This window comes from Ananas comosus, unplaced genomic scaffold (genome assembly GCF_001540865.1).
Source record: "Ananas comosus cultivar F153 unplaced genomic scaffold, ASM154086v1, whole genome shotgun sequence".
NCBI lineage: Eukaryota > Viridiplantae > Streptophyta > Magnoliopsida > Poales > Bromeliaceae > Ananas > Ananas comosus.
In genome coordinates this window covers 21,308-72,863 of record NW_017893404.1, presented here as the reverse complement: position 1 = coordinate 72,863, position 51,556 = coordinate 21,308, and the positions used below count along the sequence as shown (strand labels likewise).

At 42.6% G+C, this 51,556-nt stretch overlaps 1 protein-coding gene and 2 long non-coding RNA genes across 8 annotated transcripts; all 3 read right to left on the bottom strand.

Moving 5' to 3' along the window:
• Positions 1-16,778: 16,778 nt before the first annotated feature.
• On the bottom strand, positions 16,779-19,860 carry LOC109705942. The gene is made up of 4 exons (XR_002214984.1): positions 19,221-19,860; positions 17,276-19,113; positions 17,071-17,130; positions 16,779-16,980 (listed from the first exon to the last, which is right to left on the bottom strand). It is a non-coding gene; the product is annotated as an uncharacterized LOC109705942 (long non-coding RNA).
• A 690-nt stretch (positions 19,861-20,550) lies between these two features.
• Positions 20,551-31,398, bottom strand: LOC109705941. 6 transcript variants are annotated; one of them, XR_002214981.1, is made up of 6 exons: positions 31,089-31,398; positions 29,175-29,314; positions 28,264-28,421; positions 27,770-27,847; positions 20,880-20,934; positions 20,551-20,792 (listed from the first exon to the last, which is right to left on the bottom strand). It is a non-coding gene; the product is annotated as an uncharacterized LOC109705941 (long non-coding RNA). The 6 variants fall into 6 exon arrangements; XR_002214982.1 differs by having other exon boundaries at positions 28,289-28,421; XR_002214978.1 differs by having other exon boundaries at positions 27,770-28,421.
• A 17,047-nt stretch (positions 31,399-48,445) lies between these two features.
• On the bottom strand, positions 48,446-49,111 carry LOC109705944. Its single transcript, XM_020226761.1, has one exon. The coding sequence runs from the start codon at positions 49,109-49,111 to the stop codon at positions 48,446-48,448; it is 666 nt and encodes a 221-aa protein (XP_020082350.1).
• Between the last annotated feature and the right edge of the window lie 2,445 nt (positions 49,112-51,556).

The following is a 51,556-nucleotide window of genomic DNA, read 5'->3' as shown; positions in this document are numbered from 1 at the left end:
AAGTAAATCCTCAAGGATTTGTATCGTCCGCTCTGATTGTCCATCACTCTGAGGATGAAACGCCGTACTGAAGTCGAGCCGCGTGCCTAGCGCGTCCTGCAAGCTCTTCCATAAGTGAGATGTGAACCGGGGGTCGCGATCCGATACAATCGACACTGGAACCCCATGAAGTCTCACAACCTCGTCGAGGTAGACTTGAGCTAACTTGTCTCCCGACCACCTAGTATGTATCGGCAAGAAGTGTGCCGACTTTGTCAATCGATCCACTATCACCCATATCGCATCGTGTCCGCCTTGTGATCGAGGCAAACCAGTAACAAAGTCCATTGCTATATCTTCCCATTTCCAAACGGGTATTGGTAGACTTTGTAGCTTTCCCGCCGGAAATCGGCGCTCTGCTTTAACTTGTTGGCATGTTAAACATTGCGCCACGAACTCCCCAATATCTCTTTTCATATCCGGCCACCAATAATGCTCCTTCAGATCTTTGTACATTTTAGTGCCGCCGGGGTGTATGCTATAAGGGGACTGGTGCGCTTCTTGCATAACCGCCCTTCGTAACTCATCATCCTTGGGCACACACCAACGATTTCGAAATCGAAGTGCGCCGTCGGCTCGAATGCCAAAATCCTCGGTACTACCTTTCTCAACTTCGCCTCGGACCTTTTGAAGATAAGGATCCGAAGCCTTGATTCTCTCCAATAGGGTCGGTTGCACAACCAATGCGGCAAGTGTAGCCGGCACTCCCGGCGCTACCACTTCCAACCCAAATCTTTGCATTTCCTTTTATAACAGCGGCTGAGGCGTAATCGCCGTCGCTAAGTTCTCCGCTGATTTTCTACTTAGAGCATCGGCCACAACATTGGCTTTCTCGGGGTGGTATAGTATAGTGACATTGTAGTCCTTCAACAATTCGAATCACCGCCGTTGGCGCATATTCAACTCTTTCTGGGTGAACAAGTACTTTAGACTCTTATGATCGGTGTATACCTCACAATGTTCACCATACAGGTAATGCCTCCGAAGCTTTAACGCGAAGATCACCGCGGCTAACTCGAGGTCATGAATCGGGTAGTTCTTTTCATAACTCTTTAATTGGCGCGATGCATATGCAATGACTCGCCCATTTTGCATTAGTACACACCCGAGACCAACATAAGAGGCATCACTATACACTACAAAAGTCTCCCCCGGAGTCGGCAAAGCAAGAACCGGGGTCGACGTCAACCTGCTCTTTAACTCTTTGAAGCTCCGATCGCAATCATCGCTCCAAACATAATTTACTCCTTTATGCGTGAGCCGCGTTAGTGGAGTGGTTATTTTGGCGAACCCCTCCACGAACCGCCGATAGTAGCCCGCCAGTCCAAGAAAACTGCGGATCTCCGCTACATTCGTCGGGCGAGGGCAATCCTTTATTGCCTCTACTTTCTTCGGGTCTACTGACACTCCGTCGCCCGATACCACATGACCCAAAAATGTGACCTCCCTCAGCCAAAAGTCGCATTTCTTTAACTTTGCATAGAGCTTCTCTTGTCTAAGTATTTGGAACACAGCTCTCAGATGCTCTTCATGTTCCTCTTCACTCTTTGAATAAACCAACACGTCGTCTATAAATACCACGACGCATCGATCCAACAATGGCCTAAGATCCGATTTGCCTTCATAAATCGCTCATTGGGTTGCAAAAATGAAATAACCCCCAACTTTCATATTTATATTCATGCCCGAATGGGTGTTCAGCGCACGCAGCGGGAGCGGTTTTTCTTCAGGACGTTCCGAAAGGCTCTCTCGATGCCAGCAGAGGTGCGCTAGGGGAACGATTTTTTTTGGGGGACCGCTTCTCGGGACGGGTCTCTCAAGGCGAGGGAGCTTCCGAGAGCTAGTTCTCACCACTTTAGCAATCTTTTCGCGTCTCATTTCATCGCGTTCGGGGACGGTTCTTCTCAATAGGAAGCCGGTTTGCGAGAGCTCAAAACTGCCAATATGCAGTTTTATCCTTTAGCCTCGAAAAACTCCGACTCATATTTGATCAATTTTTAAACCTTGGACTTTTCGAAGTGTAACATCCTGCACTATAGTAAATTGATAAGTTCATTTATTTCTGGTATATTTACACGAGTGATGCAGGCGAATAAGCTTGAGCCCTCAGTCCAGTGGTTCACACTGTTTGCATCGGAATATAAACCGGAATACAGACATTGTTCAAAGGCTGCCCAACGTGTATGTCCAGCTGGTTCCAATGTGCATTAAATTTCTCGATCTTAAAACCCGGGACTATAAGTCATATCATAAGGCATGTCTACTATATCGTCATGGTCTCTAATGGAAAAAAGTTAGCACATGACTCGTGGCCAAAGTATATTTATAATATCTAAAATATGGATTATTCACATTGTAAATGGACTCATCAAAAGATCTCTATATTACAGATTTACAATTTTCTAGTCAAGATTGGCTCTTCATGAACTATGGACTTCATTATTGTCCAACATGGTACTAAGTTCAAGAAACTTGTTTCTAGGTCTATTTCAAAGTAGTAAACTTGATTTTCATATATTCAGGTGAAGTTCAACCGCATGCATAATTAACAAGATGCATTATGTCTCTCTATATATTGGAGTGAAATTTCTTGAGATAACATATGAGTTTAAGGTATCAAAAAATTATATAAAATCGACTTAAAACTATGATATGCATTGGAATTTATGAATGAAAGCATTTACCATATAGGAGATTTTTAATTTCAAAGAAGCCAAACCCACCACGGCGTCACGAAACCCTTCGTAAGCTCCAACGAAGGTATCCACTACTCTTCTAGGACCCTAAGGGTACAAAACGAAGAGTCACACAAACCGAACGAACAACTCCTAGGTTAAACATTAACCAATACAAGAAAAGGGGCAAAACTCACATTGTGAGGTGAAATTCTCTCTCAATCTCCAAATGAGAGTAAAAACCCTTCAAATCCAACCTAAACCAAAGTTCTAAACCCATCAATTAAGATCAAAAAGCCCCAAGTCCAAAACTCCCAAAAATAAACCCTAAGTCCACAATCTAGGGTTTCATCTCATAGAGATCAACAAAAACCAAATCTAGAGGAAAAGAGTAAGTGGCTTACCTTTTAGAAGCTTCAATCCAAGCTCTAAGTCCTCTAAATAACAAGATCTCACCTCCAACAAGCTCCAATCGCGAGCTCAAGCTTCAACCATGATGGAGAAACCACCAAGAAACAAAAAGAGGGAGAAAGAAAGGGTTTAACCCTCAAAAATATAATCCAAAAGCAAGAATACAAAAGAGAGGGGAAGGAGAGGGCTCCTCACCTTGTTCCTGCTGTGCCCTAGCTGAGGGAACACTCCAAGGGGCGTGGGTGTAATATAGAGAAGCCACAATTGCAAAAACATCCCTGCAGTTCGAACTGCAAGAAATCTGCCGTCTTGTACCGGTACACGGGTCCTTGTACCGGTACAAGACCCACGAAAAGCCAAACTCGAGGCTCGGCTTGCGGGGTTTTGCGGCCCTGTACCTGTACAAGCCCGGTGGCTGTACCGGTACAACCATCAACCTAGTACCGGTACAGCCACAGCCTTGTATCGGTACAAGCCCTGCTGAGGGCTACCCGAGAACTGACCAACTTCCAATTTTTTTGGGTTTTGGTACACAGCTTAAACCACAATTCTCGGGATACGTGCCATAGGCTGGAACACAGTCAGCGACCCTCCAGAAAATCTGGAAGAGCTCAGGTGTCACGCCCCGGGACCGATACCAATTTGGCCCGACCCGAGCACGTCAAACAGACGCCGAACGAACAGAGTTTACCCTATCCGCCCAAGGCTCATCACATGTACATTTTCATCAATAGAGAAAAGCACTATCGGAAACATACACAAACGGCTTACACGAGGGTAAGCAATAGCCACGAGTGAAAGAAAAAAGAAACTAAACATTCACTTGTACTATGATTCATTTTTTATCATATACATTGCATTCATCTTGTACAATTGCAAATTCCTTATATTTCATTTCATCATTTCTTTCTTACATCACATTTACCACAAAATACACATTACATTTTTTTCTTTACATCACTAACCATCAAGTACAAAAGATGATCATAGGGTACTTTACTACAAAATGTAAACCCAACTCTTGTGGCCTCTGACTAAGGCGCGATACCTTTACCTTGGTCGCTCGCCGGCTCGCTCGGTCCCGGCTCTGTGGAAATAGTGGGGTGAGAACTACAACAAAGTTCCCAGTGGGTTCGGCCTCAACATCACCGACTTTCCCACTAGGACTAACTCAGGCATAATAGAAAGAATAAGCTGCATATAGTAACCAATCTATACATGATGCTAATATGCCTAAACAATAAAGCAAGGAGTATGCTCAACATTAAATAAATGCAGATTATGCAAATTCTTTGTTCTTCTCATTTTACTCTTCGTTCTTTGTTCTTTGTTCTTTGCACTTTGTTCTTTGCTCTTTGTTCTTTAATCTCAAGGCTAACCCGGGGGTATCGCCACATTAACTTGCTTCACATTAAGTCCATCATCGCAGGAACTCACCCGCTAGGACCGTCCTTCGGGTTTACTCCAACCCGTGATGCATAACTCCGGAGCGCATCGCCCGAGGGGGAGCGACCGCCCTCGAGCACGGAACTCATAGCAAGTATGATCAGATCCTTAACTCAAAGGATTTATAAGTTCAATCTTGACTTTACACTAGCTCTAGTGTTCATTATATCACTTTATGTTGCTAACTCTAGCAATCAAGTTCTTTACATTCCTTTATTTTTGCTAACTCTAGCAATCACGTTCTTTACATTTCTTTACTTTTGCTAACTCTAGCAATCACGTTCTTTCCATTTCATTACTTTTGGCTATCTTTAGCATTCTTGTTCTTTACATTCCACTTTGTTTTCACTTTAGTCATTAGCATTATTCTTTACATCACATTGGTTCTTTGCCTCACACTATCTCTAGAGTCACTTTACTTTACATTACCAAATGCCACTCGATCTATGTCACTGTGTCACTCTGTTCTTTTGCTCACTTTGGGTGCTCACTTTTCTCTAATGCATACACTTAGGGTTTTGACATTTATTTGGTTCTCTACCATCATTATAAGCAAGTTGTACTCACAATCATGCTATCATCACATTCTTATCATTACTTTACCCTAATATGCATGCAACAATATATATTACACATGCTCAAATGAATGACACATTAGGCATAGAGAGAAGTTCAATGAGTTTGAGAAGCACCACCCACCTCGTAGGCTTTCAAAGGTGCTCCGATGATTTTCTTGGGATTTTTAGATGCTTCGTTCTTTACCTGCGGCAAAACGAACCCTTATTAGGCCATTTTGCTCATAACTTTACTTTGACTTTTCGTAACGTTAATCCGAGCGCACCAACGCGTCGGAAATACCCCCAATTAGGTTTTTAGAGGGTCAATTGCACTTAGAAACCCTCATGAGCAAAAGCCCCAATTTGGTGCCCTAGCTCCAATGCATATACAAAACCTAGGGTTTGATCTCATTGGGAAGCAAAAGTAGCTTCATTATACTCTAAATAATCCATTAGAACCATTCTTAGGCTTTCCAAAACCCTAGTTTGGATTTCACCATTAGAGGTGGCCCAAGCTCACCTCTAAAGCAAACCAAGGTTTTGATCTCTAAAGAAGCAAAAAGAGAGCTTCAAACTACTAGATATTCCATTAAAAACCATTTCTAGGTTCATTCAAACCCATTTCTAGGGTTTTACTACATTAGGGTTCAAAGCTTACCTCAAGCTTTCCTTTTCTTCAAGCTAGAGATGAAGGAGAAGGAGTTTCTTCACTTCTTCTTCTTCTTCTCCACTTTCTTCCTCTTCTTTTCCTTCTTTTCTTCCTTTCTTCTTCTTCTCTTTTGTCTTCTAGAGAGAGAGAGGGAGAGAAGAGAGTGTGAGAGGGGTGAAAATGAGAGAAAATCTCATTTACCCCAATACTATACTCAATGGGTTGCCAAAATGCAAATAAACCCCTCAACTTTCACTTTAATACACTGCCCGAACTGGGCAGTTCGCGCAGGCAGAGACCGGTCTCCCCGAGCAGGGACCGGTTCCCGAACGTCGTCCCAGCGCAGCCAGAGCTGCTGCGCGCAGTGCAACCGGTCTCTCCTTATGGGACCGGTCTCTGGGGGACCGGTCTCTCAGACAGAGACCGGTTCCCGAGAGCTGATCTTCCAGGACTTAGCCGATTTTTCGGCTGTCTCATTCTGCACGCGTTCGGGGACCGGTCTCTCCCACCAGGGACCGGTCCCCGAGAGCTCAAACTCTGCAGTTTTGCAGAATTCGATTCTTTAGCTCTCGAAAACCTTCCACAACTCACTTTTAATCATTTTAACACCTTCGGACTTTCCGAAGTGTACCATCCTCGCACTTTGGTCAATTTGACTAAAATTCGATATTTATTTTTCGAATTCTCGGTACATTACATTCTCCACCCCTTAAAAATAATTTCGTCCGCGAAATTTACGCATACCTTAACTCGTCGATTCGAATAGATGCGGATACTCTCTCCGCATTGACTCCTCGAGCTCCCAAGTGGCTTCTCGCACAGCATGGTTGCTCCATTGGACTTTTACATACGGAATCTTGCAACTTCGCAACTTCTTCACTTCTCTATCGAGGATGCACACGGGGTACTCCTCATAGGACATGTCCTCACGTAGCTCCACGGGCTCGTACTCCAACACATGTGTCGAATTGTGAATATACTTTCGGAAATTGGACACATGGAAAACATTGTAAACTCCCGCGAGTCTCGGTGGTAGTGCGAGCTTGTATGCCACTGCACCCACACGCTCTAATATCTCAAACGGTCCGACGTATCGGGGGCTTAACTTCCCACGGACCCCAAACCGTTTTACTCCTCGCATTGGCGATACTCTTAAAAATACACGGTCTCCAACCGCAAACTCTAAATCTTTTCTCCGCTTGTCGGCATAACTCTTTTGCCGAGATTGCGCCGTCGCCAACCGTTGACGTGCAAGGCGAACCTTCTCTTCCGCCTCCTGCACTACGTCCAGGCCAAGAGCCGTTCTCTCGCCCACGTCACTCCAATGGATAGGAGAACGACATTTACGTCCATATAGTGCCTCAAAAGGCGCCATCGCTATACTTTCTTGGTAGCTATTATTGTAGGCGAACTTCGCCATAGGCAAGAAATCATGCCATCCTCCTTTATAATCTAGCACACACGCTCGAAGCAAGTCCTCGAGGATTTGTATTGTCCGCTCCGACTGTCCATCACTCTGAGGATGAAACGTCGTGCTAAAATCGAGCCGTGTGCCTAGCGCGTCCTGCAAGCTCTTCCAAAAGTGGGATGTGAACCTGGGGTCGCGATCCGATACGATCGACATTGAAACCCCATGAAGTCTCACAACCTCATCGAGATAAACTTGAGCTAACTTGTCTCCCGACCACGTAGTATGTATCGGCAAGAAGTGTGCTGATTTTGTCAATCGATCCACTATCACCCATATCACATCGTGTCGGCCTTGTGATCGAGGCAAACCGGTAATAAAGTCCATTGCTATGTCTTCCCATTTCCACACGGGTATTCGTAGACTTTGTAGCTTTCCCGCCGGAAATCGGCGCTCTGCTTTAACTTGTTGGCACGTTAAACATTGCGCCGCGAACTCCCGAATATCTCTTTTCAAACCCGGCCGCCAATAATGGTCTTTCAGATCTTTGTACATTTTAGTGCCGCCGGGATGTATGCTATAAGGGGATTGGTGCGCTTCTTGCATAACCGCCCTTCGTAACTCTTCATCCTTGGGCACGCACCAACGATTTCGAAATCGAAGTGCGCCGTTAGCTCTAATGCCAAAATCTTCGGCATTGCCGTTCTCAACTTCACTCCGCACCTTTTGAAGATAAGGATCCAAAGCTTGAAGATCCTTGATTCTTTCCAATAGGGTCGGTTGCGCAACCAATGCGACAAGTGTAGCCAGCACTCCCGGTGCTACCACTTCCAACCCAAATCTTTGCATTTTCTTTTGTAACAGCGGTTGAGGCGTAATCGCCGTCGCTAGGTTCTTCGCCGATTTTCTACTTAGAGCATCGACCACAACATTGGCTTTCCCGGGGTGGTATAGTATAGTGACATCGTAGTCTTTCAACAATTCCAACCACCGCCGCTGTTGCATATTTAACTCTTTCTGGGTGAACAAGTACTTTAGACTTTTATGATCTGTGTAGACTTCACAATGTTCACCATATAAGTAATGCCTCCAAAGCTTTAGCGCAAAGATCACCGCGGCTAATTCGAGGTCGTGAATCGGGTAGTTCTTCTCATAGCCCTTTAATTGGCGCGATGCATACGCAATGACTCGCCCATTTTGCATTAATACACACCCGAGACCAACATACGAGGCATCACTATACACTACAAAAGTCTCCCTCGGAGTCGGCAAAGCAAGAACCTGGGTCGACGTCAACCTGCTCTTTAACTCTTCGAAGCTCCGATCGCAATCGTCACTCCAAACATACTTTACTCCTTTATGCGTGAGGCGCGTTAGTGGAGTGGTTATTTTGGCGAACCCCTCCACGAACCGCCGGTAGTTGCCCGCCAGTCAGAAAACTGCGGATCTCCGCTACATTCGTCGGGCGAGGCCAATCCTTAATCGCCCCCACTTTCTTCAGGTCTACCGAAACTCCGTCGCCCGATACCATATGACCCAAGAATGTGACATCCTTTAGCCAAAAGTCACACTTCTTTAACTTTGCATAGAGCTTCTCCTGTCTGAAAATTTGCAACATAGCTCTTAGATGCTCTTCATGTTCCTCTTCACTCTTTGAATAAACCAACACGTCGTCTATAACTACCACGACGCATCGATCCAACAATGGCCTAAAGACTAGATTCATCAAGTCCATAAATGCTGTCGGGGCGTTAGTAAGCCCAAACGGCATTACCGTGAACTCATAATGGCCATACCGCGTACGGTACGCCGTTTTGTGCACATCCTTCGACCTGATCTTTAATTGATGATACCCCGATTGGAGATCAATCTTCGAATACACTTTGGACCCTTGCAACTGATCGAATAGATCGTCAATCCTTGGCAACGGGTACTTATTCTTTATCGTCACTTTGTTCAACTCGCGATAATCTACGCAGAGTCGAAGTATACCATCCTTCTTCTTCACAAATAGCACCGGAGCTCCCCATGGTGACACGCTCGGCCTCACGAAGCCTTTATCGAGCAAGTCCTGTAGTTGGCCTTTCAACTCCTTCAGCTCCACCGGTGCCATTCTATACGGAGCCTTCGAAACTGGTTCCGCCTCGGGAATCAAGTCAATGACAAACTCAACTTCCCGGCCCAGTGGCAGTCCCGGTAACTCCGCCGAAAATACATCCGGGTACTCGCACACTACTCGAATATCCCCCAACTCTGGGTACTCCTTTCGAGCATCCACCATGGTTGCCAAATAGGCCTTACACCCTCCTTTGATCATTCTCTTCGCCCTCACAGACGATATAGTCGCCGCGAAGCGCCTACTTTTGCACGCTTGCTAGACTAACTCTTCTTGATTAGGCTCACGAAAAGTGATCACCTTGCTTTCACAATCTATCACCGCATAGTACTTGGAGAGCCAGTTGGTCCCCAAGATAACATCGAATCCCCACATCTGATCTAGCACCAGCAGATCAATCGGCATAATCCAATCGCCTATTTGCACTGGACACGCCAAACACTCGTTGTGAACACTGAATGAATGTTCTGGGGCATTCACCCACCAGTAATCCTCATTGTACACCATCTCTATGCCATGTGTCTTAGCAAATGATGTGCTAATAAACGAATGAGATGCGCCTGTATAAAACACTGCTCTAGCTCTAGTGCCTTTAATCACAATTATACCTGCCACGACGTCATCGGGTGCTGCAGGTTGTTGCTCCTCCACCTGAGCGGCAAAGACTCGGCCGCTAGGCGCTCTCGATCCCTCCAGCTGACGCGGTGATGACGCGCGCCCAGCCGACATCGCTGGTGGTAACCCCGCAAGCTGTCTTGGGGTACATCGATCGTATCGGATCGAGACTCGGTTTTGTCTCACTTTTGGAGAAGTCTACAGGACGCCATGGGCACCCGACTCGACTTCAGCACTGCTTTCCACCCTCAGAGTGATGGGCAGTCGGAGCGCACCATTCAGACTTTAGAGGATATGCTCCGAGCATGTGTAATAGACTTCTAGGGAGGATGGTCGCAGCATATACCTATGGCTGAGTTTGCTTATAACAATAATTATCAAGCAAGCATCAAGATGGCGCCATTCGAAGCACTTTATGGACGGAAGTATAGATCGCCACTTCATTGGAGGAAGTAGGCGAGAGATTGGCATTAGGCCCTGATGTGCTCCAGGAAGCTAAGGACCAAGTTCGAATTGCTCGGAAGCGAGTTTTGACAGCACAGAGTAGACAGAGGAGCTATGCCGATCGACGACGGCGAGACTTGGAGTTCCAAGTTGGAGACCACGTTTTTTTAAAGGTCTCGCCAACTAGAGGGATCAAGAGATTCGGGATTCGGGTTAAGTTGAGCCCCTATTTTATTGGACCGTACGAGATTTTGGAACGTGTAGGTCCGGTAGCGTATCAACTTGCTCTACCACCGAACCTATCGGGCGTGCACAACGTTTTTCATGTATCGGTCCTTCGGAAGTACGTTTTCGACCCGACTCATGTGTTGGATGCTACACCTATGGAGCTGCGGGATGATTTGAGCTTCTAGGAGCAACCTGTGAAGATTTTGGCTCGCGAGGTGAAGAAACTACGGAATCGGGATATTCCGTATGTGAAGGTTCTTTGAAGCAACCACGGGGAGCGGGAGGCCACGTGGGAGCTAGAGAGCGCACTGCGGGAGCAATATCCCCATCTTTTTCAGATGGAGTTTTGAGGTATGTGTTTGCTTTTCAGTTTCGTGGACGAAACTCCTTTTTAGGAGGGGTGAATGTAGCACACTGGACCTTTGCAAATTGCAAGGTTCGAGTATTTGGTTGGATTCCGAACTTTTCCACACTTGGTGGAAAGTCGTTGATGGTATTCCGACCTAAAAGTTCGATTCCTGGAGTTTTGGCATTGTCCTGAGAGTTTTCACTCTCAGGGACCGGTCCCTGATAGGAGAGACCGGTCCCCTCAGAACAGTGCTGCGGCAGGACTTGAGGCAACCAGTCCCTCGCGGGTGAGGCCGGTCCCCGAGTACGTTTTTGCCGGGAGAGACCGGTCCCATGCGGGGAGAGACCGGTTCCCGAACGTTGGATTTTCACGGCAGGCTGAGAGACCGGTCCCAGGTCGAGGAGACCGGTCCCAGGTCGAGGAGACCGGTCCCTCAGTCCGAAAACTGCCCAGACCCGGGCTGTGCACAGGTTGGATTTTTGAAGGACTTAAGTAGATTTTGTTGCTTCAAAGGGCCTTAAGGCCATTTCCTCTCCCTCTCACCCTCATTTCTCTCCCTCACACTCTCTCTATACCCTCTAGAAAGAGAAGAAGAAGGAGAAGAAGAAGAAGGTATTGGAGGAGAGCAAGATCTTGAGGCTTTGGAGCATCTCCTTCTCCCTTTTGCCCACCATTGGAGGCTTGGAGCTTGGGCTAGGAGCTTGATAGAGGGTCAATCTTCAACCCTAGAGCATTTTGAGCTTGGTTTGGAGCTACCAAGAAGTTTAGTTGCTTGTTTTGTCCCCTCTAGATCTATTTTTGATGGATTTTGGGAGATGAAATCCTAGATTTGGATTTTAGGGTTTATTTTGGGGCTTTTTGTTTGGTGGCTTTCGGGGCTAGTCTAATGAGATTAGAATCTTAGTTTAGGTTGCCTTGCATGGGATTTTGCTTCCGTTTGAGCTTTGAAGAGGGATCTCTACACTAGGTGAGAGTTTAGCCCTCTATGCCTTGTTGGTTAGAATTTGAGCTTTCGATGTTCGTTTCCATTGTGTAATTCTTGGTCCTACATTTTTAGGGTGCTAGGAGACTAGTGGACACCTCCGTTCGGTGAAACGAAGAGTTTCGATTTTTGGTGGGTTTGGCTTTATGAAAACGGGGCAAATGGTCTCTATGCTTTCTATACTTGTCGTAAAGTCTTTTTGAATACAAATCCATGCTAGATAGGATTCATGAGAATTTTAGAACACTTAAAATGCATGTGCTATGTGTAAGATAAATTTCCCTCTATATAGTAGAGCAATTAGGGTTATTTTCATGCATGTGAGAAGTGTTCGAGATAACAAGTGGGAATCATGTCTCGTATGCTATATTAGCTCATATTTGTGTAATTGTAAACACTACACGATGACTGGACTTAGTGGAACAAAGTGTCATAAAGGAGCACTTGACATAGAAAACTATGAAATTGCAACATAGAGACATAGTGATAGGCCATTGGACATATACTATATTCCATGTTATAGACATGATGACATAGTGATAGGCCTTTGTGACATTCGATACATTCCATGTTCTTAGACATGAGGACTTGAGACTTGAGACAAACTTATATGCATGCTTGCCATCATGCTCATTCGCGCATGCTTGGTATCGTGACCGGCACTCCTGAGTTAGCCATCGCGATACCTATTCGCCGTGCGGGATTGGGCGCCGAAGTGTATTGCCGTGGGAAAGACTCATTCCTAGAGTGGGGATGTTCACTACCACGGGGCCATTAGGTACGGCACCGGCCAGACAGCCTACGGGTGGATCCTACAGGCCAGACAGTCTTCGGGTGGGTCTTCATGCCAGACAGCCTTCGAGTGGGTCTTATAAGATTAAACTTTTAATGGTTAAAGTGACAAGTGGACATTGACTAGAATAGTAAATAATAACATCTTTACTATTTGCATCGAGGACATCGTTTGGTTGTATACTCATGCTTACACATGTTAGTCACACTCATGTACATACTTGTTGTAGTTGCTTTATTACTTATGCAGTTCATGCTAAGTAGAGATATCATGGTAAAATAGTACTCATGGTTACATACTTGTTCATTATTTCGCCTTCGTTTATACTTCTACTAACCCTCTTTTATAGCTTTTGGGCCTAGTGGCGCATTTCACTGAAGTCAGTAATTGCCCACTTGGAACTATTATTTAATAGTTCTCACACCCTCTGTTTTATGGTTTCTTTCAGAGCCTTCGGCACCGGCGGAGGCACGGGATCGCAGCAAGGGAGTCGCGTAGCTAGTTAGCGCGGAGTTACTTTTGAGCTTAGATGATTTACTCTTTTTTTTATTGTATTAGAGAGAGAGAGAGATTTTGAGTACCATGTATAGAGAGACCACCTATGTACTCTTTATATTTCGCTTTTGTGTTTGGGATTTCTATTGTACTACTTTATGGCTTTATTAGTGGATTTCAGTTTTATACTTATCTCTCTGTTGTAGAACTTAGTTAATTATACTTTGCTCTAATATCATTAGATCCCTTTGTTCTACTACTTTATTCATCGTTTGTTTTAGATGCCTTGTATGTTATAGACATATGGCGGGTCTAGGCACGCGCCGAGTGGGCTTCCGCTGTGTCCCGGGGCGTGACAGAAACTGACAAAATTAGCAAGAAAGATACTTAATTTGCACAATCTGCATAGAAATTGAAGTTAAATCGAATGGGACATAGATATACACAAAAAAGAAATACATTTATAATTTCACATCATTAAAACAAAACCTGCATTATAAATTAATTTAGAAGGTTCGTCCACATATCCAATTTTTGGAAACATACAAGTCAGAAAATGATAGAAATGGTAGAATTACAACGCTCTTATCAAAATGATTAGATTAAACCAAGAAGCCAACTGATTCGGGACTTGGGTTACATTTGTAAGCTGAAAGTAGTAGGTTTTCAGCCAGAACCGACTGAAGCAATATATAACTAGAAGAAAAAGGCGTGAAACTAAATTTACCTATTGATCAAAATGACTCAAAATCAACGTTGAAAATAAAAATCTCACAAAAAGTTATGACATAGTACTAAATTTTCGATCTGAGATGTTGATCTTGTTGTAAATAGTATAAAAATTTTCTATCAAAATTTTTTCTGATTTGAATACTTCTACACCTGCTGGATTTTTTTTGTAATTTTTAATATTTACTATAATTATCATTATTTTTAATATTTTCCTGCTGGATTTTTTTTTTGCCTTTTTTGCCTAATGAAATAACAAAAAAAACAGAGAATGGTCAAAGGAAAAGGACATGAGTTTTTGTAATTTTTATTAGAATGCAAATGAATGGATAACTCATGTTTTTCACTTTAAAGTTGGGTGGGAATGTTGGAACATCTCTTTTTTTATTTATATTTCGTTGGTTGTCCAACAGTATATTTGTTGGGCTATAATCTAGAACAATCTATCATTTCTAGGAAGCAAAAAAATGTGTTGCTTTTGTCGTGATAGTGATATTAACGTAGTGGGCTTCTAAAATTTCAAAAGTAGAAATATTGATCTAAAGCTATTACTCAGTCACAAATTTGTAATTTTGTAGAAGTTCTACCCAGATCAAAGAGTGTTCATATTATAATGCATCCACTAATTATAGCTTGCAAAAATGCACTAGATAGAATAATGAAGTTTGATAATGATGAAAGGTTATTTAGAAAAAGTAAAACATACCTTCTGACCAGAATTAGTACATAAAACTTAATTTGGTTGCGTGTTGGCGAAGCATTCTAGTTCTGAGAAATAATTGATAGCCGTGATTTTGGTTCTTCATTGTGCATCATTTTCCCTGAAAATAAAAAGTAAGAACACATACTGTTGTCATTAGGAAGAGGTAATTCTCGATGCAAGTAGGTATAGGCCAAAATGGCATCTATGTAAGCATTCTATGCTCAAGTAGAGAATAATCTAGAGTTTACACCTGGCAATGGTTCTGCTAAACAATTTAAAATTGATAACGAATTTGCAACATGGATATGCATTCTCAGTGTAGGTAAAGCTTCTCATTTTGTCCTGTTGCTGATAATCGCTGGTGGTTTGAATTTGAAATATACACAACTATACATAGTGAGAAATTTCGCAAACATACTTGTCCCTATATAGCTTTCTTAAATTCCACTGCGACTCAATCGATAACTTACACAGTAGAAACAGAAGCTGCATAAGCTTTGTGTCTGAATTTTCATTTGAGCAGAAACTTTTTTACAATGAGAGAGAAAAATAGTGCATGCCTGCGGGCCTTTAGAGATGGCATCCATCTCACATAGTAGAAATGTGTCACACAAAACACAAAATTCTTGAACAAACAATACATTGAAGGGAAATTGAACTATTTATCCCATTTCCATTCTATCGTTTCCAGAATATTTTCTCAAAATTCACAAACTTCTAATGAGTAAGCTTACTGACTAACAATAGTTTCTTACTCAATAATTAATGCAAATTTGAACACTCAGTGATAAGCAAGCTTTGCTTAGATATGTAGATGACTCTATGATTGTCACGCCTCGGGGCCCAGTGGAAGCCCGCCCGGCACGTGTCCAGACCCGCCATATGTCTAAAATATATAAGGCGTCTACGATAAAGCAATAAATAAAACAATAATACAAAAAGATCTAGCGATATCAGAGTAAAGTACTACTAGATTTTACAACAGGAGAGTACAACAAAAGCTAAAATCCACTAAAATAAAACCATAAAGTAGAACAACAAAAATCCGAGTACAAGTGCTATAAGTGGTACAATGGTGGTTTCTATTCATGGTAACAAAACTCTCTCTCACCAAAAACACAAAAAGAGAGTAGACCACCTAGGAGCAAAAGTAAGCTCCGCGCTAACTAGCTATGCGACTTCCTTGTCGCGATCCCGTGCCTCCGCTGGTGCCGAAGGCTCTGAAAAAGACATCAAACAGAGGACGTGAGAACTATAAAATAATAGTTCCCAGTGGGCAATTACTGACTTCAGATAAGAGCACCACTAGACCCAAAACTAAGCAAATAAGTCGAAGCGAGTAATAAACGAAATGAACAGCAGGTAAATAACTTGAATGCTTATTACAACATGATGTCCCTACTTAGCATGATTTTGCACATGTAAGAAAGCTATACTAACATGAATAAGCATAAGTATACAACCAACACAATGTCCACAACGAAAATAGTAAGGTGTCATTGTTTACTATTCTAGTTTAAGTCCATTTGGCATATCAACTACATATAGTTCCAATCTTGTAAGACCCGCCTGAAAGCTGTCTGGCCTGAAGACCCACCCATAGGCTGTCTGCCCTGTGCCGTGCCTAATAACCCCGTGGTAGTCAACATCCCCACTCTATGAATGAGCCTTGCCCAATGCAATCCACTTCGGCGCCCAATCACGCACGGAGAGTATGTATCGCGATGGCTATCTCCGGAGTGCCGGCTTGTAGGGAGCGACCCTCACAAGCATGTGCGAATGAGCACAAGGGCAAGTAAGCATATAAGTCTGTCTCAAGTCTCAAGTCCTCATGTTTAAAATATGGAATATAACATATGTCTGAATGGCCTATCACTATGTCATTATGTCTAAAACATGGAATATAATAGATGTCACAATGGCCTATCACTATGTCTCTATGTTGCAGTTTCACAGTTTACTAAGTCGGTGCCCCTTTATGGCACTTTTGTGCACTAGATCCAAGCATGAGTTTAGTGTTCAAGAATATATAATTCGAGTCATTTTCATCATATGAGACATATTTCCAATCCACAAGAAGAATACTACTCACATGCATGTCTAATCCACATAAGGCTCTACTATATAGAGATAAATTTTCATAATACATAACACATACATTTTAAGTATTTTAAAATTCATATAAATTCTATCTAGCATGAATATGCATGCCATGCGATGAAACGAAGACATTCAACCACTTAGGGGAAGTTTTCTCCTATTCCAATGAAGCCAAACCCACCGTGACTTCACGAAACCCTTCGTTTGCCCCGACGAAGGTGTCCACCACTCTCCTAGTACCCTAAGGTATAAAAACGAGAGTTAAACAAACTTTACGAACAACACTATGCTCAAACATTAAGCAATTCGAGCAGAGGTGGAGGAAACTCACCTATAGTGTAGAAATTCCCTTTTAAAACTCAAAAGAGAGTTAAATCCCTTTCAAAGCAACCTAAACCAAGGTTCTAAACCAATCAATTACATTTTAGAAGCTACAAATCCAAAATCTCCAAAAATAAACCCTAAGTTCCAATTCTAGGGTTTCATCTAAAAAATCATGCAAATCATGATTAAAAGAGGAATAGCAATCAACTAACCTCACAAGAAGCTCCAAACAAGGCTTGGAATGAGTTAGGGTTGAAGATCTCTCCTCCAACAATCCTCCAACCAAGCTCCAAGTCTTCTCCTATGGTGGAAAAGCCCCCAAGATGCAAAAGAAGACCAAAAAGAGATGTTTAATCTCTCAAAACTCAAGTGAAAGCAAAGAAATCAAAAGGGGAGGTGTGGAGGACCCCCTTACCTCTTTCTCTGCTGGTGCAAGGCTCAGAGAGAGCCCTAGGGGCGTGGGTGCTAATATAGGAAAGCACAAATGCAAAAACACCCCTCAAACACAGCCTGTTCGCAGTCTGGCAAAGTGTACCGGTACACGGGAAAGTGTACCGGTACAAATCCTGCGAAACAGCTAACCCGAGCCTCGAGTTAGCAATTCACCACATCTGTACCGGTACAACCATCAAGATGTACCGGTACACTTTCTGTATCGGTACAACCATCAAGGCTGTACCGGTAGACAGCCCTGCGGAGGCAACTCGAGAGCAGCCTAAGTCCTCCTCTTTGGTGGCCTTAACGCTACTTAAAATATCATAAATCTCGAGATACGAGCCATAGGTCGGAACACTGTCAACGACCCTCCAGAATATCTGGAAAAACTCAGAACACTCATCAAACGCTGGAACCTCACCATTTGTAAAGGTCCAGTGTGTTACAATGATAAAAACTCTATAAGATATCATTGATCCTTATACTTACAACAAGACATAATATACCATAAAAATTGGCATTTAAAGCTGTTTTGCCGAATTTACACTAAATGCTTAGATTAACTATTATAATTCGATATGAATGACATCAACTGCTTCAACTATTTGGCAATTGATAGCCGCGAAGTAAGATTTTATATTACGTACAATTGAAAGAGAATGGGCAAATGAACCTACTATTTGAAAATTAGTCTAATTATTCAAGTTCATGAGGGACCACTGAATGTTTTTGTCAAGTTGTTTATTACTTGACAACAAACTACTAACACATTTGCAAAAGCTAAATGGATATAAATTGAAAAGATCCATAAAGCGAAAACAAGAAGCACAAATTACACACATCAATAGATGAGCAAAACAAAATCCACGGGAGGCACGATGATCCAAAGAAGGGTAAATTATGAAGCAATCAGCTTAATTATCAATTTTAACCTTTTTTTTACTTAATATTTATAACTAAAAAGAAACATAAATGAGGAGAGTGAGCTAAAGCCATGCACAAGTTAGATGAAGATTAGTAAACCCATCAAATTAGCCACAATCACCGAAGCATAACTCTGATGAATTAAACATATTGAACTTCTGGCTTTGAGCAGTAAACCCTTGCTCTAAATTGAGAACAAATAGTTAAATTTGATAAATTACAGCTTCCAATTATACTCTAGATCTGGAACATAGGATGCCCGATAACTATTTTAAATGCCAATTTTGGAGAAATACGAGCATAACATTGGTGCATGACCTAATTCCAAAACAAACACTTAAAAGAGGCACCAGAATTGAGAAAAGAAACCTAAAATTAAAGATTTCCTAAGTTAATTCTTGCATGCAAAACCCTAAAATGCAAATTTATCAACTGGATTTACCAAATGATAAAACCTTAGAAGGTTCAATAGATGGAGAAACTTAAAATAGCAGCTAGATAGTTTAAAATTCATATAAATGCAGCATCAAATTCCAAAAGGCGACATTGTCTATATCTAGCAAGATCCAATGATTAAATGCATTAGCTTGCAAAAAAACCAAAAAGAAAAAATCTCTATCATCATACCTTAAAATACAAATCCTAATTACATCGAATTCTACTGCATTGCTCAATTCAACCCTGTAATAAACTAAAAAACAAGGAAACAAACTCAAATTAGGTGACATTCACATGAACATATACCTCCCAAAGCTCATTAAAAATGAAAAAAAACCAAAAGAAAAGATCAAAACTTACCAAAGCATCTATGGCAACTATGGATTACGAAGGTTGACGAACGATTCCTTCCAATGCAGTGATCGTGTGCGAGGTCAAAAGGGATCACGAAGGTGAATGAGGTCTCCCAATGCGGCGATCTTGTGCGAGGTCTAGAGGATGCGGATGAGTTCGGAACCCTAGAAAAGGGTAGAGAAGAGGAAACCCTAGATGAGGTCTGGGGAGATGGAGTGGGAAAGAGAGCGATGGAGTTGGAGATAAAAACCCTTCTTTAGTCTGTGCGTAGGAGAGGAAGGGGGAGAGAGAGAGAGAGATCTAGATGGGCAATTATGGGCCTAGAGAGAGAGAAAGAGAGAGAGAGACAGAGACAGAGAGAGAGAGGAAGAGAGAGAGATGGATAATTAATTATGGTCTAGGCCCAGGAAAGTAATATATAATTTGGGCTATAATCTTGGGCCGGCCCATATCAAAAAGCCGCTAAATAAATGCCGTCTTTTAACTAATTTCCTGTAGTGTAAGCTCAAATCAACCCTACAATGCATGATTCTATATATTCATATATGCTCAAGAAGTGACATTTAGACATAAAAAGAAATTCAAGGATTTCGGATAGCACCACCCACCTTGTAGGGTTGCTAAGGTGTTACGATTCAATTTTCGTGATTTTTGGTCACCTATTCTCTCGACTGCGGCAAAACGAAGCCAAAATAGGCTTTTTCCTCAATTTCTTTGCGTAGACTCATCGGATCTTCGAACCGAGTCTCCCAACGCGTCAGTTTTACCTTCAATTTAGTTTCTACAAGGTTAATTTACATATAATCCAACCTATGGCAAAAGCCCCAATTTGGAGCCCTAATAATGCACTATTGCAACAATGCCTCATATGGATCTTTGAGCTAAGCAATAACAAGCTTAATACCACTTAGAAACTCATTTAGATTCATTCCTAGGGCATTTAAACCAAACCTTAGAGTTCTACCATAAGAGGCCTAGAAGCTTACCTCTACCACTACAACCAAAAGGGTATATAGCGACACTTTTAAATGTCGGTATAGATTAAAAAAGTGCTGCTAGCTAAATTACCGACACTTTTTAAAAGTGTTGCTATATGTGGCGTCGCTAGGTATATAGTTATACTTTTTAAGAGTGTCGGTATAACCTAAAAAGAGTGCTATTAATATACCGTCGCTTATTTAAGCTTTTAGCAGCACATAAAAGTGATGCAAAATAATATTCTAGCAACACTTTTTTCTAATTTCAGCGACACTTTATAACTGTCCCATTTTATTTAAATATCTAAAATTTTCTTGATGCATCACACTTTTTAAAATATAATACCACTCCACGATAATTATCATTAAGCATATCTTTAATTTTATTCGCCCTGATTTGCATTAACAAAGAAATCATATAAAAGAAGTTTTGTAGTTACACTAATTAATACCAAAATGTCTCAAGATATTATCCATATATCTTTAAACGAGTACCAACAATTTCTAGCTTTTCAACCCAAGAGAAAGAGAATTGAAAACAAAAGCTAATAATATCATATCAGATCCAGTCGTAGTGATCTCGGCAATTAAGATGCTGAACCTACAAATTAAACAATACTGAAGTTAATAAAAGATTAGTCAAACAATCTTTTAACATGAAAACCAATTAATATAAGTTTAATTTTACCTGAAGGGCAATGAGGTTGTGGATGAATATTACGAGCGCTAGATGCGTCTGAAACCTAAACAAATAATTTTTCTAGTATTAGATAATCATTTTATCTTAAAAAAATGCATTATTTGACAATGAGCATGCATTATTTAACTGACAAATTATCATACTCAAAATGTAATTTAATATATGCATCTCCATTTCGTATACAAGTAGTAATTAAGATGGTGGCTCCCCAATCTATTGCACTTAATAATTTACCACAACTCGTGAAGCATATAGCACTGATTAATGAACTCACCACTAATAAAGAAAGAACAACAAAAGAGCCAAGAAAGTGAGGACACATTGTATCATTTCATATTGTATCATTTTATTAGAAACAACAAAAGTTTTGGTCCGCCCCCACCATATACTAAGGAATTTTTCTAAGATTGGTGAATTCTTTTTTGGGACAAGTTTTATCGTTCAAAAGGACAAAAAAAATTGCCCTAAAATATCCTACATTTTATGGTTCAAAAGGACAAAAGAGATTGCCCCAAAATATTAATTCACTTAACAATGGATGGAAAACATGAAATCAATTAAGTTAGAGGTGAAAGTAATTAATCCCGGTACAGATGGTTAATCTAAAAAAATAAGAGTTTAAAAAGTAAAAACTAAAAGGCAATCTATTCAAAACAATACATAGTGAAAAAATAAGCAGTTTCATATGCAATTTCAGATTTCAAAGTGACTACAAATATATTGTTGCATTTTGAAAATCATCGAGTTTTACAAAATGCTCAAGAGACTTCCTATTTCAAGGGGAAAATAAAAGAAAAGAAGATTTATATACTACAAATGAATCGACAATGACAATACGCTATAGGAAATTTTCTTCATACTAAGGTGATTGTATTGTGATGATGCGAACTACATATTAATATTGTGCAAATTTATTAGCAACAAAAAAGTGAAATAAAGCTATAGAAGCAGCAACTACAAGGCAAAAAGAATAACTACATAGGGAATGCAACAGTTCTCTTGTGAGATAACAAACGAGAGGGAATCAAGAAATACTACAGTTTGCATAGCCATAACCATCACTATACCAACTCGATGCGCCAACAACAACAGTCATTGGGGAACGAACGAACAATCAACTTTCCTTTCAATTTGCCAACAAATCTTCCCGACGAATGGAAAACTAACTTAACATGGGATTCTCCTCTGTGCCTTAGCGACGTGTCAACTAACTATTTCACAATGTTACACTTAGGGTAGAGGCAGCATATAGCTGTCACGCCCCGGGGTTCCCTTTTTGTTTGAAATACAGCGGAAAAGCGTTTGAAATTTTTTTTTTTTTTTTTTGAAAACCTGACCCCAGAGTATGCCAGATCCGCCACAAATACAGGAAATCCACTATTCACACGGACAGAGTCTCCCCTGTACTTGCACGGCGTCACACAAGTACAAACAGTTTAATACACCGACAATCAAATGAGACTATACAGATAGTCATATACATCAAATTCCCCGATTCCAAATCACACGTTTACAGTTCGAGGTATTAACAGAAATCCATCGAAAAACCTTTGAAAGTCTGTTTCTACCACAGAAACCTCTTTATTCTTTTAAAAAACGACACGAGGGGTAGAAAAAATCTTTCTAGTTTCAACGAAATCACAATTCCTTTATTACATTCAAACCAACTGAAAACTCAGATATTCAATTTAATAAAACAAAATGACCAGTTGTAACCGACGTTTAAGCTATAATATCCACAGAATAAAAAGGGGTAATAGCTAAATCGCGAATAAACCTGACGGGTGGAAGCTCTATCGACCGCTACCACACGTACCTCACGTCTCGTCCACACCAACGCCGCGTGGGATACTGAAAAATGGTGGGGGGAGGTGGAACATGTAAACATGTCTCCTCCCAGTGGGTACCCGCAAGCGAAGGAAGAGCGAAGGGGTACTCACGGATCAGGAAGAGATAACCAACAATATGGGTAAGTAAATACAGAAAAAATAGCAACGAAAATGGGACGCGGATATATATATATATGAAAACAAACTACCGGCTACTGTAATGCTACAACTGCAAGCTACAAAGAATCAAAACTATAGTAGCAAGACAAACTTGCGTAAAGAAGAACTAGAAGTACATAATGGGACAACGGCCTACTATAGCGATATTCGTCAACCGACGAGAAGTCCAAAAGTACCCAATCTAAACCGCCGTGTCGGTCTAAGGACCTCAGGCAAAAGCCACTATCTGCTCACACCTGGCATGTAACCCTAGCACAAAGAGAACACCGCTGGGCTCACGGGTCGGATGTACGACCACTTTTCCGGAAAAGAACACCCTCCTGCGGGGGATCAACCCGCTGGTGTACGTGAAATGCACTCGAGCTGTGGCGATCAATGCGGATATGATCAATAGCCAACCGTCGGCAATCAGCCGACAATCACTGCCCCTCGGGGCTAACCGACCGTGTAGGTCATCAAGTAACAACGTGAACCGACCAAGAGAGGTCAATATACGGAAAGTAACGAACGACCAAACAGGTCACCGATGCAAACAGGAGAACCGACCAACCAGGTCACAAGTATAGTATATACGAATGCCATCTACTCTACCCCTATACAGGATACTACACATAGAACAACCAGGCAGAGTAAATAAAGATAATATGTAGATACTGCTCGATGTCAACTAGAAGTACGAACGCAAGAACCGACCGATAGGTCACAGGAGTGTATTCGATATAGTCCAGAACTACCGTCAGCACCAGCCGACAATCCTACCCCTCAGGGTACACCGACCTCAAAGGTCATCGAACAACAGAAGTCAAGAAACAGACCAACCCAATACATAATGCAACAACCGACCAACCAGGTCAACGGACATAAGATAAAAGCACCGATCAACTAGGTCACCGAAACGAAGTACGAGAACCGACCAATCAGGTCACCGGAACAAAGTACGAGAACCGACCAATCAGGTCACCGATATCACATATGGATAAACTACTCTACTCCTACACATGATACTAAGCATAGAACATATGAGTAGAGTATAATAGAAACAACGGGGATGCAAGCTCAATATATAATACGAAAATAGCAATAGAAGAACAGGGATAGAAGAATATCACCGAGCGTGCACCACTGTACCGACTTCGGATCGAAGTACCCACCTGTACAAATGCTGCGCCTGTCTCCTGACTGCAAAAGAACGTCAACTGGACCTAAGGAGGGTCCACTGGGTTAGTGTCTAACCCACAAATAACAAACCACTAGCTCTCACAACCTCACAAACAAACCCACGATGATCGGTTTCCTAAAACCAACTATCGTAACTCGCCGGAAGTCCCGAAATCGCACCGGGACCCCGTCGGGACCCACGAACTGTCCCGGAACGTACTGACTCGTGCTACGAGTCATCCGCTGCCACTAAACATGAGTAATCGTGTATCATGGCAGCAAACACCACTCCTCACGTCGAAACAATTATCGTCGGATAATCATTTCGATCCGGGTTCCCGGAAGTGTCTATTTCGACACCGGAACCCACCGTCGCTCATCCGTCATTTCTGAACTCATGAAATGACGCGAGTGACCAGCCAATAAGGCTCAACGACTACACAATAGCTCACGAAGCACCGTCCGAATAATTCCGAACCGAACCCGCGTTCCGTCGGCGGATTTCACCGAAAAACGCATCGGAAATGTATTTCCGACCTTCGCAAGTGTCTAGGGCCTTGGACAATCAGTCCAGAGGTTATCCTCAACCAACACTTGCTGCCAACAGCAGCTACAACAAACCGAAAAGCATAAAGGCCCTCCCAATGACCCAAAATCGCATTATTTCATGCGATTTCGGTGCTTTCATGGTCCGACAACGCAAACCAGAGGTCAAACAGCCAAGACGAGACTCCTGTTGACTGTTCTCGGTGTGCCGGAGGCCGTGCTCACCTTTCGGAGCACTGCCGGCCACTGTGGAGGACGCACGAGCGACGCAAACATCAGTGAAACAGCGCGCACAGCGCCTAAAACGCGTCTCACACGCAAACCGGAGCATCTCTGACCAAAATAGAGGTGGCCACGATGACCGGCACTGAGCAAGGATCATCGTGCTCACCTCCAGCAGATTCGGGGTGGCCTCGGTTCACCAAAACAGTGATCGGAACCCCAAGACAAGGTGCAGGAATGCTCCCAACAACCACTTACCGGAGCAAGGGTGGGGCAAGGTGGCGGCCGCTCGGCGCGGACGGCGGGATCATCCCGGGCCATAGGGGGATTGCCGGCCATGTGGGGAGGTCCGGGCGTGTTCGGCTGACCACGGATGGCAGGCGAGGCATGGGGCGGGCAATTGATCCCTAGCCGCACAACCCGAGAGGGGCTCGAGCTCATCCGGTTGGACAGGGTGCTCCGGCGGCGGGGGGTGCCGGCGAGCCGCCGAGTGCGGCCGCCAGGCGGAAGGCCGGGTGCTCACGCCGGACGAGGGATGAGGCGACGACGGCGGCCGGCGGTGCTGGGTGTGGGCTCGGCCTGCACAGGCTCTGCGCGGCAACAGGGACGAGACGCGGGGCCACGCGGACGGTGGGGTCGTGGGAGAAGTGCAGCGGCGAGGTCTCCGACGGCAGAGGGGTGACGGCGCGGCTGACGTGTGGGCAGGCGGGCGACGGGAGCGGAGCTAGCCCGGGCTCGGCCGCACGTTTTGGTCAGGCGGCGCAGAAGAACTGAGAGCGGCGGCGGCGGCGACTGGCGGCGGCGATGGGCACGCGGGGGCACGCGTGAGCCAGTGAGGGCAGAGGCGCCGAGAGGGTGGCGCGGCGACGCGCAGAGGCAGGATCACCAGGCTCGGCCTGGGGTAACTGCAGGTTGGCCGGGTCAGGTGCCGGCGGCGCTCGCGACGCGGGCGGTTCGACGGGGACGCTTCGATGGAGGTCGGGGCGACGCCGGCATGGTGCAGGGAGGCCACTGCAGCCTCGGCCTTGAGCTTAACCCGAGAATAAAGAGAGAGATGGAGAGAAAGATGGAGAGGGAGGAAGAAGGGTGGCTGCGGCGCGGTGGCTGGCCGGCGGGGTAAGATTCAGTGCGGCGGCGGTCAGGGCGATGGCTAGAGGAGGGAGCGAGGTGAGGGTCTGGCTGGGGGTTGCGGCCAGGCCTAGGGTTAAGGGTTTTCCATGAGCAAACTAGAAAATCCATATACATGGACATTAACATTGCAAGAAAACCTTCAAGGATGGATAATTCCAAACCCCAGTCCTTCACAGCGCGAGTATACACATATTACCCTCATGAGCCGATCTCAACCGAAACGGATACATAAAATGTCGCGACTTTTGCAAAGAAATACCGTTTTCCCCACAACGACCTCTCCTCGACAACGCGCGATTTCCGCAGGATCCGTCCCGTCAGATTTGCGGAACGAATTGATCCAGTGCGATCAGCACCTCGGAGACAACAAGCTACGATTTCATTTCGTTCGATCGACCACGGATTCACGACAAAATCCACACCTTTCGATTCAATGAAGAACACAGCAAATACATATAAAACATGATAATTTTTGGATTTTCTCAAACTCCGTGCATCAACTCAAATCGCAAGCCAGTAGTCCAGACAACTGAATCCTTCGAAATGAGCTATGGACTGATATGAACGGAGTCCAGATACGCACCAGAACCAACTCTACTCCGTGGCTTCTCCGGAAAACCAGGAGTTACTATTTCACTTAAGTGAAAACTAATAATCGCGTAACTTCTCCGTTTAAGCTCATTTTCTCCTGAAACTTGACGAGTGCTTATGTAATTAAATTACACACATAAACATCGTCAACAGAGAGTTTAGTTGCACTGACAAAAATCTCAGTCCTTACAATAGCAAGTTTAAACCTTCATCTATTAGCATTACTGTTAGCGTGAAGAGAGTGATTAATTACGTGTGTATTTGAGTGTTATATATATATATATATATATATATATATATATATATATATATATATGTTTGAGTATTATATGTACATCCTTAGTAGAGTACCTATTAACAGCAAAGCTAACAGAATGAGAGGAAGAATACTCTATTCATATGTTCTTCAACAATTGCAGTTTTCGTGTTTTGAATTCAAAAGCAGTTTAGATTGTTTGCTAATTGATTAGGCTTTTACTGTTTTACATATTTATTTACGATAACCTTGATGTTCTCATGTGTCCATTAAATATGTCTAATGTCATCACAAATAGATCAAGAAACTAGATATGAATAACTAATTAAGTTCATTCATTAATCAAGTTACAATATTTGGGCACATGCCATTTGAAGCATCTGTCAAAGATTGAAGTATAAAAAAAGCAAAATATATATAGTTAATAATGCATGACTCGTAGTGTAAACTTATACTAGTTATTCAGTTATCAGAAAATTAAACTTGCATATAGATATCTTCTTTAAAGACTATTGACTTGTACAGTCTTGCTCCTATGCAATCAAGAACTAGGATTATGACTGCATTATTCACAAAAGCACATGCTTTTCAAAGTATTAATTCTATATGAAATCATTATCATTGTGTGATCTACTACATGAAGATTTGCAGAATACTTAGGTGAAGGTAAAATATATGACTGAAATAGTAAAATTAGTTTCTGAATGCATGAAGCAAAATTAGAACAGACGAGAGCCCACAAACATAGCTTTAGCATAGTCATCCTGCTATATATGAAGTTGCAAGCACTTTTTAATGAACTTTTTTTAATTTATTATGTCCCTTTGAAACCTCTATACATTTTTCCAATTCAAGAACCAGAAGAACAGTAGAAAGTTCAGAAAATTGGAAAGTTCATTTGAAAATGCTTAGAAGAACTAGAGAGAAAAAAACCAAAGTGAAGAAAAAGTCACAAACTAACCAACCTTTTTAGAAATCTTCTTTTCGCGGACTTCATATCTTTCTAGAGGTAGGTCGCATAACCATGCACCGGGACTCACAAGCTGCAATAACAAAAGTGTAACAAAAAGAGTCTTATACACAAGCTTATTAAAGTATCTTCAGGAACCAAATTCTTAGGAGAAATTGCAATTTACCCATTGAATAATGAATGCAAAAACAATTCATCTATCTAATGCTTCATCCTAATAATTAGGCCGTAAAATCAATGGCTCTGTCAACATCTTTAGGAGCTATGAATTAGTATCTCTAGCATTCATTTGTACAGAAATACACATCCACACCTTTATGCACATCATCAACAATAGATAATAGAGGAAAGAAAAGATACACAAATTCAAGAACAATACATCATAATAAATTAAAAGCACTACTTAAAAGGACTCCGAGAAGAAGAGTGCATACAATTACGGGAGAAGAAGAAAGCATAAAATAGAATAAAGAAGGAAAAGATCTGTACAATAAAAATAGCAAAAAGCCTATACTGAAAGAAATGGGATGATCGCAAACGGATCAGTAGCTTAATCTGATGGAAAATCTCAGAACTTTTCCAATATATAGCACAGCTTTCTTTCTCTCAATAGCCATAATTATCTTATGGTTTAGCTCGACAGAAACCTGGTGAGAGAAAAGAATTACAGAAGATTAATACTCTAAACAAACTCATCATTAATCGAAGGATCAAGAGTAAACTTAGGTACAAGCCGGGTGAATCAAACAATCCTAATGAGAAAACAACTATAATACCATTTATCAAATAAACAAAAGTCCAACGAGGTGAGACGTGAAATCCATGGTCTATGCACTTTAAGACGTTGATGAAAATTAGCAACATACCATGATACACTACTTTACGTAAAATTAAACTATCCATACGAAATTTTTATATGCCATGCCGTGCAAATATGAGCAAGGTTTCTTCTGAGCTGCTTCTTATTCGCAATATTAAGAAACAAGCTTCCTAAAACAGATCAATAATTATACCAATCATTCTCTAAAGCTACAATCATCGCCTTCCTCTTTTTCTCAGTGTTATGCTATTTGATTCTCAAAAAGAAAAAAAAAAATTCAATCACATAATATCCATGTAAGGAACATAATATGGAGGTAGAGGTAATACAACAAAATTAGAGAAAACTCAGTTAATGGCAATGGAAACAACAAAATTCTAGAAATAGACTAAAGAAGATGATGATCCAAGCTTAAACCCCACGTACCCGCCTCTGACAATTATCAAAATCCAATTTTTAATGTAAATAAACACTTCCAAATGATTGAAACACACAGAAGCAACACATGACACTAAAAAAATTCTCAAAAGGAGAATCACACCACCTCAATAAACAATCAAAGATATTTATAATAAATCACCTTGAAGATCTTCTATGCTGAGAATCAGAATTATGAGGACTTCACAGTTACAAAACATTGAACTCCTCTGAAAACACATGAAAATATCACCAGATTCTTTGTTCTGACAACCAACGGATCCGAAGGATCTTCACTAAATCCTGCAATAATGACCATAGAATGAATAGGTCACTCAGAATTATGTTGTTCAGCATAGTGGACTAGAGTCACTAGATTATTATTAAAGATAACAAATATTGCTCACTCAGTTCATTTTCATTCCTCTCATGATATCGAAGAACTCGATATCTTCGCAACTGTTACCTGATTGCCTTCTTCAAATCGTATGCCATGATTGTAAAGAGATCTTATTAAAACATGTTATTTAGTTATATGCTGCACATCAAGCTCGAAAGCAGTAACCTGATGCAAGGTTTATAATCAACATCTAACTTGACCCACTCAAAAACCTGTACACACCTTGAATGAGCTAAAGAACCACATATGCCTTGGCATTATCAGGACAAAAATAATTGAATACCCCCCCACAATGTACATATCCTCCTAATAAATGCCCTGTGCGCAGAATAGTAGCAAACATTGGCATTGAAAAGCTATGCAACAGTTGGCACTGCAGGTGAAGATAACATATCTGAGGCCTCCTACAATAAACTCAATTTGTGGGAGTAATTAATGGCTAAAGAGCTACTCCATCCCCTCCACAACCAACCATTGATTGCAACTACTCATCAGAATTCAATCATGAAGCCATACACTGCTGCATCTGGACCTACTCATCAGAGCCGTCCGTTTCAAGAATACGATATGTTCGATGCACCGGATCCTTCCGGATGGAGGCCCTTCATACTGGAGCATGAGAGGTTAAGGATGTAAGCATGCATCTTTCCGAAGTTAATGCAGAGGAAGTTTGTATTAGTAAGTAGTTAGGTGGAGTGTTACATTTAGTTCCTGAAATTAAGAAGTGTCATGGAGGAATGGTGCAGTAGAGTTTAGTTCAGAGTGAATGATAATCAGAGGATATTGGATTTGATCATAAGGTGAATTAGTTAATTCGCCAACTCATCATGGTGTATAATTTACCCTGAACAATGTAAAGCTATGGCTGGATTAAAAGTACTCAATTTTATATTCTATAAGATTGGTAGAATTTGAAAATGCTTACTATTTCTGGTACACATTCAAATCAACCTCATCATGGTGTATAATTTTATCGAAATTGATCAATTCGCCAACTCCAAAACTCCATTGAGGAATAAGCACAATTTTTTTAGCATGTGTAGTGCCCAAGCCTTTTTTAGATCAGATTGAATAGAATTCGAAGATAAGAATATTCTAAAACATTCAAATGTCCAATTGATTATTTGTCCAAGATCAGCACATCTCAAATATGAGAATCTAACAGGACAAAAGAAAATTTTATAAGAGAAAGGCCTACGATAGTTTTTAATATATTAGAATAACAGCAATTGCAAATTGCGACATTGTTGTTGTCAACATCAAACATTCGTGAGTGATGGTGATCATAAGCAAAATCTCACTAGTCTATGTTACAGTTTTCTTAATGATACTAAGAAACCATCTATTGATCTGATCAAATATTTATAACTAAGTCAGCATCACTAAATCATAGAAAAACTAAAAAGTTCTCCATAGCAGAATCCACAAACAGTAAAATGGTCTACAATATTATGACATGCATCAACTGAATCCAACCTGCAATAGTCTGATTGTATCTAATGCGATAAATTTCACATGGTTGCATTAAAATATGGAATAATCGATGAGATCGTAGAGAAAACTTTTACCATATATATATGCCAAGAGATTCCGACAAGAGATTACACTCTAAATCCTCATGAACAAGTGATTCTGACAAGAGATTAATATATGGGATAATCGATCGATCAAGCTCACCTTCTCTCTGTCTACCCCTTCCACGCCTTCGACGCCGCCGCGAGCACAACCAAGTCGCCGGACTCCTGCTTCCCCACCACCGTCATCGCCTCGACGTTTGGAGCTTACTCCTCCGGCGACGGTCCCCGCGAGATCCTCGCGGCCGAACTCTGGCCGCCGGAACCCTAGCTCATCGGTTGAGGCGACGCAGGAGGAGGAGGAGAGCGAGGGGGTTTGAGCGAGGGGAGAAGAGGATACGACCTAGGAAAAGACGATTTGTTCGGATGTGGAGGAGGAGGATGAGAGCGAGGGGAATGAGGGGGTGTGATAACTTTCGTTGGGAGACCAGATTTTTTTTTTCTTTTTTTTTGTAGTTGGGCTTTCTACTTGGGCCTTGCTAAGTTTTTTTAATAATTTAGGAGTTTTTGAATATTATAACTTTTGTTTTGGGTAATTGGGCTTTCTCTTTGGGCTACTAGATTTATTTTTTAAAATAAAAATTATACATAAATGGAACACTTACACAAAGTGTCCCAAAAATGTGTCGCTAAAACCTAATTCTCTTGTAGTGTACAAGCTCCCTTTTCTTGAGCCAAGAAAGAAGAAGAAGTTGCTTCACCTCCTTGCCTTCTTCTCCACCAAATCCCCCTCTTAATTCCACCATAGGAGAGAGAGAGAGAGATATCTTAGAGAGAGAGAGAGTATGCTTTGGGTTGCAAAGGTGAGGGAAATGAGAGGAAATGAACTACAACCCCTTATATGCACTCCACTCACGTCACATTTGCACAAAACACCCCAAACAACACAAACTGCACACAGCCCGCACTGGGCAATTTCGGGCTACGAGGTCCGCACCTTGCACAGAGGGTCTGGACCCCATGGGCATATTTTCTGCAGAAAATGCAGAATTCCTCCCAGCTGCTCACCAAGGTCCTCTAACACCCTTAAGTGCCATTCCAACGCATTTCAGACTTTCCGAAGCGTTTCGAAGCGACCGACTTTGCACTTTAGTCAATTTGGCTAAAGTTCGGTATAACCTACCGAAGTTTCGGTATATTATACTGTATGCCTACGGATTGACCCGTAGAGGCTTCTATATCCCGTGCTGGAGGTGAGGCGATCACAGTAGCAAAAATAGCCTGTCGACATCTCACTGCCTCCACTCCTAACACCAAAACAAGTACATGCTATATCCTGCAGCACAAGAAACACGAGATAATAAACACAAATCAACCTTCGAGCCTCCTAGCTCGATATTCCTTGAGATTAAATCTCGAAACCCCGCGCTCGCACGTGCCTACGATCTTATGGTCATCCTATGGTCGACCTAACCAATGGTTCAGTTAGAAAACTTGTAAATGCAGTTGTAGTTGTTTCATGCTCTGATACTATCTTAATCTGTCACGCCCCAGGGCCGATTTTAAAAGCCTTTTTAAAATTCATACAACCTTTGAAATCAGAGTTGCGAAAAATGTGCAATTTTTTTTTTAACCTAGCCCACGTGACGTACAGACCCACCACAAATGCAAAGTTTCTCTGTCTACTCGGACAAAGTCTCCTTTATATTTGCATGGCGTACCAACAACAACATCAGGATCACAACAACAACCTATATTTACCAATCCACAATCAATTTATGCCTTGCATTTCCATACAGCTAGCGATTCTTAGAGATGATGCATGCCTCTAAACACTTCTTAGGCACTGGATGATGCAATGCACAGTACAACAAGCATTCTATTTAAAAGTGCTCCCCACCCGGAAGCTTTGATTTTTAAACTCTAATTAATCTTCCATAAAAACCATTTGAAAATCTTTTTAAAACTATTTTCCACTCGGAAACTCTATTTTGAAAACTGACTACCTCGAGGGGTAGAAAACCACGATGCATAAATACATAATTCCAAGAACCCATTATTTATAAAACTCCAATTGCCAGCACCATATGAAATCATCAATTCAAACCAGTTGTCGAACATTCAAACATTCATAGTGATCATCTAACTGAACCATTTAATTATTAAACTACTAAATGCAGAAATAAAAGTAACACGGGTGATGGTCGCTACTGCAGGCTAGCTAGGACGTCCTCCTGTCGGTCCCAAGAGCCAACTCGCCCGAACCACCTGGGAAAATGGGGGGTGAGAAACTACAATCAAGGTTTCCCAGTGGGTACGACAGAGTCACAAAGGCAAGTCGTAATCACCGGAAACCAAAGGAGGTAAGGTAAACAAAGTATAGATGCTGTGATACGAAAAAGAACTACAGTAGCTATAACAGATATGATAAGAAATAAGTAATAAAACTGCTACTGTAAGGAGTACAATGCTGAGCATGCCTCAAGATAATCAAACCAAAACTGTACCTAATCTGGTGCCTGCTATATTGGTCCGCAGACCTCAAGCGCTGCCTGTCACAAAGTAGCACCGACCTGATTCATCCGCCCACTGGACAACCCATCCGGATATGTACACCTCCGGTCGGTGGCCAAACCGACCTGGTGTCATGAATACACCCAAGTACTGTGACTAAGTCATGCTGATATGCTCAATGCGAAAGCCGGCTGAAGCCGATGCCTTGGCCGAAGCCAGATACTGTAAGTTACGAGGAGCCCTAGGATCTATCTAGATTGTATCAAACACCTAGAGGGGGGTGAATAGGTGTAACGGCCAAAAACCACAAATCTCAATGCGATAAAAGTATATGCGAAAAATAAAAATCACACCGAGATTTATGTGGGAACCTCCACTTTGGAGAAAAACCCACAGGACCAACACGCGATAACAATCTGCTATGAAACAAAAGATTACAAGGTGATTTACCGAATCCACAGACTCAAACCTCTCTTTTATCTTCTCTGGATCTCGCGCACACCAACGGGTTGTCCACGCCCTACGTTCGACTCCATGAATGCCACTTCCCGAATCCACAAGACGTCCACACTTCGAATCCACGAAGCCTTGATCGCGCCGAATCCTCGACGCCCACTCGAATCCACGAGCACACTCTATTCGGAGCAAGAACAATACGATCGGTGATGATTTATTGCTTAGAACCTCATTAAAAATCTGTGGGAATAATCTCTAAGCAATTCTCAAATTGATTCTAGAAGAACATTAAGAATTAGGGCACCAAGAATCAATTTGAGAGAAGCTTGTTGTAAAAGATGAGGAAAACAACTACCTACAAGCTTCTAGGGTTTTTAATAAATAATCTAGGCTTAACCATATTTTAGAGACAGCCCCACATCTTATTTATAAATTTAGAAGACTTAGAGATGAAGTAGGATTTGAAAACTTATCTTTTAAAAACGAAAGACGGTCTCAGGGTCCGGACCTCCCGCAGGGTCCGAACCTTGATGGTCCGGACTGTGAAGCCAGGGTCCGGACCCTCTCTGTGTATTGCCAAATACAACGTACGGGGTCCGGACCTTAACCCGAGGGTCCGGACCCTCGCTGCGTGTTAAAAAAATCCAATCTACAGGGTCCGGACCCTGTCGCTGCGTACACGCAGAGATGACCTACGGGGTCCGGACCCTCGCTTAAGTTCCGGACCCTGAACCTCGAAAGGCTCAGTATTTGTCCAGTTTTATACATTTGAAAACCATCTAAGTCTTCCAAACATCTTTACATGCTTATAAATCATCATCAACAATATTTAAACTTACCGAGCATTGTAGATTCATGTTTTGATTCTTCGAGTTGTCAATCTTCATCTTTTTATCTTTAAATCTTCAAGACTCCGACTTATTTCACAAAATATGTCAACTTAAAATCTGTAACAGATACAAGAGCGTACAACGCCGAACCACGATCAACCAGATAGAAACAAACGACAAAGGAGTCGATGTGTTGCCTAGACCCAAGGTCCACAGAAATACAATATATATGTAAGCCTCCTCTACATGTCTATCAACAATAATCCACATGCAATCAATAAGGTATAGATAAACGAATAATAACAAAGCGACTGACATGTAGAGACTACAATGCTGAAATAGAAGAACAGAAGAAGGTGAAACGATCTCACCGACTACTAGCAAGAAGCACCCACCTGTACTAATGTCGCGCCTGTCTCCAAACTGTACACGAACGTCAACCGGACCTACGAAGGTTCACCAGGTCAGTATCCAACCCACAAACCAAAAGTACACGACTCACGAACCCCACACAAGTCCCTAAAATTGGTTTCCCAAAACGATCACCATAACTCGCCGGAAGTCCCGAAAATCACATCGGGACTCCGTCGGAACCCACTAGGTGTCCCGAAACTCACCGACTCGTGCCACGAGTCACCTGCTGCCACAAAACACACCGATTTGGATATCTTGGCAGCAAACACAAGCCTACACAACCAAACAATTATCGCCGGATAATTGTTCGGATTCGGGTTCCCAGAAGTGTCAATTTTGACACCGGAATCCACCGTCGCTCACCCGTCATCTTCGAACTCATGATATGACGATGGTAACTAGCCGACAAGGCTCAGCGACACAACTAGGGCATCCACAACCCCACCAAGTGAATCCCACATTGAAAACACGTTCCGCCGACAATTTCGTTGGAAAACGCTCCGAAACGTGACTCGAAAATCGCGAGAGCATCGGGGACTTGGACATTCAGTCCAAAGGGTGACGCGAGGTGGTCTCACACTGCCCAAGGCAGCCCATGCTGCAACAATTGCAAGGAAGCCCTCAACAACGCATAAATCACCTAAACACATGAAATTAAGCACTAAAAAGGCTATACCATCGCTATCGTGTGATTTCGAGACCAACCAAGGCACCAACAGCAAGGTACCCACACAGCGAAGCCTATGCTCCCTGTTCGAGGCGACAAAACAGTCGCGGAGCACACCGGGCCCAAGAGTAAAGCTGAAAATAAGGCCCCAAAGGAGCGACACCGCCGAAACAGCGAAACGAAGCCTTCCAGACAGAAATTGAGGTGAGCACGATGATCAGCAATGAGTCACGATCATTGTGCTCCCTTCCACAGAGATTGGGAGGCCTCAGGTTGCTCGGAACAGCAAGACACCCAAGAAATGCCCTATTTCGGGCTTGGCCGGAGCAAGCTTGCTCAGGCTGGCTTCCGGCGGCACGGCGAAGTGCGCGCGGGCCAGAGGTAGGTGTGGGGGAGGAGAGGAACACCGTGCTCACCTCGACCGGTGGTGAGGAGCGGCGGTGGCGTCGGCGGAGTGAGCCAAGCCCGCACGGGCTAGGGCTGTCACGCCCCGAGACCGCTACCAATTTGGTCTGGTCCGGGCGCGTCGAATAGACGCCGAACGGACAGGACCTCCCCTGTCCGCCCAAGGCTAACCAACTGATCATGTATAAGAATTTACCCAGGAATCAATTCATGAATACACGATCACGAGGAGCACCACCAGTGCCAACCAAAATAAGAGCAAGATACATGTATAAGACATACAAATAAATAAAGAGAGAAAGTTCTATCTATTACATTCATTCAACTTAATACATTTAATTCCATCTTTTACATTCTTCCAAAACATAAGTACAAGCACTCTCAAACCTCATCCTATACAACATCTACTCTCAAACATAAATACAGGGTAGAACTAGTGTAAAATGCGTGGATAGCTAATGCAACTAAGGTGCTAAGCCCTTACCACGATCCTCGCGCTTGCCGGGGACACCCGAGCTCGAACCTGAAAAGAGTAGGGTGAGAACTATCTTCCATAGTTTCCAGTGGATTTGGCCGCCGACTCCGCCGGTCTCCCCACTGGGTCCAAGTGGGCACGAGTAGATAAACAGATAGATAGATATAGAAAGCTATGGAAATAGATAGTAAAACTACGCTACGGTGCCCGAATCATGTATATGAAAAATGCATGCACAATGAGATAGATAATCAACTAGCTCTTCATATGTCCAAGAAGTAAGGCTTTTTACTTATTCATTAATCTCGTGGTTCATTCAAGGATCCGCCTACTACTCACATAGCCATCTTGATACTACGAATCCGAGACCGTCTGTGGGACCCCACATAGGCCATCCCTCGGGACCCCAAATAGGCCATCCCTCGTGACTGACTTCGGAGCGCACTACTTGTGTGGAGCGACCACCACAAGTCGGGAACAGATAATGAGTATGATCCAATTCTCCCACCTCAAGGGTATCCTGTCCTCTAAGGTTACTATCACCATAATCAATGGGTTTCATATACGCTACGACTCACATATGCCACTCGTTATTTGTTTAATTAACAACTAGATGCCACTCGTTCTTTTATTTCAACTATTGCATCATTCTTTCACCGCTGCACTATAGGATTACGAGTCTCGACCCAATCCTCATCAATCCCCTATATCCAATAACTAATGCATAGTATGATATGAGCTAGGAAAGCATAAGGAAAGGCAATGCACAATTATCCTACAATGTATGTGAACACAGGATGCAAGGTCTCAAAATACTAAGACATAAAAGGGAGTCCGATTGCGTCGGGATGGTCACCACCCACCTCTTGGTGATGCCGCGCTAGTAGAAAACTCAATTTCGTAGTCCTTGGTCGACGCCTCGACTTCTCGGGTCGATCCGAACCCTTAAGCGCTTGATTCGGCGATATCTTCGCACCCGCTCGTCGTATCGACGAACCGTCTTCACCAACGCGCTTCGTGACCTAGCAATTAGGTTTACGACCTATTAAAATAGATCAAAACCCTAGATTTCCAAAAATCCCGAATCCGTGCCCTAGGTTGGTAACGATGGGAAAATCCATGGTGCGAGCTTCAATTGCGAGCCCGAACCATCTATTTATCTACTCTAGGTTCCATTCGAACCATTCTAGGCAATAAAACCCCAATCTCAAGAAATCCACCAGTGATGGGTTTGAGGTTTACCTCTAAACCAAGCTCCAAGCTTGCTCTAGCTTGAAGAAGATAGGGAAGAAGATGATCTTCTTTTCCTTTTTGGTCTTCTCCTTCTACTTCTTCTTTTTTTCCTTCCTCTTCTTCCTCTCCTTCTTCTTCTCCTTCTTTTCTTTCTAGAAAGAGAGAGGGAAAGAGTGTGAGAGGGTTAGAGAGCAAATGAGAGAAAGAGAGGGGTCCCCCACCTCTCATATAGGCCATTTTACAAATAGGCCCCTCAACTTTCCATGTATTAAACAGTCTTCATTGGGCTGATTTCGCAGTGAGGGACCGGTCCCAGCTCGGGGAGACCGGTCCCCGAGAGCCATCCATTCGGGCACAGGGGATTTCGCATTCGGGAACCTGTCCCTGCCTGAGAGACCGGTCCCCGGGAGATCGGTCCTTGTGCGAGAGACCGGTTCCCGAGAGTTGTATTTTCGGGACTTAGCCAAATTTCGGCTATTCTCGCTGGGCTAACGTTCGGAGACCGATCTTCCCCTACCAGGGACCGGTCGCCTTAAGGATCCCCGCGGCCTAGCCTGATGGGACCGGTCCCTCCCTGCCAGGGACTGGTCCCTGAGAGCAATTCTACTCCAGTGCAGATTTTTGCACTGCTGCTCTCGCGGGCCCTTCCTCCATGCGCTTTATGCACTTTAATCACCTTCGGACTTTTCGAAGCCTACACACTCGACAATCAGTCGATTCTAAGCGAAGTCTAATCCTCGGATTTCGAGAATTCACTTCCTTACAAGGGCTGGGGTTCAGGAGCGGCAGCGGCCACGGCGGCCGGCGGGGCTCCCAAAGGAGACAGCGGAGGATTGCCTTGTAATTTTGGGGGTGCCCGAGGATCTATCTAGATTGTATCCAACACCTAGAGAGGGGTGAATAGGTGTAACGGCCAAAAACCACAAATCTCGATGTAATAAAAGTAAATGCAGAAAGTAAAAAACACACCGAGATTTACGTGGAAAAACTCCAACTTGGAGAAAAACCAACGGGACCAACACGCGAAAAAATAATTCACTAAGAGAAAAGATTACAAGGTGATTACCGACTCCACGGACTCGACCTCTCTTACCCTCTTATGAATCTCGCGCAATCCTCCGGGTTGTCCACGCTCTCAAGTTCGAATGCACGAACGCCATGTCCCGAATCCACGAAACGCCTCTACTCCGAATCCACGAAGCTCTACCACTTCGAATCCACGAAGCTTTCGATCCGAATCCTCGAATCCCTTGATCACGCCGAATCCACGACGCCGTTCATGAAGAGCATCATGATTATGGTGATCCTTCGCTTAGAGTATTGTAGAAAACCAGAGAAGAAAACTCCAAGCAAAGCGTAGATCAAATCGACATATTGATATCAAATTACAATCTCTCGATTTGACCTAAAAGAGGCTATTATGAAGAAAATAGGTTTTTGATGAATTCCGAGCCTCCAGGATTTCTCAAACATGTATTTTCGTGATGCTTGATGTGTTAGAGAACCCCAATAGCTTATTTATAGACTTTAGAATCAATTGGAGTCGGATTAGAAAGTTTTATCACGATTTTACATTGTGTATCGGTACACTTTCAAGTTGTTACCGGTTACACAATGACGGAACAAAAAACCTGCGAAACACTGTAACCGGTGACATGTCGCTGGTTGTACCGGAACATACTTTGTACTGGTACACTTTCAATGCTGTACCGGTACACTTTGCAATTTCCTGAATTTTTCACCGTTTCAGGTTTCGCAAAGTTCCGACGCACTTTCTAATCAAGTAAACATTGATTTTCTGATTCTAATGCCTACAACTAAGTATGAATCACCATAACATGAATTAAAGACTTACCTGGGCATCGTGATTGACGTCGTGAGTTATTTTCCGATTTCTTCGAAGTCTTGGATTCTTTGATATTCGACGATACTCACCGATCCTTCAAGATTCCGACTCACTTCACGAAACTTGCCAACACACAAGACTTAACAATCTCCCCCTTTGGCAATTTTGTGACAAAACTCACAAACTCAAAATTACATTATAAAAATCGAAGTTCAATTGTTATCACCAAAATATTGAACTCCTCGCATGTAATCCAAATACAATATGAAACTCAAAAGTAAATCAAAAACTCCTAAAACAGACTCTATGACTTAGACGCAACTAGGAGTCTTGAAGTCTTGATTTCCTAAAAAATAATTTATCCAAAAACAATGTAGAAATTTAACTACATTAGATTCTTATACCTTCTCCCCCTTTGTTCTCGATCACATCTCCCCCTTTGTTCTTGAATTCATCCTCTGCTTAGTTCAATGCCTGTTCATCTATGCTCTCCCCTTTTTTGTCAAAAATTGCCAAAAAGAAAGCATATAGAGAGAAAACATACTAAAAAGCAGAAAAGTTGTCAAGTCATAGATACAGGCCTAAAAGCAAAAATAAGTAAACTAAATATAGTCCTAGGAGAGAAAAGATAAAACATAGATAATGAAGCTCAAAAAGGTAAGATCACTCCGTGTCCTCATCCTCATCATCATCATCACCTGCTCCAGCTCCAGATCCCCCTGCCTCAGGAGCACCAGTCGACGGTGGAATGAGCGGATGTCTCGACGTCGACCTCGTGTAGGTAGTATAGGTAGGATGGGTAGGAAATATGTCGTCATGCCTATATCCTAGCTTCTCCAATATCCTCTTCAACCCTACTTCCAACTTTTTGCCCAGTTCTCCTACCTTTTTTAAGGAGCGCACCTCATAGTGAAGTAATTCTACAGTAATCACTCCCGCTGAACTGGAAGATCCCTCGTGCTCTGCACGACGTGGAGGTGCGGAACTAGAAGTTCCTCTGGAAGATCCCTTAGTTTGCTGGAAGGTCTTCAATGTGCTCACTTACTTGGCCCAAGTCACTGCATCGATCGGTCCAAGGCCAGTGTCGTACTTCTCACATAAGACATCTACTCCGTTCTCCTGCAAAATCTGAGTGATCAATAACAGAAAAGGAAGTAGATCCCGTCGCACTGAAGACTATATCACATGCACCATCCTCTACCACATCAGGAATGGAACGTTGATGTTGAATCCGTCTGCCTGCTCAGGGTGACCAAGAAGAAAGAGAAGCACCAGACGATCCTAACGAATCCTCTTGGTCCCAATCGTCGGTTGAACATTATAGCACATCACCAAGGATAATAAATGATACTCGGGTCGCAAGTCCTTGGATTCCACGTAGGCATGATTTGTCCTCACACCATCCTTGCAGATTGCTCCAACAACAGTCTCCCAGTGGGACGAAGACTGATACAACCCTGTAGTATGGTGGAGGCCAGCAGTATCAACGTGCATCCCCAAGAGCTCTCCAATAGTATGAGGAGTGACTAGGATCTTCTGCTGACGCACATATGTCTCAAAAAGGTAGTCCCGGTCTCCTCATCTTCAGCAAGCACCTTCCCGTTCATGTAGAACTCCCGAATGAGTTCCACACAAAAAGGAGATCGAGCCGAAACACGTCCAACAGGCTCAATGGGACCCTCTAAAGCAGTCGGCCGAAATCAGGAACCTCCTTGATAAGTTCAGTAAAGTTGACATATCTTTCGGCGATGCATGACCTGCTTAAGAACGTCCTCCGCCGCTCCGGTGGAACATCCGCGGCTTGCTTTGAGCGACTCTCTCTTGCACGAGACCCACCTCCGCGTGAAGATTCTCCAGCTATGCCTTCCCCTTTGTCAGTTAGAGCAATCGGTTCTTCAGTAGCCTCTGGAGAGCGCGCTTGGTAATCTGGATCAGACCCGAACGACTCGCCTGCAATACGAGTCATCTTCGAGGCCCCTCGACATCCTCGACCACCACCTCGACCACGACCAGTGGCCATTAGCACCAACAGCAGCAACACGAACGAGAACACCATTTTTCCTACATAAAAAATGAGCCTTGCATGAAGAAAATCCGAAAAGTTTTGTAAAAATAACGAAAAAATTTCTAATAATATTAGAATGAATAACAACGCTATTTCTAACTAAATCATGCAAAAATTTTCATCAAAAATTGATTTTCATCAAAAATCCCAAAATTCCATGTATATAGAGGTACAGATCAAAGATCAGCAAAAAATATAGCGTTATAACCTGATCTAAGTTTTCTAGAAGCAAGATTATAAGTCTAAATACTTATTCATAGCAAAAAATTGCATCAAAAACGATTAAGAACAGAGATCTTGCTTCAACCTGGAAAATTTTGAAAAATATGCAAAAACAGGATGAAATGATTAAATCCCAACTAAAAACTTACAGATCTAGGGGGAAACGACTTGTATCTAAAGGAGAATGGTGCTAGAGGTTTTTAGAGAGAGAAAGAGAGTGATTTGATAAGGATTTGAGAGAGAATAAAACCCTGTGACTGGTTAAAAAAAAAACGCGGCACAGTGATTTGTACCGATACACGGTATTTTGTACCGGTACACTTTTCCAGATTTCGAAAATTTTGAATTTTTTTTTTCAAACACCCTTCAAAATCAAATTAATTTCATAAAAATTAAAGATTGTATTCCAAAAATCATTATGATGAAAATAAATTATTATAAGATTTCAAAATACATCGAAACATCAAAATTTGTTTTCGAAAATAATCTAATGATTCAAAACCATCAAGATGAAAGTTGATGAAAAATGATTTTTAGAAATTCAACAAAATTGACACCAATTTGTCGCAACTCGTTCAAAATAGAGATTTAACTAATATGGCACCGGAGGTGGCTCTTTGAGCATCTTTTCAACTTACCACCTTATAACTCCGAAAATTTTAAAATATTCATTTTTTTTCAACCTTTTCGGTTATTTAATTAATTTCGATGTGGTAGCTTCACACACTTGACGGACGACCAGGGTGGTAGCTCTTTCCTACATGTGGTGGTAGTTTTCACACTCCTTTTGGATGTAACTCTTCCACATCTTTTAAACATAGGAGTATCTTCTTTTTTAAAAAAAAATTCAAACTCCCCTTAAATTAGACAATCTCACAATTGAAAATAATTTTGACAAGTTTTGGTCTATTAACGAATATCCATCCATCATATCCAACACACAAAACCAAGATGAGTTAATCACCAAGAGATCAAATTTTATTTCAAAATTTTAATGAATATATGTATTAAGAATTCATATAATAAATTATCGTCAAAATAATAAAAGGTGGAATAAAACCGATAATTAATATTAATTTAACTTAATATGAAATGTGAAGTTAAATACCGTTTAAAGCACTTTGAAAAATTTAATCTCCCCAAAATAATGATTTTCAATCATCTCCTTTCTCAAAGAAAGTTTTTAAATTCCCAAACACCTTTCCTCAAAACGATTTTTAAACAAATAAAATTCAAGCACAAAAAATCGTCCAAACATGTAATGCAATGAATACAAATATGCAATAAGCACCAAACAAAGCATTACATAATCAATCAAAACAAACTTAAGACAAAGAACAAGGAAAGATATCACCTTTCCGGATCCACACTTGTCGGATAGTAGGTTGTCTTGGCTTATCGACGTTTGGTACGGTTTGCTTTGATTTTTGATCCACCGTAGATTGCTTCGTTGTAGGTGACTTCGATTGAAGTTGCCGGTGAGATTTAGAATTCCGGTTCCCTTGAGGCTTCGGTCGGACTTCACATTGCGCATTAGAAATCCGGTTTGCTTGTGGTACTCGACGAACTTGATTTTTCTTTTGATTCCGTGGGGGAAGTTAAGTTGTAGATGATACCGATTGATGTTTCGAAGTTACCAATAGATTCTTCTTTGTCTTGTTCGGGCAACTCTTTTTGATGTGTCCTTTGATACCACATCTATGACACACCTTCTCTTTCGAAGTTGTTGAGACTTTATGTATTACCTTTTGATCCTTCTCAACATACGTTCTTTCATATCCGAGGCCCAACTTGCTCGTTTGACCCAATCCAAGCATATGGTCCAATTTCTTCGATCCCAAAGAAAATTTTTGAATATCGGATTGGAGTTGACGAACTTGATCGGTCAATGACTTGTTGGATGTGTACGATTCCTCAAATTGTTGCTCCAAAAATCCAACTTTATCTTTATAGGATTTGATCGTTAATTCCGCTTCATCACGCTTCTCTTGGAGGATTGAATTGTCTTTCAATGTTCATTCCCTTTCCTCCTCGAGAAATTTATTCATTGTCTTCAAGTTGTTGTTTTTCTCTTCGAGATCCAACAAACGACGCCTCAACTTCTTATTAAGTTTCGCCATCTTCTTCGATTCAATAAAAAGTTGATTATACGCTTCTGTTAAATCCTCGTCGTTTGATTCCTCCTCGCTTTCACCATCATCGCTCGAAGTACCATGCAAGGAAGGAAAAACACTAGAATTAGACACAATAGAGGATAAACAAACAACATTAGACAAAGGAAAAGAAGTGTTAGTAAATAAAGCAAGATTTTCATTCTTTTCTTCGTCACTTGAACTTGATTCACTTGAAGTAGAATCATCCCAAGTCTTTGCTTGCAAAGCCTTTTGTTTATATATTTTCTTCGAAGGGCAATCCGTTGCAATATGACCGTAGCCTTTACATTTGTAACATGGATTTTCCCTTCAAAATCATCTTTTTCTTTTAAAGACTTTGCAAATTTCTTATCCTTAGACCTAGAAAATGAAGATGATTTAGAAAAAGATTGTTGCTTAGACGATAAAGCCTTGTCCGATTTAATGTTTCGAAAATTCTATCGGAACTTCTTCGTTAGGAGCGCTAATTGATGTTCGAAATCGGCGAGCGAAATATCTCCGTCGGAATTCGGGTCGTCGTCTTCTTTCTTTGTCGATTTGAGTGCAACCCCTGTACTTTTAGAAAAAGACTTGGAAGAAGATTGGTTAGTAGAAAAAGTCATCTCATAAGTTTGCAAAGCACCTACTAACTCTTCGACTTTCATCTCATCCGGATGCTTTACGGTTTCGATTGCGGCAACTTTTGCCCAAAAGCGTTTCGGAAGAGTCCGAAGAATTTTTCTAACAACTTTAGCATCCGGGATTTTCTCTCCTAAGTTTGCACATGTATTAACAACGTCTTGAAAACGCGTATAGTACTAAGTAAAGGTCTCGTTTTCTTCCATAAAAATCGAGTCAAATTTGCTTGTTAACATTTGCAATTTTTGGACCTTTACTAAGCTAGTTCCTTCATGTGTAACTTGTAGAGTATTCCAAATTTTCTTTGCCGTTTCACACGCCGAAACGTTCCGTTTGAGACAATGCATTAAATAAAGCGTTCATACCCTTGCCGTTAAACGAAGATGACTCATTCTCATCTTGTGTCCACTTATTTCTCGGTTTCGGGACGGTAGCATTATCGACAACTTTGGTTGGATGTTTCCATCCAAATTCAATTGCTTGCCATACCCGCTCATCGATTGCAATTAGAAAAGATCCCATGCGAACTTTTCAATAGGCATACTTCGTGCCATTGAAGAGAGGTGGTCGATTAATGTTACCGCCTTCAGCCATTAGATATCAATTTATTTAGATCCCGCTCTGATACCAATTATAAGTTTGGGGGTGCCCAAGGATCTATCTAGATTGTATCCAACACCTAGAAGGGTGGTGAATAGGTGTAACGGCCAAAAACCACAAATCTCGATGCAATAAAAGTAAATACGGAAAGTAAAAAACACACCGAGATTTACGTGGAAAAACTCCAACTTGAAGAAAAACCTACAGGACCAACACGCGAAAAAATAATTCACTAAGAGAAAAGATTACAAGGTGATTACCGACTCCACGGACTCGACCTCTCTTACCCTCTTATGAATCTCGCGCAATCCTCCGGGTTGTCCACGCCCTCACGTTCGAATCCACGAACGCCACATCCCGAATCCACGAAACGCCTCCACTCCGAATCCACGAAGCTCTACCACTTCGAATCCATGAAGCTTTCGATCCGAATCCTCGAATCCCTTGATCACGCCGAATCCACGACGCCGTTCATGAAGAGCATCATGATTATGGTGATCCTTCGCTTAGAGTGTCACACCCCGAGACCGCTACCCATTTGGTCCGGTTCAGGCACGTCGAACAGACGCCGAACGGACAGCACCTCCCCTGTCCGCCCAAGGCTCAAGCACGGGATCATGTACAAGAATTCACCCAGAAATAATTCAATACATATATGATCCATACAACGATAATAGAAGCACCACAAGTGCATAACAACAAGAGCAAGTAACACAAGTATCTATACAAGTGCATAAAAAGAGAGTTCTATCTATTACATCATGATTTGTACATTTATACAATTTACATTTTCGTTTCATCCAAAATATAGATACAGGTTCATTCACATCTCTCCAAAATGCATCTCACAACCTATACATCAACTACTCTCACATATGTAGGTATCTCTAATGCAACTGGAGGGATACTAATGCTAGGGCGCTAAGCCCTTACCGCGATCCTCGCCCGGAGCGCTCGTACTCGGCCCTGCAACAAAGTGGGGTGAGAACTATCGTCCATAGTTCCCAATAGGTTCGGCCGCCTACTCCGCCGATCTCCCCACTAGTTCCAAGTGGGCACAAGCAGATAGATAGATAGATAGATAGATATATGAAATCAGTAACAACATAGTAAGAAAGCTATGCTACTGTGCCCGAATCATATACAATGTATGCATGCACAATGTGATAAATAAAGTAATCAACTAACATGCCACTATGTCCAAGAAGTAATGTTGTTTACTTATTCATCAATTCTTTTGGCTTATCCAATCCTTGGCCAACCCGGAGGTTCGCCCACGACTCACATGCATCTCGTGGTAAGGAGACTCAACTCTCTGACAAACTCGAGACCGTCTGCGGAACCCCATAAGGCTATCTCAGGGACCCTATAAGACTATCCCTCATGTAACAAAACTCCGGAGCTCACACTTGTGAGGAACGACCAACACAAGTTCTGAACAGACAGCGAGTATGATCCAATCCTCTCAACTCGAGGATACCCTACCCCCTAGGGTTAACAATCACTCGGGAATCCACCTATCCCCAAGTCCATATGCAAGTGTTTAACTACACTAGGTTCTTGTTCAATGACTCATCTCTAGGGAATCCGCCTATCCCTAAGTTCACGTGTCAGTGTCATTTATACACTAAGTTACATGCCATTCGTTCTGTTGTCATTGTTATTTACATGCCACTCGTTATGTCTTTTGTCAATCATCGAGTTCATCTCTTATCTCGGTACTATAGGATTCAATGTCTCGACTCAATCCTTATCTATCCACTATATGAAGCATTCAACTCACACTATGATATCATCTAGGAAAGCATAAGGAAATAGAAATGCACATTTATCCTACAATGCATATATGCAAGAGATGCAAGATTTAAAATACACTAAGACATAAAGAGGCGCCCGGTTGCTTCGGGATGACACCACCCACCTTCTGGCGTTGTCATGACTCTAGGAATGAAGTTCGGTGATTTTACGACGTCGTCTCGGCCTCCCAGGCGGAAATGAAGCTCGGAAGGCCCCCTTTTGTCCGTAACTTTGCACCCGCTCGACGAATCGTCGAACCGTCTTCGCCTACACGTTTAAACACCTAACAATTAGGTTTACACTTGATCAATTTAGATCAATACCGAGCAAATCACAAAACCCCATTTTTGGAGCCCTAACTTGCAATCATGTAAGAATCAAACTCTAAATCCTCAAACTCATGCATAAAGCATCTCTTTAGCATGCTAGAGTTCCATCTAACCCATTCTAGGGCTTAAAGATCTAAACCCTAGAAATCTACCATGATTGAGCTTCAAGCTTACCTCCAAAAGCTAGCTCCAAGGTGTAAAGGAAGAAGAAGAAGATGAAGATCCCTCTCCTTGCTTGCTTCTCCACTAAACCCTTCTCTTCTTCACCTTCTAGAGAGAGAGGAAGAGAGATTAGAGAGAGAGAGGCTTTAGGTTTGTGTTTTGGAAGAGAAAATGAGAAGAGAGAGAGAGCATACTCTCATATAGCCTCTACTTATGCTACAATTGCATAAAAACCCCTCAACTTTGCCTTCATGACCAGCCTATCTTGGGCCGATTGGGGCTACGGGGACCGGTCTCTCCCTGCCAGGGACCGGTCCCTCAGGACCTCCCCAAATCTACGCGTTCGAGAACCGGTCCCTCTGGCCCGGGGACCGGTTGCATCACGCATCGCTGCAACCACCAGCCGATGGGACCGGTCCCCGAGAGCAAACCCGCGCAGACCATGTTCGGGAACCGGTCCCTCCTGCCAGGGACCGGTCCCCGAGAGCAAATCTGCCAAGTGCAGGTTTTTCACATCATTTGCTCTCGCGGACTCCATTCCAATGCACCTTTGGCCATTTTGATGCCTTCGGCTTTTCCGAAGCATACTAAGTCGACAATTAGTCGATTCTAACTGAAGTCCAACTCTCGTATTTCGAGAATTTACTTCCTTACATCCTCCCCACCTTTAAAAGAGTTTCGTCCTCGAAACGAACTCAATTCTTAATTAAACTCGAACTTAATTCATACCTTACTCACGCCTCAATAAGATGAGGGTACTTCGCTTTCATTGCGTCCTCAAGTTCCCACGTAGCTTCGCAATCGTTATGCTTGGTCCATCGAACCTTGACGTAGGAAATTTCGCGATTTCGCAACTTTCGCACTTCTCGAGCAATAATCAACGCCGGATATTCCTCATAGCTCAAGTCCTCGCGTAATTCCAGCGGTTCATATGACAACACATGCTCGGGATCTTGAATATATTTGCGGAGGTTAGAGACATGGAAGACATAATGAACATCGGCGAGCTTTGGCGACAACGCTAGCCGATAAGCCACCGCACCAATCCGCTCCAACACCTCGTATGGTCCAATATATCGGGGACTCTTTTTCCGCGCTCCGAACCGCTTCATGCCTCTCCTGGGCGACACTTTTAAAAAGACGCGGTCGCCTACCACGAATTCCAAATCTCTACGGCGCTTATTAGCATAACTCCTTTGCCTAGATTGCGCCGTGAGCAACCTTTGGCGAGCAAGACAGACTTTTTCCTCCGCCTCTCGCAAAACATCGGGGCCTAGAACCGCACGCTCGCCTACCTCACTCCAATGAATAAGAGATCGGCACTTTCGTCCGTAAAGAGCTTCGAACGGTGCCATCCCTATGCTAGCCTGATAACTATTGCTGTAGGCGAACTCGGCCATCGGTAAGTGATTACTCCAACTACCCCTATAGTCAATGACACACGCCCGCAACATATCCTCCAGAATCTGTATAGTCCTCTCTGACTGTCCATCTATCTGAGGATGAAAAGCGGTGCTGAAATCGAGTCGTGTGCCCAACGCTTCTTACAGGCTCTTCCAAAAATGCGAAGTTGTCACGCCCCAGGACCCAGCGGAAGCCCGCCCGGCGCGTGCCCAGACCCGCCATACGTCTAAAACGTATAAGGCGTCTAGAAACAACAATAATAAAAGCAATAATACAAGACATCTACGAGTATCAGAGCATAATAAATGTCTAAAAGCTACAACAAGGATAAGGATAAAACTGTAAATCCACTAAATAAAACATAAAGTAAGTACAATAGGGATCCCAAATACAAGTGCTATAGGTAGGTACACAGGTGGTCTCTATACATGGATACAAAAGCCTCACACTCTCTCAAAATATAAAATGGAGGAGTAAACCACCTAGGTAACAGAAACTCTCCGCGAGCTAGCTACGCGACACCTTTGCCGCGATCCCGTGCCTCCGCCGGTGCCGAAGGCTCTGAAAAGGAAACATTGAAACAGGGGCGTGAGAACTATTAAGAATAATTTCCAGTGGGCAATTACTGACTTCAGTGAATGCACCACAAGGCCCAAAGCTACCAAAGATGTCAGTGACTATAAAGGTAGAAAAGCGAAAGGTAAGTAAAAATGTAACCTACTACGACATGATATCTCTACTTAGCATAAATAGCATAAGTATGAAAGCAACTATGCAAGAAGTAAAAGTCTCCAACTATCATGATGTTCACAATGTGAAATAGTAAAGTTCCGTTGTTTACTATTCTAGTCAATGTCCAAGTAATACTCTAAGTCATCATCTGTCCACATATCATAATGAACACTCAAGTCAAATCTGAAGAGACCCACCCGAAGGCTGTCTATGGCCCTGAGACCCACCCGAAGGCTGTCTGGCCGGTGCCGAGCCTAATGGCCCCGTGGTAGTCATCATTCCCACCCTAGGAATGAGCCTGTCCCACGGCAATCCACTTCGGCGCCCAATCCCGCACGGCGAATATGAATCGCGATGGCCAACTCCGGAGTGCCGGCTTGTAGGGAGCGACCCTCACAAGCATGTGCGAATGAGCACAATGGCAAGTAGTCGTACGATCTGTCGCAAGTACTAAGTCCTCATGTCTAATAACATGGAATGTGTCAAGTATCTCAATGGCCTATCCCTATGTCATCATGTCTCTAACATGGAATATAGCAGATAAGTAGTGGCCTATTAATATGTCTCTATGTTGCAGTTTCATAGTTTACTAGTTTCAAGTGCCCCTTTATGACACTCTTGTTCTCTATGTCAAAACATGGCAACTATGTTCCAAGGTACATATTCCAAGTCATAATCCTCATAAGATATGCATTTTCCACTTGCAAAATAAGCACATTTTCCGTATGCATGCATCTACTCATATGGCTCTACTATGTAGTGAAATTTTCATAATACACAAGGCATGCATTTTAAGTGCTCCAAAATTCATATAAATCCCATTTAGCATAGAAATGAATTTAGAAATATTTTACAACAAGTAGAAAGAGCATAGGGGCCATTCCACCCCATTTCCACGAAGCCAAACCCACCGATGACAACGAAACTCCTCGTGCGCTCCAACGAGGGTGTCCTCTAGTCTCCTAGTACCCTAAAGGTACAAGAACATGAGTCATACGAGCCGAACGAACAATACCTAGCTCAAACATTAAGCTAATCAATCATAGGTGTGGAAAACTCACCTTTAGTGCAAAATCTCCTCTAGAGCTCCAAAATGAAGCTAGGGCTCACCCAATCTAACCCAATGGAAGCCTCTAATCCACTCAATCTAGCTTTAAAAGCCCTAGATTCAAAATACCCAAAACAAACCCTAATATCACAATCTAGGGTTTCAATTCAACAAAGCCTCAAAAACATGAATCAAAAGGTGGAATCATGTTTCTAACCTCTTTGGAAGCCTCCAACAAGTATCCAAGTCCCCAAAATCTGAGAATCTCCCCTCAAACAAGCTCCAAAACCAAGCTTCAAGCTCCTTCCATGGAGGGAGAACACCAAGAAGCAAAAAGAGGGAAAAAGAGAGGCTTAAATCACAAATAAAACCAACCAAAATCAAAGAAATAGAGAGGGAGGGTGTGGAGAACTCCCCTACCTCTTCTCCTGCTGCTGTGAAGCTCAGGGAAGCCCTAAGGGGCGTGGGGTTACTAATAGGTAGGCTACAATCGCGAAAAACCCCCTGTAGTTCAAACTGCACGAAATCTGCCTCCTTGTACCGGTACACGGGCTCTTGTACCGGTACAAGGCCGACGAAATTGCAAACACAAGGCTCGGGTCGCGCGGTCTGCGGCTCTGTACCGGTACAAGCCCGATGGCTGTACCGGTACAACCATCAA

Excerpts from the sequence above, each read along its gene's own strand:
- LOC109705944 (XM_020226761.1), bottom strand. The coding sequence starts at position 49,111 with ATGGCCGAGTTCGCCTACAGCAATAGTTATCAGGCTAGCATAGGGATG.